The sequence below is a fragment of the Pinus tabuliformis genome, chromosome 9, assembly GCF_031772625.1.
Source record: "Pinus tabuliformis cultivar Carrire ecotype Pingquan chromosome 9, CPIR1, whole genome shotgun sequence".
Classification (NCBI taxonomy): Eukaryota; Viridiplantae; Streptophyta; class Pinopsida; order Pinales; family Pinaceae; genus Pinus; species Pinus tabuliformis.
In genome coordinates this window covers 1937345043-1937417131 of record NC_142307.1, presented here as the reverse complement: position 1 = coordinate 1937417131, position 72089 = coordinate 1937345043, and positions in this window count along the sequence as shown.

Genomic DNA, 72089 nt, shown 5'->3' with positions numbered 1-72089 from the left:
TTGCCAACTTATAATATGTCTCGGATCATACACATATCACTTTAATAGGGAAACCTGAAACATATTATGGATTCGTATGTGACTTGGTAAGGCGAGTTGATACACCACAAGTCTAATCCTTTCCAATATCTGGAAAGTTCCACAATATCGGGGCGTTAATTTCGCACAAATTCCCCATCTTGGAGTACTCCTCTTTGGTTTAACCTTTACATAGACACGATCACCTACATGGAATTCTTGGTAGTTACTTTATTTATCTGCATAGATTTTATGTCTATCTTGCAGAGCCTTTAAGTTTTGTCGCGCTTGTTTTACTACATGCTCCATTTCTAGCAACATCTCACGTCCTAACATTAACTTATCTTTTGGACTACTCCAATTAGTAGGTATTCTACACTTTTTCCGATACAGTACTTCAAAAGGACTCATTTTTATGATTCATGGTAACTATTATCGAATGAAAACTCTACTAGATGAAGGTACTCCTCCCATTTCCTTGGTTGCTACATCACATGCATTCGTAACATATCTTCAAGAACTTGATTCACTCATTCAATTTTCCCATCTTTTTTTGGATCGTATGCAGCACTGAATTGAATTTGTGTACCCAACCTAGTAAAGAGAGCTTTCCAAGATGCAGATGTAAACTTCACATCTCTATCAGAAATTATCACTCTTGTTGTTAACACTCCAGGAAACTCTCCTAGGTTGTAAATCGAAGATGCCTGGTAACATGTAATCTTCAATATTTTTCTCTGAACTATTGGAATGAAAGATGGTTTGGATCAAGCTAGATAACCATTTCAACTCTATTTTTACTCAGGACATGCATGAACACCCCCAAAATACAAGGCTTTAGACCACCAATCACTCACAGTTTAAGGAATAGGTGAATATGGAGAATACTGACCACACCAGCAGATGCACAAGACCATGTGATGGCCAGCTGCAACCAGTAAAAAGGCTTGCAAATCTATTTCCTAATACATAGACAGGATGACAGTTCTCTGGCACTAAGATAACAGAAACCTGCATAACACATTCAATGATACATACTAGATTCTAACACAAAGGTGGGATGACAGCCCCTCAAATGCTAAATATCAAGAGCACATGAAAAATGCATAACAGGCACATCCTAGAACAGAGAAGAAGTGGAGAGTGAGAAATTAACAGTAAAAGAAGCTTGTATTAACTAAAAATGAAGATGAAAATCTTGAGTAGCAAAGTCTCAATAGTCTCCAGAAGCTGAACCCCTATTACATCTTACTAACAACTATTTATAGCCTGTTTATAATGCTCTTGAGCTCTCTAGAAGGCTCAAAGTCTTAATATTCCTGATCTGTTCCCTAACTATTTGATTCCCTCTATCGGCAAGCATGGCTCGATGGTTTCTTCTTCTAACAGAAGACTAACCATATTCAGATATTTTAGGCTGTGTTGGCAGGGAGCTCTCTTGTGCTAGATATGCTCCATAATTGATTCTGTTGGTTTACTGAGCTGTCCTGTCGATGCCCATGATTGATTCTCAGCCTCTGCCTCCCAGAAGTTATTTCCCAGACTTTGTTTATGTGATAGAATGGGTCTTCGAGCCTCTATTATCTTTCTCGAGCAAGTGGGGTATTTTCTGAAAGAACCTCCATCACTGATAACTGCACTGATCTGCTCGAAGCACGTCCTCTTCCCCTCGGCCATACTGTTTGTGGAGTGAAGTTGTTGAGGAGGAAATGCACCTGACACAGGAAATTGACTACCTTCATCCTTTCGGGAGCATAGAATGGTTATAGTACGTAGATTGTATAGTGGGCGGAGTGGTCGGATGGCGGAGCAATATTGGTCATTAGATTAAACGAATGAACGGTGGGGATCTCTTAGCGAGAGGCATCGGGAGAAAGTGGGGGCAGACAATCGTGAGCCATTGGATCTTGGGCGGGTAGATCCAATGGTCACCGATCGAAGGATATGCACGAAGGTTAACGAGCGGGGACGACGGATCGGCAGTAAGTGGTATTGCCCGCACCGCTTATCGAAGGTGAGTGGTAAACGTACAAAGGCCAGCGATCACATCCATCAGGCGATGCATGGCAGATGGGACGTAACGAAAACCACGTGCCCCGCAGGTTAATGCGCGGGTAGTTCACGGGATTGGGAGGAGCGACTACCATCCGATGGTAGTGGGGATTATTGGATGGTGGGGAACGACTGGGCGAGTTATGTGTGGTGCGGGACCATCAGATCTGGGCGCATCAAATCAACGGTTGCAATGACGGGTGATGATGGGTTACAGAGGCGCGAGGGCACATGATCATGGTCTTATGGGTTTAGACTTTACGCTTCGCAATTAAGGACTGGGGTCTAAATAGGGGCTTTGTTGGGTTTTGAAGGGTTTAAACGGGGAATGGAGAGGTTTTAGGAGGAAAAACAGAGATGGCGGGGCTATGGAGTATAAGGAAAATGAAGGAGAAGGGAGGAAAAGACTGTTGCGATCTGCCTTTTCTGCATAAACTCATGGCGAAGCTGATATTTGGTCCTCCAAATGCTGAAGTATGTAGCAGAGCTAAGACTGGCTCCTTTTGGGGATGAGATCCTCCCTATGAGGTCTCAAGAACCTGCATATCACTGCCTTTCTGATGAAAACAAAATAGCAAAAATTCCTAGTGTTCCATTGGGCATGGAGTCTGACTGAACCTACACTAAAACTTCTAAAATAAAATATTTACAATTTTAAGGCTAAAATACCTTAAATCACATAAATTTTCAGAAAACGCCCATTAACTGGGCCATCAAAAAGTGCTTCTCCCCCCATACTTTGTAGCATGAAGGTATTGTTCCCTTGGATCTGAGAAATGATAAAAGGCCCTATCAAGAAAGCATCAAACTTCCCATGGTTGCCTTTCTTTTCTTTTAGTGCATCCCATTTATGGACCATGTCTCCAACCTGAAAATTACATGTTTTTGTCCTTTTGTCAAAGGATTCCTTGATGTTTTCTGATGTGTTGTAAACTTTTCAATCAACTGCTCTCTAATCTGATGTACGCTGCTAAATTAGTGATTCTTTTTGCCCCCATATATTCTTCCTCATCATGTTCTTGTTGTAGGAACTTTGCCACAGGGAGAGTTAACTGAATCGGGAACACAACTTCGGTGCCATACACCAGCTTGAATGGAGAATTCCCTATGGATCTTTTAATGGTCACTCTGTCAGCCCAAAGTGCATATTTGAGCTTAGAATCCCAATTATTTTTGTTGTCCTCCAACAGCTTCTTAATTATCCTTATCAGAATTTTGTTGGAATATTCTGCTAGACCATTGCCTTAAGGGTAGTATGAGGTGGAATGAACCAGTTTAATGCCCATTGAATTACACATTTCCACCAATTCTTTTGCTCTGAAGGCTGCTGCATTATCTGTGACTAATTTATGTGGACAACCAAATCTGGTGAAGATATACTCAATCAAAAATTTCATGAACACATTATGATCAGCCTTTCTGGTAGGGATTGCTTCAATCCACTTAGTAAAATAATCAGTGGCTACTAATATCCATCTGTGCTGGCCACTTGAATGTGGATTGATTTCTCCAATGAAATCCAAGCCCCACTGTTGAAAAGGTCCTTTTTCATGTATTGGTTTTAAGGGCAGGGACTTCAATTGATGTTTCCCTTCGAATCTTTGGCACCTGTCACAAGATTTAACAAATGAAAAGACATTAGAAAATAAGGTGGGCCAATAGTACCCAGCTTTGATGATCTTGTGGGTTGTAGTTTTCCAGAAATGATGTCCTCCACACATGCTAGAACGAAACTGCTACATAACTTCCATTGACTATTGTTTGTCCAGACACCTCGAAAGCATTCCAGATGGGTCCCTCCAATAGAGCAGATTTTCATGGATGCAATATTTTTCTACCCTGAGTTTAACAGTTCTGGCCTAACTTTGAGTAAGGCCTGGAGGGATTTCTAGCTTTAGCAAAAAATTAGCTATTGCAGAATACTAATCACAAGAAGTTAGATTCTCTGTCAATGACTGCTTTTCTCTTGGTTCAACTACTTACACTTCTTCTGTTTGACCATTTTCTGAATTTGAACACATGAGTTTCATGTCCAATGTTCTGCAATTTTCATCAGCTAATAGTCTAGCAAGACCCTGACCTCTGACAAGCTTAGTGGGCTTCAGTTCTATATTAAATTCAATTAACTTTGCAATCCATTTAGCCCTTATTCCATCAGCATCAGGTTGTGTTAAGACATCTTTTATTGCAGTAGAGGGTACATATGCAACTATTTTGGAATGCAGAATATAAACTCTGAAAGCTTTCAAAGACTTGATAAGAGTGTATGCTTGTTTCTCAATAATATCATACCTCAGCTCAGCATCCCTTAAGGTTTTACTGAAAAATTCCACTGGATGCTCTGAGCCTTCTTCATCTGCTTGCAATAAAACTGCTGCAAGGGTGTCAATAGAGGTAAAAGAAAATATATGGAACTCCTTGCTATAATCTGGACTAATTAAAGTGGGAGCCTCCATAATAGCTTGTTTAATGGACTTAAAGGATTTTCTTACTGCGCTAGTCCATTTGATTTCTGACCCCTTTTTCAACATAGAGGTAATATGCTTCACAAGTTCTACAAAATTTGGGATAAACCTCCTTACAAAATTAATCTTGCCCAGAAAGGATTGGATGTCCTTCTTCGATCTTGGGACAGACAACATCCGTATCGCTTTTACTCTTTCTGGGTCAATTCAGACACCTGCAGTAGAAACAATATGTCCCAACAACTTGCCTTCTTCTAAAGCAAACTGTGACTTCTTAGGATTTACTGAAATCCCAAACCTTCTGCACTTCAAAAACACTTTATTCAAATGTTGCACATGGTCTTGATGGCTGCTGGAGTATACTATTATATCATCAAGGTAGATAAGGACAAATTTATCCTTCTCTCCCACAAATGCTATATCCATAACTCTCTGAAAAGTGGCTCTAGCATTCATCAACCCAAAAGGCATCTTGGAATACATAAAAGTGCCCCAAGGAGTGGTGAATGTAGTCTTCTCTTGATCATCTGGATGCATAGCAACTTGATTATACCCAGAAAATCCATCCAAGAAAGACATCACTTTGGCTCCTGAGACTTTCTGCAGCAAATTCTCCATCTTGGGTAGGGGATTATTGTCTTTCTTAGAGCATTTGTTTAAGTTTCTAAAATCAACACAAAGTCTGATTTCTCCACTTTTCTTCCTTACCACTACCAAGTTGGCTACACATTTTGAACATCTGAGAGGGACTATGATTTTGGTAGCGAACAACTTTTTTTATTTCTTTTTCAATCAGAGGGAGGAGCATAGGATTTATTGGTCTTAGCCTCTGTTTGAAAGGTGTGGCGTCTTTATTTAAAGGGATATTATGCTGGATGATCTTCTTATCATACGTTTTCAGGTCACTATATTCCCAGGCAAAGACATCAGCAAATTGCTTCATTAGAGTGCAGTATTCAGAACTTTGGTCAGCAGACAGTTGAGAAGACAAATTTATGTATCTAGGCTGACCTGGACTCCCTATATCATGCTCATAGACTACATATGGATTTTCTTTTTGGGAAGCCTCATAAGGTACATCGTTTTGGTCAAATAGTCTTTCTAGAGGAATTAGACCCTTAGGAATATGATTGCTGGGAAGCTGGACAATGTTATCTTTTCTAATTTTGTTTCTAAGCTGGGATTGGGGGCTTTCTTGCAAGGCTTCATTCTCTTGGTCAATTTGCATTTCAGAAAATTCATCAATGACTTGTAAGAATCTGTTCACTTCATCATCATTATCAAAAACCTTCCAATGGTGGACATTGTCAGGCAAGGATGGTCTATACTTCATTTGGACTTCATAAACTAGTTTGGGAGGCATGAGAGGGATAAACATGCTAGAAGACATAGCAAGGGAATCAGCAAGATGATTTTTGGTTCTAGGGATATATGAAATACAAAAATTATCAAAAGAATCTTTGAGTCTCCATACCTCATCTCTGTATGCTTTCAGCGTTGGGTGCCTTGCTTGAAATGTTCTATTTACTTGCTGAATGATCAGATCAGCATCTCCAAACACCTTTATGCTTATGATTCGTCTGTCTTTAGCTACATTAAGGCCTAATATCAGGGCCTCATACTCTGCTATATTTTTAGTGACTTGAAAAGCCAGCTTAAAAGACAGATGTGTGCATTTTTCTTCTAGAGATATCAGCACCACCCCTGCTCCTGCAGTCTCCCTAGAACATGCTCCATCAAAGAACATCTCCCAAACCTGACTTCCTTCCTCCTCCTCGGCTTGAACAATTGGTTTCTTGAGCTACAACAAGGCCTTCTGAGATTCTTCAATTTGGAGGATACATGCTCCAAAATCAGTGTCCACCCCATAAATGGGATGATTAGAAGGATTCTTCTCATCACTGATGATATATGCCAGTTGTGCTTCTTTGTACAATCTCCCGCTTTCTCCTCCAAAAACTGGGACAATGGCATAAGATAGGTCATTCTGCAATGTCCCACCTAGTCTCTTAATCCACCCTTTGGACAACAACATGCCAAACTCAGGAGGGACATCTACCACCACAATATCCATCATTATGCTCTTCATGGGCAGCTGAGTTGGGGTAATGGATAAATCTTTAATAAATCCTAGGCATTTCACCTTTCTTGAATCAAATGAGAATAGGTCATGATATGGTCTGGTGATGTCAAGGCCTAACTCTTCCATGACAGTTTTAGACATCAGATTGTGACTGGCCCCTGTATCTAGTAGGCAGTTGTGGAGAATTTTGTCATGAATGGTCAAGGAGACATAAAAATATGGAGAATTATCATTAGCAGGTTTAGTCATTGGACTTAGCACAACTACATGCCTATCATCTTGCAAATTGACAGAGTCAGTGGAAGTTTGTGTGGTTTTCAGCTCAAGAGCTTCAAGGATAGGCTTTCTAAACACTTCACTCTTCACCAGGTCCATCAGAGGCACATATATTTAACTTCTGAACTTTTGATTCAAATCTGAAAGAGGGAGGTAACTTGTCAGAACCTCTTACCTCTTGAACTGGTGCTTGGAGGATGACTGGATCAGCTGTTGGTCTTCTTTGTCTGCTATTCTGTGACTTTGTTTGGACAGCAGCTCTTTGGGCAGGATTCTCCTTGACATTATTTGCATTTGACCTCAGATTATATCTTTGCTGCTCCTCAGTTTGTAGAACATCCTCTCTGTCCCACCTTTGACTGTCTTACTCCTGTAGCAAAAACTTTTCGTATGCAGCCAATGTCAAAAAGGCAGCACTGCCTTTATCTTCCATACAATGAATTTCATCCTCATCTTCAATCTGTTCCTCCTCCATGACTACATTTTGGAAAGGATATTTAACTCTTTGATCCTCGTTAGTTTCTTTACCCTTCTGAATGATTTGCATTTGCTCATTTGTTCTTCTGAATGGATTTGGATTTCTTGGAGCAAATGTATTTGGAAGCTTTGCCTTCCCAGAGTTCCGCTCAACCTCCAGCTTAGATATCTTAGCAGCCAATGACTCGATCATTCTAGTCATTTTATCAAATTCGGGATCTGAAGATGAAGCAGAGGGAGAAAAAGCCTCACCTCTATGCCTCCTTCTATCAGCATGGCTTTTGAGCTTTTCTATAGCCATACTCTTAGATTCTACTTCTAGTGTTGCATCCTACATTTCAGCTAGGGTAGTGTTGGTTAGGTAAATCCCCTCTGCGGACAGAGGCAATCCCACTAGCTTAAAACAGAACTAGCCACAATCACTCCACGCTGCCACGCAAGTTCCTAGTTGTACATTAAATGTGAATTAAGAAGACCAACCTGGAATCCAACGCTATAGTCGAAGCAGAGTTGGTGTTCCCGCTCCCTCGCTCTGGCAGGTCACAATCCTTGCGATCCTTGCAAACGGACACCTGCACATGCAAAGGAAGAAACAGATACAAGCATAAAATCCACCAAGGCACAACTATATTTCAGTCAGAAAGGAAATAAATCAACATCACTATAATAGACAATGAGATTGGAACTATAATAACAGTAGTTCATTAATTAATAATAGATAGGAAAAGTTACAACCAAGGTTCTGACGTGGAACCTTTCCTCTGGCTGGGTGAGCAGCTATATGCCTTGCAGTAGACTTCCTCTCTCTCGAACTCCCGGCAGCATAACCTCTCTAGCATTACTCCAACAACTCAAGAACCCAAAACTACAGCACTTCGGAACTCATAAACTTGGAACTAGCTTGTCTAATGCATGAGGACAGGCTTTTATAGATGAAGAAGGGAGAAAGATTCAATGCACCAGGACACCCATTATGGAATGGCAACATCCATGAAAAGCTACTGTGGATAGATATGATGACTCTCGAGCTTTATCAGATGGATTTTTCCCTCAAAGGACTTCATGATCTGGGAGGAAAAAATCATACAGTCGTGCTTTTGACAAAAAACATTACTAAACTCGACTGGCGCGGGCATTGTTCTAAGACAGAGCACCAATGGGCACGCCCCTTTTTGAGGATCTGAGTTATTGGCGCGGGTCAGACATTGGGTACCTGCGCCAATGGGAAAAGGGCACTTTTCAGGGATAATTTGCAGAAGGTGTCTTGAGGGAACATGAAGTACATACTCAGGGGAACATAGTGCAAGTGTTTTTAGGCTATGTCACTGCTCACAGGTCCCAAAATGCATCCTCCAATGTACTGGAATCGGGGCGATAGGGACGGTGACCAACGGTGATAAATTACTGTGTAACAGATGCCCCCCAAAGCATGAGGCCCGAGCGAGAGAGAGGGGTGAAATGCTTTGCAAGAACACATATAGCTGCTGCCGAGAACCTGCATTGAGAGATACTATTGATAGCTCAAATACATGATGTACGTGGTATGGTCGCAGCCATCCATAAGAGAGTACATGATAATTGAGATCCATAGTATGGACGCAGCCATCTGGGTAGGATCAATGAATTGACTCAGGTATGGTCGCAGCCATCCAGTGAATGAGTCATGTATCAAGAATCACGCCTTGATTACAACAGACACAATCCAGGGTCTTGCGCTCCATCTCGACCCGAACAGAAGTACAAGTTCAAGCATGCGAATATGTGAGCTGAAGTCGAGCATGCATGAACATCGTCTGATTACCAGTCAATATTTGGAACTGTTAACAGACGCGAGAGGTACCACCAATAATGACAATGGCCCTCAAGGTACTATCGGTACAATCTACGGCGTGCGAATTAGTGATCTGACGTCGAACACTCGTAGAATCATTCGATTGGAGGCCAATGATGAAAACCTCGCGTCGAACACGAAGAACCTGCCATTGAGGCATGCAGGCTCCAAGGCACCGGAAGGGAGTCTCTAGATCAACTTCCTGGATAATGAGCTGAAGTCGACAGGAAGTGACCTGGATCGAAGGTGGGCCATAATGTTTCCCACATCATCGAAACGAGACAGAGAGATGATGTTGTGAATCAAAATTGTATGAGCTATCAGAGGGAGGTTGTTTCTTTGCAGAGGTTAACTTCTCTTGAACATATCGGCGGCACTAGAGTGGAGTTGGCAGTATTTGACATCGATGGATCAGAGGTCATAGTGACGAGGCAATGAGCAGATGAGAGGTCAAATAGGATTACCCAATCCCATGGAGGCAAGTGAAAAATAAGATGAGATGTCCCCACCCAGACACGAAAGCAGAGGAGTGCCATGTTCAAGAGCGACATACTGCCGACACAACAATAATTATGGTTCCAAATTTTTTTTTTTCCCCCACCATTTCTCGCGAGTACCCCAATTATTTTTAATAAGCTTGATGGGGATAGCATATGCTTGTGGTACGTCATTTCGAAAAAATCCGATGTCATTAGGTTTTAACGAGTCTGACAAAGGAAGAACTCGACGTCTTTTCATATTTAGAGAATTTGAAAATACAGCAAAAAGGAAACTCCAGAGGTGTCCTTTTTCGTAAAGTTGTGTCTCTCGGGCCCGAAAAAGTATAAAATAATGCCCGAAAGAACTGCCCGATCGTTACGATCGAGGAGTACTTTTAATAAGTAGTGAGTTCGACCTGAAAAAGTAAAAAAAGTGATCAAAACCACGTCGTTTCGTAACCATTAACGAGTTTGAAACGACAAAAACCTGGTAATATTTTTAAGTTTTAACGATCGACAAAAAGAACTTAAAATGACTGCCCCTTATTTACGTTTAACGAGTCAAGGGGAGTAATACTCGGCAATCTTTTCATATTTTACGAGTCAGAAAAGAGCTTAAAGGTGACTCGTCCTAGAGGAACGAGTGGTATAAAGGGTAGCAACTGGTTCCGGTAGTGGTGGAACTGCTTAAAACATGTAATGGTCAAGAGGCTGGCTAATAAAACCACTCATCGCTGCGGTTCCTCAGGAAAGGAAAACAACCAAGTGAAAGCATACGATCGGCCAAAGAGATGGTGGCGATGGAATAAAACAACCAAGGCTCATCTAGCAGAATTTAGCAGATAAATGGCAATCACGGGATGTAAATCAGGTATGGGTTCATTTTTACACAAGCTTGAACCATGGAGAACTCTGCTTGGATTCGGTTTCATGTTTACACAAGCTTGAAACGAAAAACTATGCTTGTTATAAATTTGCATACCCCCAGCATGATAATGCAAATCGAGGTACATGCCCCCCAAGCTTCATGGCATTCACGGAGTGGATGGAATGAAGGTTCACTTGGAAAGACTCGATTTTGAAAAGGAGGATGCATGCCCCCCGGCCTTCAGTCACGCGCCCGGGTCAGCTGCCGTCATCAGAATGACGGACTGGATGTTGAGGCATTTCCTGTGGAAATAAGACCATTTAGGAATGGTAGATGACTATATGTAAAGTGAGAACCGGGGAACGAAAGTTGGTCTACGATCTTGATCGTTCTTCTTTCGTGCGGAAAACACATCACTCTGAAGAGTGAGGACACAATTGCACGTATGCGATAAATATAGTCTCGCCCAAGGAGTAAATTGTAATCTAACGGGCCTTGGACTACCATTACGCCCATTTGAACGGTCTTCCCTTCTAATGTAATAGGTACATGGGGAAGAATTCCTAAAGGTCGACTGGTTTCTCGATGAAAACCTGTAAGGTTTCTCATCTCAGGCAGAAGCAGTGGCGAACCAAGTGCTTCCCAAGCTATGGAAGAAAGGATGCTCACAGGAGATCCCTCATCAATAATGGTACCATCCATAACCATTCGGTAGACTTGGACTATAATTTGAAATGGTCTGGAAGCTGGTAACCGGGAATTGCCTAGTTGATCCCAATTGAAGGAAACAACTAGGTCGCTTGGAAGTGGGACCGGATAAACGACCGGGTATGACTCTGATGGACTTCCTTCCTGCTGTGAAGGAATGAGGGGGATACTCACTTGATCATTAGAGTCTATGTTTATGTATAGAATTTGGACGGTGTGATCTTCATCCTTTACAGTGATAATATCATCTGAGATTGGAACTTCTGAAGGCAAAACCGGGTCAACTGTTATCTGGACCTTTGGAAAGACCGGGTCACTTGTCATCTGGACCTTTGGACTTTCATCTGGTTTGGATTCAGGTGGTTCATCTTTGATGACAAACGTTTCCGGAACAAAGTGGTGTGTAGACGACGAAGGTAAATCAACAGCGTTTCCGACCAGGGACTGGTCTGGAACAGGCTGTAAAGAAACACTCTTTCCGACAAGGGACTGGTCTGGAACAGGCTGAGCACAGCCAGGTTTGGGAAGAGAAAGTTGGACCAAAGATGAATCATGCTTGATTGCTTGGTCAGCAGGGGAACATTCTGCAATTGCAGAGAGACGTTGATAACCAGCAGGAAGTTGAGTTGAGGGAGTTGTAAGACTTTCCAATACAATAGAGGCTCTATCCATGAATGGACAAAGGTGAAGGGGATGATTGCCTTCACAAAGTCTACAGGGGATTTGAATCTTCCCTTTTCCCTTAACATTTCCAGCTGATAGGGTAGCATCACCATGATCTCCAGAGGACGATGCAGGGCGGTCCTGATCGTGAGCCCACACTTCTAAGACCCTGGGGATGCCAGGACAATCGCGAAGAAGATGGTCTTCTTTGCATAATCTACAAGGAAATTTAGCCTTCCGCGGCGGAGCAGGAGGAGACTTTACTTCAGGTATATTCGGGGTAGATGGGACCTTTCTTTTGGGAGACTTCTTCTTTTTGGTCTTCTTCTTCTTCTTCTTAGCCACCTGGTTACTTAAATCCAGAGTTTCACCAGGCGAAGTAGAAGATGAGGACACAACAGTAGGCAAAGAAGGGCAGGGGTCCACCTTGGAATCAAAATGATGTTGCTCGGGTGGAGGAGGTGGTGGTGGAACAGGAGTTATCACACTCGAGACTACTGAGTTTGAGAACACCCATATGGGTAAACCGATGGTGAACCCAGGTAAAGACAAAGTTGCTATATACTAAACACCAACATTTCCGACAGAAGGAATCGGACCAGCCGGGGGACCACCTTGGCCGGTGGGCTCAGGGAAGGATGCCATTTGAGCGAGAAAGAACCCTACTCAAGCTAACGCAAGCAAAATTTAACCGGGTTATATGTGATCGTGGTCAAATAAATTTTAAGACACTGAACTTTGAACTTGACCTTTTCACTTTTTAAGAGTCGAGAAAAGGACGAAAATATGACTCTAGTCTCCTTCGAATATTTAATGAGCACGAAGTGACAAGATGCTCACAGGCACCTTTTCGTTTCAGGAGTCCGAAAAGGATCAAAAGTGACGGCTCTGGAATTCTAGGTAGAGGGTGTGCCAAACTTTTCGCAAAACCACAGAATACTTTTTAGGGTACGGGTGGTCGATCTTCGTGAATCCTGTGTTCACTGCATTGCGAATCGTAGGGCGGCCGACACGGCTTCCTATGGATAAAAGCTTTATTCCTATAGGGGTATCCCAATGTATACGCGACGGTACGTGGGAGCACTGTCCGTACTGGAACCTATCGTTTCACCGTGGAGGAATCACCCAACCACTCGACGGTAAGCTACCAGGTTTAACGATGCCAGAACACGTCTCTAACCTAGACCTCTAGAATGTTTGCGTTATGTTCCAATGCGTTGTTAGATTCATTGAGTTTATTTTATAGTTTATCTTCAATTATGTTTCAGTTTTTTGGTCCTACCGTATGTGGTCTCTCCAAACTTCCTAAATGCAATCTATATGCCAAAATTATATCGTTTCATTCGATGAATTCTACCTACAGAAGAGTAGAGATTTTTTTTTTTTTTTTTACACAAACAAAATGATCATCAAGCAAGTAACAAAGATCCTAATGCAGCTAATAACAAAAAATAAAAGTTTTTTCCTTTTCTTTTTAAAAGCGACAAATAGCAATAAATGCTAACTAATATAATGCAAAAAGCTCTTTTGTTTTTTGATTTTTTAAAATGGCATAATGCATATAAACAAACCTCAAGAAATATCCACGAGTACAAACACAATTCACTCAATGGACATAGAACGAATTTAGAAACATGAAGATGAACTGTCAAAGCAAAGGAAAACACGAAGACGTTCAATGAACCATGTGATCTAAGTTCAAATGAAGTCAAGCAAGATCCAAGCAAGCTAGAAGTGAATCACTTGAAGCATAGAATACCAACTTTTAACAACCACTAGATGAGTGCGGAAAACAACCAACAAGCTGACTGGATAATCAAACCACAAGGTCCCACACAAGGCTCGACATGCAAAGCCACTAGGTACGCTAGGGTTGGGATACAAAATTGATAGAAATAAGCAAACAACTGAAGGATGAAGGTAACAACCAGTCACACAGAGGTCCAACACACTCCCAGAAGCAGCAAAAGATATGAAAAAACAAAAAATCCGAGTTTAAGGAGCTTTCAAGTACCAAACTGGCAAAATTCACAGAGCCGGCGCGACTGTGAATCTGCAACTCGCGCTAATAGTCAATTGGCACGGGTCTTTATGGAGCAACATGCGCCAACTGGCGCGACTGTCAAAAGAAAAAACACGCCAGCCGCGTTTATTGACCCAAAAAATAAATACAACAACCCAGGGTCTGATTGACAGTGCCCAGCAGATAGCAATTTCAAGACTGACCCAGAAAGTTCATTAACTGAGGCAAGCGAGAGAAAACTAATCATGCAAGACAAACTCCAAATAGCTTCTCCCCAGTGGAGTCGCCAAATTGTTGGTTAGGTAAATCCCCTCTGCGGACAGAGGCGATCCCACTAGCTTAAAACAGAACTAGCCACAATCACTCCACGCTGCCACGCAAGTTCCTAGTTGTACATTAAAGGTGAATTAAGAAGACCAACCTGGAATCCAACGCTATAGTCGAAGCAGAGTTGGTGTTCCCGCTCCCTCGCTCCGGCAGGTCACAATCCTTGCGATCCTTGCAAACGGACACCTGCACATGCAAAGGAAGAAACATATACAAGCATAAAATCCACCAAGGCACAACTATATTTCAGTCAGAAAGGAAATAAATCAACATCACTATAATAGACAATGAGATTGGAACTATAATAACAGTCGTTCATTAATTAATAATAGACAGGAAAAGTTATAACCAAGGTTCTGACGTGGAGCCTTTCCTCTGGCTGGGCGAGCAGCTATATGCCTTGCAGTAGACTTCCTCTCTCTCGAACTCCCGGCAGCATAACCTCTCTAGCATTACTCCAACAACTCAAGAACTCAAAACTACAGCACTTCGGAACTCATAAACTTGGAACTAGCTTGTCTAATGCATGAGGACAGGCTTTTATAGATGAAGAAGGGAGAAAGATTCAATGCACCAGGACACCCATTATGGAATGGCAACATCCATGAAAAGCTACTGTGGATAGATATGATGACTCTCAAGCTTTATCAGATGGATTTTTCCCTCAAAGGACTTCATGATCTGGGAGGAAAAAATCATACAGTCGTGCTTTTGGCAAAAAACATTACTAAACTCGACTGGCGCGGGCATTGTTCTAAGACAGAGCGCCAATGGGCGCGCCCCTTTTTGAGGATCTGAGTTATTGGCGCGGGTCAGACATTGGGTACCTGCGCCAATGGGAAAAGGGCACTTTTCAGGGATAATTTGCAGAAGGTGTCTTGAGGGAACATGAAGTACATACTCAGGGGAACATAGTGCAAGTGTTTTTAGGCTATGTCACTGCTCACAGGTCCCGAAATGCATCCTCCAATGTACTGGAATCGGGGCGATAGGGACGGTGACAAATTACTGTGTAACAGATGCCCCCCAAAGCATGAGGCCCGAGCGAGAGAGAGGGGTGAAATGCTTTGCAAGAACACATATAGCTGCTGCCGAGAACCTGCATTGAGAGATACTATTGATAGCTCAAATACATGATGTACGTGGTATGGTCGCAGCCATCCATAAGAGAGTACATGATAATTGAGATCCATAGTATGGACGCAGCCATCTGGGTAGGATCAATGAATTGACTCAGGTATGGTCGCAGCCATCCAGTGAATGAGTCATGTATCAAGAATCACGCCTGGATTACAACAGACACAATCCAGGGTCTTGCGCTCCATCTCGACCCGAACAGAAGTACAAGTTCAAGCATGCGAATATGTGAGCTGAAGTCGAGCATGCATGAACATCATCTGATTACTAGTCAATATTTGGAACTGTTAACAGACGCGAGAGGTACCACCAATAATGACAATGGCCCTCAAGGTACTATCGGTACAATCTACGGCGTGCGAATTAGTGATCTAACGTCGAACACCCGTAGAATCATTCGATTGGAGGCCAATGATGAAAACCTCGCGTCGAACACGAAGAACCTGCCATTGAGGCATGCAGGCTCCAAGGCACCGGAAGGGAGTCTCTAGATCAACTTCCTGGATAATGAGTTGAAGTCGACAGGAAGTGACCTGGATCGAAGGTGGGCCATAATGTTTCCCACATCATCGACACGAGACAGAGAGATGATGTTGTGAATCAAAATTGTATGAGCTATCAGAGGGAGGTTGTTTCTTTGCAGAGGTTAACTTCTCTTGAACATATCGACGACACTAGAGTGGAGTTCATAGTATTTGACATCGATGGATCAGAGGTCATAGTGACGAGGCAATGAGCAGATGAGAGGTCAAATAGGATTACCCAATCCCACGGAGGCAAGTGAAAAATAAGATGAGATGTCCCCACCCAGACACGAAAGCAGAGGAGTGCCATGTTCAAGAGTGACATACTGCCGACACAACAATAATTATGGTTCCAAATTTTTTTTTTTCCCCCACCATTTCTGGCGAGTACCCCAATTATTTTTAACAAGCTTGATGGGGATAGCATATGCTTGTGGTGCGTCATTTCGACAAAATCCGATGTCATTAGGTTTTAATGAGTCTGACAAAGGAAGAACTCGACGTCTTTTCATATTTAGAGAATTTGAAAAGACAGCGAAAAGGAAACTCCAGAGGTGTCCTTTTTCGTAAAGTTGTGTCTCTCGGGCCCGAAAAGTATAAAATAATGCCCGAAAGAACCTCCCGATCGTTACGATCGAGGAGTACTTTTCATAAGTAGTGATTTCGACCTGAAAAAGTAAAAAAGTGATCAAAACCACGTCGTTTCGTAACCATTAACGAGTTTGAAACGACAAAAACCCGGTAATCTTTTTAAGTTTTAACGGTCGACAAAAAGAACTTAAAATGACTGCCCCTTATTTACGTTTAACGAGTCAAGGGGAGTAATACTCGGCAATCTTTTCATATTTTACGAGTCAGAAAAGAGCTTAAAGGCGACTCGTCCTAGAGGAACGAGTGGTATAAAGGGTAGCAACTGGTTCCGGTAGTGGTGGAACTGCTTAAAACATGTAATGGTCAAGAGGCTGGCTAATAAAACCACTCATCGCTGCGGTTCCTCAGGAAAGGAAAACAACCAAGTGAAAGCATACGATCGGCCAAAGAGATGGTGGCGATGGAATAAAACAACCAAGGCTCATCTAGCAGAATTTAGCAGATAAATGGCAATCACGGGATGTAAATCAGGTATGGGTTCATTTTTACACAAGCTTGAACCATGGAGAACTCTGCTTGGATTCGGTTTCATGTTTACACAAGCTTGAAACGAAAAACTATGCTTGTTATAAATTTGCATACCCCCAGCATGATAATGCAAATCGAGGTACATGCCCCCCAAGCTTCATGGCATTCACGGAGTGGATGGAATGAAGGTTCACTTGGAAAGACTCGATTTTGAAAAGGAGGATGCATGCCCCCCGGGCTTCAGTCACGCGCCCGGGTCAGCTGCCGTCATCAGAATGATGGACTGGATGTTGAGGCATTTCCTGTGGAAATAAGACCATTTAGGAATGGTAGATGACTATATGTAAAGTGAGAACCGGGGAACGAAAGTTGGTCTACGATCTTGATCGTTCTTCTTTCATGCGGAAAACACATCACTCTGAAGAGTGAGGACACAATTGCACGTATGCGATAAATATAGTCTCGCCCAAGGAGTAAATTGTAATCTAACGGGCCTTGGACTACCATTACGCCCATTTGAACGGTCTTCCCTTCTAATGTGATAGGTACATGGGGAAGAATTCCTAAAGGTCGACTAGTTTCTCGATGAAAACCTGTAAGGTTTCTCATCTCAGGCAGAAGCAGTGGCGAACCAAGTGCTTCCCAAGCTGTGGAAGAAAGGATGCTCACAGGAGATCCCTCATCAATAATGGTACCGTCCATAACCATTCGGTAGACTTGTACTATAATTTGAAATGGTCTGGAAGCTGGTAACCAGGAATTGCCTAGTTGATCCCAATTGAAGGAAACAACTAGGTCGCTTGGAGGTGGGACCGGATAAACGGCCGGGTATGACTCTGATGGACTTCCTTCCTGCTGTGAAGGAATGAGGGGGATACTCACTTGATCATTAGAGTCTATGTTTATGTATAGAATTTGGACGGTGTGATCTTCATCCTTTACAGTGATAATATCATCTGAGATTGGAACTTCTAAAGGCAAAACCGGGTCAACTGTTATCTGGACCTTTGGAAAGACCGGGTCACTTGTCATCTGGACCTTTGGACTTTCATCTGGTTTGGATTCAGGTGGTTCATCTTTGATGACAAACGTTTCCGGAACAAAGTGGTGTGTAGACGACGAAGGTAAATCAACAACGTTTCTGACCAGGGACTGGTCTGGAACAAACTGTAAAGCAACACTCTTTCCGACCATGGACTGGTCTGGAACAGGCTGAGCACAGCCAGGTTCGGGAAGAGAAAGCTGGACCAAAGAGGAATCATGCTTGATTGCTTGGTCAGCAGGGGAACATTCTGCAATTGCAGAGAGACGTTGATAACCAGCAGGAAGTTGAGTTGAGGGAGCTGTAAGACTTTCCAATACAATAGAGGCTCTATCCATGAATGGACAAAGGTGAAGGGGATGAGTGCCTTCACAAAGTCTACAGGGGATTCGAATCTTCCCTTTTCCCTTAACATTTCTAGCTGATAGGGTAGCATCACCATGATCTCCAGAGGACGATGCAGGGCGGTCCCGATCGTGAGCCCATACTTCTAAGACCCTGGGGATGCCAGGACAATCGCGAAGAAGATGGTCTTCCTTGCATAATCTACAAGGAAATTTAGCCTTCCGCGGCAGAGCAGGAGGAGACTTTACTTCAGGTATATTCGGGGTAGATGGGACCTTTCTTTTGGGAGACTTCTTCTTTTTGGTCTTCTTCTTCTTCTCCTTAGCCACCTGGTTACTTAAATCCAGAGTTTCACTAGGCGAAGTAGAAGATGAGGACACAAAAGTAGGCAAAGAAGGGCAGGGGTCCACCTTGGAATCAAAATGATGTTGCTCGGGTGGAGGAGGTGGTGGTGGAACAGGAGTTATCACACTCGAGACTACTGAGTTTGAGAACACCCATATGGGTAAACCGATGGTGAACCCAGGTAAAGACAAAGTTGCTATATACTGAACACCAACATTTCCGACAGAAGGAATCGGACCAGCCGGGGGACCACCTTGGCCGGTGGGCTCAGGGAAGGATGCCATTTGAATGAGAAATAACCCTACTCAAGCTAACGCAAGCAAAATTTAACCGGGTTATATGTGATCGTGGTCAAATAAATTTTAAGACACTGAACTTTGAACTTGACCTTTTCACTTTTTAAGAGTCGAGAAAAGGATGAAAAGATGACTCTAGTCTCCTTCGAATATTTAATGAGCACAAAGTGACAAGACGCTCACAGGCACCTTTTCGTTTAAGGAGTCCGAAAAGGATCAAAAGTGACTGCTCTGGAATTCTAGGTAGAGGGTGTGTCAAACTTTTCGCAAAACCACAGAATACGTTTTAGGGTATGGGTGGTCGATCTTCGTGAATCCTGTGTTCACTGCATTGCAAATCGTAGGGTGGCCGACACGGCTTCCTATGGATAAAAGCTTTATTCCTATAGGGGTATCCCAATGTATACGCGACGGTACGTGGGAGCACTGTCCGTACTGGCACCTATCGTTTCACCGTGGAGGAATCACCCAACCACTCGACGGTAAGCTACCAGGTTTAACGATGCCGGAACACGTCTCTAACCTAGACCTCTAGAATGTTTGCGTTATGTTCCAATGGGTTGTTAGATTCATTGAGTTTATTTTATAGTTTATCTTCAATTATGTTTCAGTTTTTTGGTCCTACCGTATGTGGTCTCTCCAAACTTCCTAAATGCAATCTATATGCCAAAATTATATCGTTTCATTCGATGAATTCTACCTACAGAAGAGTACAGATTTTTTCTTTTTTTTTTACACAAACAAAATGATCATCAAGCAAGTAACAAAGATCCTAATGCAGCTAATAACAAAAAATAAAAGTTTTTTCCTTTTCTTTTTAAAAGCGACAAATAGCAATAAATGCTAACTAATATAATGCAGAAAGCTCTTTTGTTTTTTGATTTTTTAAAATGGCATAATTCATATAAAAAAACCTCAAGAAATATCCACGAGTATAAACACAATTCACTCAATGGACATAGAACGAATTTAGAAACATGAAGATGAACTGTCAAAGCAAAGGAAAACACGAAGACGTTCAATGAACCATGTGATCTAAGTTCAAATGAAGTCAAGCAAGATCCAAGCAAGCTAGAAGTGAATCACTCGAAGCATAGAATACCAACTTTTAACAACCACTAGATGAGTGCGGAAAACAACCAACAAGCTGACTGGATAATCAAACCACAAGGTCCCACACAAGGCTCGACATGCAAAGCCACTAGGTACGCTAGGGTTGGGATACAAAATTGATAGAAATAAGCAAACAACTGAAGGATGAAGGTAACAACCAGTCACACAGAGGTCCAACACACTCCCAGAAGTAGCAAAAGATATGAAAAAACAAAAAATCCGAGTTTAAGGAGCTTTCAAGTACCAAACTGGCAAAATTCACAGAGCCGGCGCGACTGTGAATCTGCAACTCGCGCTAATAGTCAATTGGCACGGGTCTTTATGGAGCAACATGCGCCAACTGGCGCGACTGTCAAAAGAAAAAACGCGCCAGCCGCGTTTATTGACCCAAAAAATAAATACAACAACCCAGGGTCTGATTGACAGTGCCCAGCAGATAGCAATTTCAAGACTGACCCAGAAAGTTCATTAACTGAGGCAAGCGAGAGAAAACTAATCATGCAAGACAAACTCCAAATAGCTTCTCCCCAGTGGAGTCGCCAAATTGTTGGTTAGGTAAATCCCCTCTGCGGACAGAGGCGATCCCACTAGCTTAAAACAGAACTAGCCACAATCACTCCACGCTGCCACGCAAGTTCCTAGTTGTACATTAAAGGTGAATTAAGAAGACCAACCTGGAATCCAACGCTATAGTCGAAGCAGAGTTGGTGTTCCCGCTCCCTCGCTCCGGCAGGTCACAATCCTTGCGATCCTTGCAAACGGACACCTGCACATGCAAAGGAAGAAACATATACAAGCATAAAATCCACCAAGGCACAACTATATTTCAGTCAGAAAGGAAATAAATCAACATCACTATAATAGACAATGAGATTGGAACTATAATAACAGTCGTTCATTAATTAATAATAGATAGGAAAAGTTACAACCAAGGTTCTGACGTGGAACCTTTCCTCTGGCTGGGCGAGCAGCTATATGCCTTGCAGTAGACTTCCTCTCTCTCGGACTCCCGGCAGCATAACCTCTCTAGCATTACTCCAACAACTCAAGAACTCAAAACTACAGCACTTCGGAACTCATAAACTTGGAACTAGCTCGTCTAATGCATGAGGACAGGCTTTTATAGATGAAGAAGGGAGAAAGATTCAATGCACCAGGACACCGATTATGGAATGGCAACATCCATGAAAAGCTACTGTGGATAGATATGATGACTCTCGAGCTTTATCAGATGGATTTTTCCCTCAAAGGACTTCATGATCTGGGAGGAAAAAATCATACAGTCGTGCTTTTGGCAAAAAACATTACTAAACTCGACTGGCGCGGGCATTGTTCTAAAACAGAGCGCCAATGGGCGCGCCCCTTTTTGAGGACCTGAGTTATTGGCACGGGTCAGACATTGGGTACCTGCGCCAATGGGAAAAGGACACTTTTTAGGGATAATTTGCAGAAGGTGTCTTGAGGGAACATGAAGTACATACTCAGGGGAACATAGTGCAAGTGTTTTTAGGCTGTCACTGCTCACAGGTCCCGAAATGCATCCTCCAATGTACTGGAATCGGGGCGATAGGGACGGTGACCAACGGTGACAAATTACTGTGTAACAGGTAGCACATCTTCTTTCTCTCAACAGCAAACATAAATTAGAGTCAAAGGCACTAGCGTAGGCAAGTTTGGCAGAGGTGGGGGTAGGCTTTACCTCAGCTGGTATCTTACTATACATACAATTGAATCTTTTATTAAAATCGGGCAAGGATTCCCCATTTTCCTTCTTTAGGTTTCCAAACTCCATATGATAGTATAGCAGGTCTTTCTTATCTCCCCAATTTTTTAGGAATGTATCATCTAAAACTTTGATATCGCTATAGATCTTGGGTCTTGTTCTTTGAACCATTTTCTAGCCTCCCCGTCTAGGCTTTGGACAAAGACTCCATCCACACATCATCTTCACTAATATCTAGATTATCAGCATAGCTATAAAATGACTCAAGGTGTTCTTTAGCAATGACACCTTCAGTCCCAGTGAACTTAGGCATATACTTCTGATATTCTCCAGTGGGCATAGCATTGAAAGGAGTGGGTAGTATTAGAGGTCCATATCTAGCGGTTATGATTCTTTCCATTTTGGTGGGTGCTTGCGGACCTGCCATAACTGTGGTGACTAAAAGAGTACTAGAAGTCTAAATGACAGAAGGCGGAGGAGTGATTGACGAGACCGAAGGAGTATGTTGAATAGGAGGTGAGGTTCCCTTTGGGTTAACAACAAATGGAGAAACTAAGGATTAAGGAGCTTTATGAATTTTTGAGGGCTTTTCTTCACTGCTAGTATTAGAATCTGTACTCTCAACATGTATTTTTTCTATTGCATGATCTTCTTGAAGAGATATATAATATTGTATAGGTTTACCTGAACCCGATGCTCCTTTTTGCGATACTTTCTTCTCCTTGATGGTCTTTTCCGGGTCAGGTACTGGGTCAGCTTGCGATTTCTGAGGATTTCTCTGAGTATACCTCACAAACTGAGCCAGAATTATGAAGTGGAGTCGCCAAGAGGTTCGATCTCTAGTAGAGTCACCAGATAGATGATTACAACCAAAAATGTGCCCAGGATTTCTCTATCATCAAAGTTGGGTCTGTGTCATTTCCCAGGGAAGCTAAGCTTCAGTTTCCTCTCCCTAGCAACAGCGCCAATTTATGTTAGCACTCCAGGAAACTCTCCTAGGTTGCAAATCGGAGATGCCTGGTAACATGTAATCTTCAATATTTTTCTCTAAACTATTGGAATGAAAGATGGTTTGGATCAAGCCAGATAACCATTTCAACTCTGTTTTTACTCAAGACATGCATGAACACCCCCAAACTACAAGGCTTTTGACCACCAATCACTCACAATTTAAGGAATAGGTGAATATGGAGAATATTGACCACACCAGCAGATGCACAAGACCATGTGATGGCTGGCTGCAACTAGTAAAAAGGCCTGCAAATCTATTTCCTAATACATAGACAGGATGACAGCTTTCTGGCACTAAGATAACAGAAACCTGCATAACGCATTCAATGATACATACTAGATTCTAACACAGAGGTGGGATGACAACCCCTCAAATGATAAATATCAAGAGCACATGAAAAATGCATAATAGGCACAACCTAGAACAGAGAAGAAGTGGAGAGTGAGAAATTAACAGTAAAGAGGCTTGTATTAACTGAAATTGAAGATGAAAAGCTTGAGTATCAAAGTCTCAATAGTCTCTAGAATTTGAACCCTTATTACATCTTACTAACAACTATTTATAGCCTGTTTACAATGCTCCTGAGCTCTCTAGAAGTCTTAGAGTCTTAATATTCCTGATCCGTTCCCTAACTGTTTTATTCCCTCTATCGGTAAGCATGGCTCGATGGTTTCTTCTTCTAACAGAAGACTAACCATATTCAGATATTTTAGGTTGTGTTGGCAAGGAGCTCTCTCGTGCCAGATATGCTCCATAATTGATTCTGTTGGTTTACTGAGCTGTGCTATTGATGCCCATGATTGCTTCTTGGCCTCTGTCTCTCGGAAGTTATTTCCCAACCCTTGTTTATGTGATAGAATGGGTCTTCGGGCCTCTATTATCTTTCTCGAGTAGGTGGAGTGTTGTCTAAAAGAAGCTCCATAACTGATAACTGCACTGATCTGCTCGAAGGACGTCCTCTTCCCCTTGGCCATACTGTTCATGGAGCGAAGTTGTTGAGGAGGAAATGCACCTGGCACCGAAAATTGACTACCTTCATCTTTTCGGGAGCATAGAATGGTTACAGTATGTGGATTGTACAGTGGGCGAAGTGGTCAGATGACGGAGCAATATTGGTCGTTGGATTAAACGAATGAACAACGAGGATCTCTCGGCAGGAGGCATCAGAGAAAGCGGGGGTGGAAAATCATGAGCTATTGGATCTTGGGCGGGTAGATCCAACGGTCACCGAGCGGAGGATATGCACAAAGGTTAACGAGTGTGGATGACAGACGAGCGGTAAGCAGTATTGCCTGCACCACTTATCGAAGGCGAGTGGTAAACGTACAAAGGCCAGTGATCACATCCATCAGGCGACGCGTGGTGGATGGGACGTGACGAAACCGCGTTTCCCGTGGGTTAATGCACAGGCAGTTTGCGGGATTGAGAGGAGCGACTGTCGTCCGATCGCGGCGGGGATGATCAGACGGCGGGGAATGACTGGGCGAGTTATGTGTGGTGCAGTACCATCAGATCGGGACATAACAAATCAATGGTTGCAATGACGGGTGATGATGGGTTACGGAGGCGTGAGGGCACATGATCATGGTCTTATGGGTTTAGACTTTTCCGTTCGCGATTAAGGACTGGGGGCTAAACAGGGGCTTTGTTGGGTTTCAGAGGGTTTAAACAGTGAATGGAGAGGTTTTAAGAGGAAAAATAGAGATGACGGGGCTATGGAGTATAAGGAAAATGAAGAAGGGAGGAAAATACTGCTGCTATTTGCCTTTTCTGCATAAAATCATGGCCGAGCTGATATTTGGTCCTCCAAATGCTAAATTATGTAGCAGAGCTAACACTTGGTATTCCATGTAATCTAAATACTTTCTTCATAAATATATCTATAATTTGGGCAGTTTGGTATGTAGATTTAATAGTATGAAATGGGCTACCTTTCTCAATTTATCCACTACTACCATGATATATTCATTTTTCTTCTTTGATATGGGTACCTTGGTTATAAAATATAGTGTAATCGTATCCCACTTCCATTTAGGTATGGGCAGGGGATGAAGCAATCCGACAGGATGCTCATGCTCAGATTTGACCTGTTGACATTTTAACACTTGGCCAAAAACTCAACAAAATCTTTCCTCATGCTAGGCAAAAAATACCCCTTATTAACTGTAGAAAATAGTTTTGGATATATGGAGTGGGAAAAATAAGGGCTTCGATTGAATTGATCCAGTATAAACTACTTAATTGACCATTAGTTAGGCACATATACTCTACCTTTGAAGGTTAATAAATTGTTCCTATTTATACCAAATTTAGATGTTGTTACGATATTTTTTCCTTTATTTCTTTGCTTCCATAAAAACTCGTATTCAAGGTCCTTTAATGTAGCCCTTTTAATTTTTTCAGAAAAGTCAAATTCCACCTGACTGTATGAAACTTCATACACACAGTGTAACTTCCTACTTAATGCACCAACCACACAATTTTCCTTTCCTTTAAGGTATTTAATGTCAAAATTAAATTCGCCAAGGAAGGCATTCCACCTAGCTTGACATGCATTTAAGTTAGGTTTGTTAAAGAATCTGGTCAAACTATTATGATACATCATTAATAAAAATATTTTCCCTAGCAGATAATGTCGCCAAACCTTTAGAGCATGTACTAAAGTAGTCAACTCTAGATCATAGGCAGAACATATTTTCTCATGCTCCTTCAACTTGCGGGATTCATAAGTGATTACCTTTCCCTCCCACTTCAGAACACCTCCCACACCTTCTTGGTAGGCATCTATACAAATTGTAAAACTTTCTTGAGGTTTGCAATTTGTAGCACAGGGGTGGTTTTTAATAATTTCTTCAACCTTTCAAAACTATGCTAGAATTCTCATGTGCATTTTAATGATCTTCCTTTTTCCTTCAGGGAAGTTATAGGATATGCAATTCTAGCAAATCCTTTTATAAATCTATGGTAATACCGTACTAGACCCATAAAAGACCAAATGTTGCCCACATTTTCAGAAACAACCCATTCCATGATGGTTTTATTTTTCCTAAGATCCACAGCTAGACTTTCAAAAGAAATAATGTCCCAGATGTTGAATTTCATCTTGATAAAAATCACATTTACTCAATTTGGCGTAAAGTTGATTTCCTCTTAAGGTTTGCAGCACTATTCGGAAATGTTCTTAGAGTTCTTTCAAAATTTTCAAATAAATCATAGTATCATGAATAAAAGTCAAAACGAACTTGTCCAAATAGGGGTGGAATATAACGTTATTGAGAAATGGAAACAAGAAATTCATGTTTTGTTTGTCCTTGAATTAAACTATGAATTAAAATAAGATTCTTTTCTCATAGCAATTTGATAATAATTAATTAAGTTTAATTAACTTAATTAATTTAGGAAATTCAAATTGGAAGTCTTTTAGAAGACATTTATATGTTCTCCCTAACTTATAGGAGTTCATGATGAATTATGAATGAGTTGTAATTAGTTAACTTAGTTTATTGAGTTAAGTCCAGTTAAATTAGTTCGAATCAGTTTCAGGAACTAATAGTGCATAAACAATCAGTTGGGGCACTAGTGACCTAATTAGTGCTACTCTAGTTAACTGAAGATTCCACCATCAGAAACTCATGCATGTTGATTCTGAGAAAGACCCAGTTGAGACTGGAGTGCAGGGATAGTGTACTAATTGTTTTAGATTTTTCTGAGTTGCACTAATAGTGAATGCAATCAGGAACTGACCTGTTATATACCTAAGGGGGGTAATATGGGGTACCAAGGGAGGTACCCAAGGTAATAATGTAATAATGGGATGGGCCATAGTAATAAATAAGGTGGTTAACCCATATCATGTAAGGGACCACAAATAGTTAATAATAATGTAATGGGCCCATGGTATTAGTTGATGGTATGAGGGAACCATGGTAATGACCCATGGTATTGTATGTATGAGGCCTATATAGAGGTTAGAGACTCCGGGTCAAGGAATAGAGTCAAGGATTATTGTATGAACAGGCATATGGCTTGTGGAGTGTTCTCCTTCCTTAAGGAGTGAATGTATGGTGTTGCCCTACCTTAAGGGTTTGATCAATAAAGAATCATTTCATATTATTTATGGGTTTATTTGCATTGACTTATATTTTCATATTAGATCTATAGTATTTCCGGGTTAGATCTATAACAAGTGGAATCAGAGCTATAAAAAGTAGTATCAAAGCTATAACAAGTGGTATCAGAGCTATAAAAAGTGGTATAAGAGCTATAACAAGTGGTATCAGAGCTATAACAAGTGGTATCAGAGCACTTTCTTGGGAAAAAAAGTGGAGAATTTTTTTATTTTTTTTTTGCAGGATTTCGGGGCCGACAAGTTTGCAGATCAAATATGTATGTTTTGGTGCAATATCTACAAAATCTAATTGTAGATCTGGATTCTTTGTGAAAAAATAGCTGATTTAAAAAAAATCAGTTGAATCGGAGTCCGGATGAAGGAGATATCGCTGATCTAAAAATCAGTGGGGTTGCAGACAATTTTTCAGGGCAGAGAGTTTGCGACACAGATCTGGACGTTCTGGTGCAAGATCTACCAAATATAATGGTAGATCTAGAATCTTTGTGAAAAAATACCTAATTTCAAAAAAAAAAATCAGTCGAATTGGAGTCCGGATGAGGGAGATATCGCTGATTTAAAATCAGCTCTTTTTGCAAAAAAATTTGGTGACAGCGGGAAAGTTGCAGCGCAGATCTGAAATTCTAGTGCATGCATCAAGATTTCTATCATATGGGCAGATGCAGAATGATTGTTCCATTTCTAAAAATAGGTCATAATACGAATGCTGAGCAATATTGACTAAACTGTGACAATTTCAAATTTTCGCCAAGTAAGTGAAATTTTTCCAAACCTTCATGGCTTCTAGCAAGGAATTTTTTATAGGGAAAGATAATGTTCCTACTATTGAATAATACATAAAAGAAAAGAAATCGTTATGGAAAAACAATTGGAAATGGTGGGTAGTGGAGATATTTAGAGAGGAGGCAACCACATGGTGGGGATTAATTAACAAAACGAAGTGTTACAACCTGTGTGATGAAGAATTTGAAAAATTACTTTTAGACAGAAAACAAGATAGGAGAAACATGTGGGGCTATTTCATACTGGTATATCCTTATTACAGGTTCATGGATTGATTCAGAAGGAGAAGATCATTGTTTCTATAAATCCTACTTGCAAGCATAATTTTATCAATGTTAATTTGGCAAAAAAATTGCAAGTTCCAGCAAAACACATTGAAAACACATAGGTGGATGATGAGGGTGTTCAAGTGTATAAGGATTTGAAGATTTATATGGATAAGTATGTGTTGCATGGTGATTTTTATACTTCAGAGATGGATAATATGGATGTTGTTTTGGGATATCCTTGGATGGAATTTGCGGGTACTATCAATATTAATGTGCAGAAGAAATTCCTGAAGCTCTGGTATAAAAAGAAGAAAATTACATTACGGGATATTTCCATCAATAAACAGGTAGAGTCCACAAACGTTGAAGTAGAAGATGTTCCAGGGTCTGACATATTAGATGATGAGCCAGTTGTTTGCTACCTATATCAATAGGTTTCATATTTCATGATTGGTTATAGAAGGTCCAAATATGCTCTGCTTTGATGATGCAAAGATCCCATATTTTCATAAGGAGACAAGGTGTGTATATACCTTGATAAGGATTCAATTTTGATGGATGGTCCAATAGCCTAATCTGGATCATGCCATGTTTAAATTTCCTGTTGTAGAATAGAGAAAGAAGTCTGTCCAAACTGCTTAATCTTGGCAGACAAGTAGTTTAGGTAGAGAATAAAGGCTCCCAACAGTTTAATCTGGAACCTTGGAAGAAATAAGGGTAGAATTTGATAGAAATCAGAAGGAAAAAGCCAAACAAAAGAAAAGGCACACAAAGGGTCTGCAAGTCCAAGTGCACCCTACAAGAAGAAACAAAAAATGCTAGGCAAAGTAGCTGGGTAAGTAGATGGGGTTGCAGAAGTGATACTCAGTTCAAAACCTGACTTTGGTGGTCAAAAATGAGAGTAGCAAAGCAAGGAGCATGACTAACCTCCCTCTTTCCCCCTTCCATTTCATTACTAACATCCCTCATGAGTTGAAATTCATGGAAAGACTTATGTTTTTATAGAGGCTCTTCATCCTTTATGAGCCACATTTCCTATGTAAAAATATTTTCATTTTGATCTACTCTCTAAACTAAGTAAGTTTCAAACAAACTTAGTGATATCCCCCTCATTTGCCCTCCTCATCCATATTAACCTCTAATCCTATTATGTAACTCCCCTATTTTACCTTTCCCCTACTAGTATTAACACCATGGTGTATAAACCCCAAATTCTCTATAAATATCCCTCCCCTTGGCATTATAGCCATATGTTCTCTGAAAAAGGAATCAAAATGACACCTGGTCATTATGATGAACCTCCACTTCATCTCTCTCCCTATTTCAAATCATTTCACTCATAAACCTTCATCTGCAAAGAAAAAACCCTATAGAAACCCCATCCTACCCATAGCCCCTTTTAAATTATGCGAAATCCCGAAAAACCCATAAAAACCCACTATTCCAAAGTTCCCCGCCCGAAATATTAAATTGAATATTTTAGTCGGCCGGCGGGTCCCCCCCAACTTGCACGATCCGTCGGAGGACCCGCCAGCCGTCGATCTCCTGCCACCCATCATCCAACGGTGGGCGGTCATTTCTGTTCCCCGACCTGCCGACCTTTAGCGTCCGGGGAAAGCGGTTTTTGCCGCCCCGTACAGGGGACGCGTGGCAGGCAGTGGGGTTGTTCGGAGCCCCCCTCCCCGATACCGCCTTTGCCCAAAGGTGGTGGGGGGAACCCTCTTACCGCCATTCCTGTTACCACCTTCCCTCCTACGTCATGGGCACGTCATCCTGACGTCACCTCACCTATGCTCGCCCCCGCGTCTCGTGGCCCTCCACGCAGACCTGCCACCGCAGCTATCCGCCACCATGTTCTGCCACCCTGGCAGACACCTCAGCAGCCACGTTACCTCCGTACCCGGGCCCCGCCATGACGTCATGCTGACGTCATTGGCGGAAAAGCGCCAAATTCATACTTTTTCCAAATTTAACGTTATAAACGACCAAATGAGCCGTTTTCGGTCATTTTCACGCGAAGAAGAAGTAGCCGTTGTCGACCAGCTGCCGCGAAATTTGTCCTCCAGCCATCAAATTCAACATTTCAACCGCTACAAGTCCAGAATTCGACGGCATTAAGCCTCCACAGTCCGGCCCGCAAGCTTTCAAGCCAGTTTTTCCAGGTATTTCACCAGTTTTCCCACTTTTGCCCATGCATTCCAATTCTCTGTAAATTCACCATTAAAAGACTGGTAAAACTCCTGAATTCAGCTCTGCCTGTCACCCAAAGTAAGCCAAAGCTACCTGCACCATCCCTGAACTATAATTTGACATTGGAGCGGTCATTCCACGGGCTGAAACCGTAAAATTGCCCCCGAAGTGCTCGGCATTGTTCCCTTTTGCCAAGTACAGGCCACCTGCATTCTTACCAAAGAAACCTCACTATCTCTGCAGCTTGCCATTTAGCAATTCACATCCCTGTGAATTTACAACAAACTACAAAAGCCAGCTTACATTTTCCACTGAAAGGAGGACACCAGACTGGGTTTACAGTTGACCTGCTACTAAACTCTTTAAGGACTTGTCAAATCATTACCTCTACCTGTACAGACTTAGATTAAATCATGGCAGCTTCTGCATCCTCTTCCCTCAGTGTTGCTCCACTAAGTCAAACAAATAAGGAGCTGGAGGCCTTGCCATTTATTGACAAGGATTGTCTCATTGAAGACTTTGAGGGAAAAAGAGACTTCTTGCAGACCTTCACTCAACTGAGGGAAGATTATAAGGATGGTCATGGTACACATGGGATATGGGAGTCAAACCTGCCCTATTACTGTCTCCCAGCTGTGAATGTTTTCCCTGAGATCATTCACCTATGTGCTCAACACTATGATGTGCAGCACAGAGCTGTCAATACCCCATCAGGGAGGATCCTTTTCTACATAAATGCTGAGTCCATCAACAAGATGTTACAGTTTGATCAGACAGAGCTGCTGATCCCATTCTCCATGAGTTATTTACTGGAAACTGGTGACAAGATGACCAGTGAGGAGCTGCAAAAGGTCACCAGGACCTTCATGAAACCTGAGTGCCAGCCTACAGGGCCACCCCCTTATCTGAATGAACATTTCAATGATGTAGGCAGGCTGTTACTAGACATGATAGCCTATGTGCTGGGATACCAAAACAGTGAGCATGTGGATAAAGCCATGCTAGTGTTGCTGTCTGTTTACAGCCCACGCCAGCCCCCTGCCCGAAAGTATAACTTTGCTAAGTTCATAGCAAATAAGATCCATGATCAGTTGAGCAAAGTAGACAGACAGGGGGTCTTCAGATACTCAGCTTACATCTACCACCTGTTCATGTTTCATCATTCTGAAGCCTTCCCATGCTACATCAGAAGGCTGGATCATAGAGGGGAGAGAAGATCTGTTATCTTCTGGACCTCAGTTTATCACAAAGTCACAAATTCACCCTATACCTACTGTGAATTTGTTGACCAATTTGTGTACCCAATCTCTTGCATGCTGATGAAGTCCCCTCCTCCCAGAATATCAAGTGAGATCAAGAAAGCTCTGCAGCTCTCTAAGAAATATAAAATAGGTGACTGGTACCTATATGAACACCATACTGTATTCAGGATCTATGGATGTGAGCTCTGTCCATACAGGCTCCCCAAATATGTACCTATGAGGTTGTTTGCCTTGGAGTATTACAGGCAATTAATTCAGTCAGACCTCACCCATTTCCACAGCTCCAAGAAAAAGGCCCACCTTAATTTCAAAAATGAATTGGGCCCCTTCATCATGAACAAGAAAGAAGGGTGGGAAGCTGCAGACCTGATCCTCAAGGATAAATATAAGCTCTCCTATAGTTTTCGATGGGTCCCTTATGACCCTCAAGGTTTCATCACTGCTAGGAGAAATAAGTATAGGCTCCTAGGTGTTAAGCACTGCCACTACCCACACATAGAACAATATGCCAACTTACAAGAATGGCAGCTGGACACTCTAGTTGAGAACCTAACTGAAGAAGAAAGAATGCTTAAAAATATGAAAGAGCTTGAGAAGACTATTGACCTGGATTATGTGCAGCAGGTACCTTTCAGACCGCCTCACTCAGTGGGAGAAGGGACCTCGGTTACAAGGACTGCACCACAGGCACCTTCTACATCAGCAGCAGGGATAGACAAAGGCAAGGGCATAATGGGTGCAGAAGATGAAGCAGGAAAGGAAAAGTCAGCCCCTCTAACAGAGCAGCAGACTGAGCAGCAGACTGAGCAACAAACAGAGCAGCAACAAGGACAAACTGTACTGCCACAAACTGGGCCTCCAACAACCCCCATAATGCAAACACCACCACCTCTAACTGAGCCATTGACTGCCCCAATTTTGCAGACCCCAGCACATGAAGAAAGGGGAATGAAAAGAGAAAGAGAAGAGTCCACTCCTCCCAGTGGATCCTCCCACCAGCCAGAAGCCAAAAGGCAAAGGGCAGACTCCCCAGAGGTGGAAGACATTACTGAAGATGTCTTGAACAGTACAGCAAGAGACAAGGAGGGCAGCCAGCACACAGGGACAAGCTCCTTTCAGCAGGAGCAAACTTTACAGCTTGGCTTGGAGGTGTCCTCTCCTTCACAACAAAGCAAGAAGCCCAAGAGCACCAAGGCTTCTTTCAAGCAAATAAAGGCTCAGAATGAGCTATTGAGGGCTGAGGTCTACAAACAGTTCATAGATGCTACACCAGCCCAGCAAGAGAGACTGATGTCTGTTTATGACATCAAGGAAGAAAAAATGATATTCAGTCATTTTAAGCCCAAAGGGCCGCAGCCCAAGACAGCTGCAGATTTCATAAAAACAAGGGTGGAGGTCCTAGCTAGAGACATACATCCCATGGACCAGATTGAACTCCACAAGCAGACTGGGGAGATGGTCTATGCTACCTTGGTTGAAAAGGCCACATTGGCCCATGAGCTGAAAGAGTCCCTAAAGAACACCAATACTCAGCTGGATTTTGAGAGAATGTCCTCTAAGGCCAAGGACAATAGAATAAAGTCTCTTGAGGAGATCATTGTTGACCTAGGACATGATCCTAGTGATCCAACAGGTGTGAAGGCCCTCCTAAAGAAGAAAGATGATGACCTCAATGCAATGAGGAAGAGATTGAAGCTGCAGCCCACAGAGCACCCTCAAACAGCCGAGCTTCTAAAGGAAAAACGGGCTGAGGACCAACTAGACCTCCTATTGCAGCAGGACCAGAGAATCCGTGAATTGGAGAAAGAGCTGGAAGGAGCAATACAAGATAAACAGGGAGAATCTACTTCCCTAGCTCCTCCAACTACTTCCACGACAACAGGAACGTCAGGGGCAGTAGGGGCCCCCACAACAGAAGCAGCAGACACAACTGCAGCCCAAGATGCCAGCCCAAGCATAGAGGAATTGACCAAGGCTGTCAAAGAGATGGAACTCCAGGCCAATGAAATAAAGAAAGCCAAGGAGAAATTGGCAGAGCTGGATTCCAAGTATGACAAGTCTAAGGTGACTGTGGCAGAGCAGGGAAGAGAAATAAAGGCCCTCCAGGACAAGATAAAGGCCTTAGAAAAGGAACTGAACCTGGAAACAGCTTTGGCCGAAATAAAAAGAATCTTATGGGCCAAAATAGGCCAATCCATTACCCAACAATGGAAATCAATAAAAACGATACATCAACAGATGGAATTGTTGGGCCAAGCACACACAGAAATCAATAAGGCCAAAACACTGCTAGGAAACAGACCAGAACAGGCCAACAGGATGATAGATTTCCTGAATAGGCAGGAACAGGAGGAATTGGCAGCCATAGGTATCCCCAACAGAACAGAAGTCGTTCTCACTGCCAAGAAAGTGCTCACTCTCAGGAACTATGTACAAGCTGTGGAGAGGAAGTGCAATGAGATCAGAGCAGAGGTGGAGGAATTCAGGATTAAGTTGGCAGAACTGCAAGCAAAAGGCCTGCCCAGCCTCCTAATTGGTGCAGGAAAATTAGTCTCCCAGGATCAATTTGCCAACAGAATGGCAACATACATTGAGAACCAGATTACTGCATCTAGCAGTACATCTGAACAGACAGGGCCTCCCTCAGGACAGAGCTTATATGATAAACTGGGAGGCCTATTCTTTATTGAGAATGAAGTGAACCACATTTTTGAGACTCCTCCTAATTTTTACAGGTATACAGAGGCCGATGAGACCTTAATAAAGATTAGGAGGCATCAGATGCCAAAGGAAGATTGGTGGCAAGCAATGCTTCAAATTCTGCCACGGTAGCTCCAGCTGTTTGGTCACTGCCAGCTCCAGGTCACTATCAGACAAACAGAAGGATAAAGTTAGCATTAAAAGCAACTGAATGCTAACTCAGCATACAAACTATGACGGCTGGCCAAAAGATAAAGAGATGCGCAAATTTTGGCGGTGTACCCTTAGCCAACTCCAACAGCCACCAAGTCAGCAGTTTCTGACCATTTTCTGACAGCTAAGGGACTAAAAGTGATTACAGCATTTACTCTCTCAGCGGCTACACTCCAGCAGTTAGCTGAGCATTTATGGAACATTCACTCTTCATTTAGATATTTTCTTATGTAAATTTGTATATATACTCCCCTTAGTAACGCATAAGGGGTTGGTAATTTTTACTCTGAGGCATGTATACTCTGTACTTTCAGAAAAGTTTAATACAAAGAGCAATTTCAGCTCAGTGATTTCCTGGAACTCTGGTGTCTTGTTGATAATCTAAGTGCTGTTGCAGAATCCCTGTGTTGTCTGGTGGAATGATATGTTTTCTTTAAACTCTGTTCTGTTTCCCTATGTTATTTCATTTTCACGTTTTCATCATATCTAGCAATAAAGAAAAAGAATAGTTCAGGACATGTTTCTTCACACCCTGTGCTCAATCTTATATTGCTGCAAATGTTTTCTTCAGGATTAAAACATACATGAATTCTTAAATGCTCATGTTATATTTAATTCCATGTTGTGACTATTATCTAGAAATTCTTCAATGCTTCTAGGTAACAATTGCGTTCTTTCATATCAGTTTATAGAAAGATCCTTAAGTGCCTTTCTTATCCTAAACATATCACACCCAAACTAAATTTCAAAGCATTGTTTCCCAGACAATTATCTTGCTCTGCAGTTTTCATTCCGGTATCAACACAGCACACCAAACCAAAGGACTACTGACTCCATTGCCCAATGTTATATAAGATTTTGGTAAGAGCGTATAAGTTCTGACTGAACCTTTTCCAACCAAACAAATAAACCAAAGTTGAATTTCACAGCTAGCCTAAAAACACCCTCAGAACAGAGACAAATCATTAAGAGAGAGCCCTCTCTGATTTCAGCTTGGCTAGAAGCTGCAAATCCTAAGATTGGTTAGTGGTTACCCCGGCCGTATTCCCTTGGGAGTCATAGGGAACAACCTGGGTGTTAACATAAATGGCGACTCCACTGGGGAGTGCTTGAAGACTTTTTTTACTATATATCTTCCATATAGCTACTATCAAGCCTGAACTAAGTCAAGAGGCCTTTAATCTGTTTCTGTATTACATTAACAGTTTCAAGGAGGAGCTTGTTTTGGGAATCTTCATCTTAGCTCTGTGAATATATTACCATTCCAAAATCTTCATCCAGTCCCTTCAGATATAAAAATTTCCCACAAAATCCCAAAAACAGTTAGAAACTGGCTCCTAAGAAAAATCCACGGCATACTAGGGCTAATCCTGACCCAAATCCACCCATCATTGTTGATAATCCAAATACCATCCCTAGAAACATCAGGAAGCAACAAAGGCAGGATCAGCCTGCTATTTTGACCTCAGTTACAGACTTTCCTGACCTTTCTACTCCCCTTAAAGTCCTCTTTCGTTCTGTTCCAAGTTCCCCTAGTACACCATCTACATCTCAAAGCCCTCATCCCCCATCTTCATCCACTGCACATATCCCCTTGAACCACACTTTAGGTTCAGCTTCACCTGTTACCCCTGTGGTACCCACTGTTCCTATTATCCCAGCAGCACCTATTAATACACCCAACCCTCCAAATATGGCAAATAGGTATGCACCCTTGCAGCTACCTGCTAATCCTGCAGCTCTACCCCAGGATTACCAAACCAAAATCACATATTTTGACTCCACTGGCCCTTACTCTGCTATTCAACATGCTAAGAGGATGCAAGATCACTTTGAAAACTATGAGATAGATGATGACAGTGTGAGGATGAGAATTTTTGTCTAAAGCCTGACAGGTGATGTTAGAACCTGGTTCAGGTCAATTGCTGCAAATACTATCACGGCCCCTGATGAGCTTTATCAGGCCTTTACTACCAGATGGGAGAAGAAGAAAGATCCCCTGCACATACTTGGTGAATATGAAACAATCAAGAGAGGTCCTCAAGAGACCGTTCTGGAGTATTGTGCTAGATTCAACAATGTGTACAATGCAATACCACAAAACCTAAGACCTCCTCCTGATTTGGCCTTGTACAAGTTCCCTGATGGATTTGATTCTGACATGGCATATCAGTTGAAGGAAAGAGAACCTGAGACCCTTGAAGACGCCCAGAAGGCTGCTGTCACAGTAGAAGCAAACCTGATTGCCAAAAGAAACAGGGCAAGGTTAGAAAAGAGAAGCATATACAAAGAAGAACCCACAGCCTTTGATCAAAAGCTTGATGCCATACTCAACAGCATGAAAAGATTGGGTGACAGGGTGGAATCAGTTGAAAGAAAAGCATCATGGGAAGCACCACAAAACAATCCTCCTAGGAATCCAAATTTTAGGAGAAATCCAAACCCGAACGTTGGCAGGGCAAACCCTGATCCAGAAATCAGACCCCCTTTTCAGGAAAATTATGCAGAAACTTCCACATCAGCAGAGCCCAATGAAGATCCTGAGATTAATTTAATGGGGCTAGATGGTTAAAGTCAAGTTTTCCTAACACAAGAAGATCATGAGGATGAGGAAATCAAACTGTTCCAAACTAAATCAGGTGAATCCTTTGACTTTAAACAAGGCTATGACACTGCTGTTTATGAAGTCCATAAACAGTACAAGCTAAGGAGCAGAACTGTGAATGTCAACCAGCCTGAAAAGAAAAAGGATAATCAGCAGCCTGAAAGAGTTATAGTCATACAACCTAGTGACAAACTAAATTCACCTACAGAAGAAGTGATTGTTGAAGAAATCACTGAGCCACTGTCCTTAAGACAGCAGTCTCTGGACACTTCATCTTCTCGTCCTAATTTAAATGTTACTCCTCAAGAGATGAGTAAAAAGGATAAATCTCAAAGTCAAGATAAAAATCTAGAAGGAGACTTAATGAACAAGGAAAGGACTGTCACCTACAACCACAAAACCCAATCTGAAAAACCTTTTGATCTTGAAACAGAAATTGGCAAAATAAAAATAGCTATTCCTCTCTTGGAATTAGCCAAACATGACAGCTATAAATTGCAAATCAAAAGGTCCCTCCAACTCACTAGCAACAAAGATGATGTCAATGTACTGGATGACACCCCAGAACTCCTCTTTGGCCCAGAAGTGGATGGAAAAACAGTAGTCACAGGGGTACTGCCTTTCTATGTCAGTTTACATATTCATGACAAAATACTACACAATGCAATGTTTGACTCAGGTGCCTCTCACAATCTTATGCCAAAAGCAGTCATGGAGAGATTGAATTTAGACATAACAAGACCATACAAGGACCTGTTTTCCTTTGACTCCAGTCAAGTCAAGTGTCTAGGTCTCATAAAAGACTTATGTGTGTCTCTAGTTCAATACCCAAACAAGACAATCCTAATGGATGTGGTAGTTGCTGATATCCCACCTAAGTATGGAATGCTGTTATCAAGATCATGGGGAGCCAAACTCCAAGGTTCCCTACAATTAGACATGTCATATGCCACCATCTCCGTGTTTGGGCAACCAAAAAGACTGTACAGATAAACACTAATGAAGTACATGGTCAGCAGTGAAGAAAAACCTCAAAACTTTCCTATATATGCTGTCCATTCAGACATAGACTCATACATTCTCTTCAATGATACAACTACTCCCTCAAAAGGTGAAGTTGAAACCAAGATATTCATACAGGAGGAAGATGCAAATGATAGTAGTATCACTCATGAAACAACAGTCAAACAAACATTTGATAGTGCTGCTGCCTTAATTGTCAAGAACATCCAATTAAATGATGAGACTGTCCTAGAAGACAAGCTAGAGAAAAAACCACAATTGCTACTCACATTACCAGCCCATGAACAGATCATAAAACCTCCTCCCCAACAAGATATTCTATGGTTCCTTGAATTTGATGGCTCGGTCAACAAATTAGGGGCAGGAGCTGGAGTTTGGGTACACAATAAAGAAAATAGTCATGCAGAAGGCAGAGCCTATAGATTGAATTTCAGATGTACTAATAACATGGCAGAATATGAAGCTCTTTTACTAGGACTCAAGCTGGCAAAATTCTTACAAGCTGCCAGGGTTTCAATCATAGGAGATTCAGATTTAGTTATCCAACAAGTGAAAGGAAACTTTGTCACTAATGACAAAAGACTAAGGACTTATAGGTCTGTTGTTGCCGAGGTACTAAACTTCTTCTCTGAATTCCAAATCACTAAAATTCCCAGAACCCAAAATCTACATGCTCATAGTTTAGCCACCTTTGCAAGTACCTGCAAGTTGCCCTTTGAGCCCCACCATTGTTTCACAGCTGAAGTAAAACATAGACCCTCTATTCCAAACAACATCAATGATTAGCAAGTATTTGAGGATGACAAGCAAATAAACCAGTTTTTAACTCTGCAGCAAGAATTTGCAGGATTAAATATTGACAATGAGACAACAAGTCAATCACAAATACTTGAGACAGCATGTCAATCACAAATGCTTGAGACAGCATGTCAATCACAAATGCTTGAGACAGCATGTCAATCACAAATGCTTGAGTCAGCAAGTCAATCACAAATATTTAATGAAGCAAGTCCATCACAAATACAGTTTCAACAGACTGCTCAGCCAATATCACCTAGAACTGCAAAACAAATGCTGAATCCAACTATCTTCAATATAGAAAACATCCGGCAAATTCAACAAGTTGACTGGGAAGAGGGAGTGTCCAATGCTGAAACTGAGATCATTGAGCTAAAGGACAATTTTCTACCAACATGCCTAACCCCACTAGAAGACATTTTTGATTCAAATGATATTCCCAGAAAACCAAAAATGCAGCCCCTGAATGCAGCCATTGAAGAGTGCAACATAGGTACAATTGACAAACCTAAGATAATTAAATTATCTATTTCCTTACCTGACCAAAAACCAAAATACATTGACCTCTTCAAAGAGTTCCAGGATGTTTTTGCATGGAGCTATGAGGACCTAAAGTCCTATGACACCTCTGTAATCCAACACACTATCCCTCTCAAACCTGATCAAAAGCCCTTTAAACAAAAACTGAGGAGAATCAATCCTATGCTTCTCCCAGCAATGGAACAAGAGGTACATAAAATGTTCAAAGCAGGCATCATAGCACCAATCAGATTCTCTGAATGGATTTCCAACTTAGTCCCTACAAGAAAGAAGACAGGTGAGATCAGGCTGTGTGTGGACTTAAGGAATCTAAACCAAGTATCCTTAAAAGACAACTACCCCTTACCCAAGATGGATCACATTCTTCAAAGGGTGGTGGGGGCGTCAAGGATCTCATTACTGGATGGATTTTCAGGTTTTAACCAGATCTTAGTTCACCCTGATGATCAGGACAAAACAACATTTACAACCCCATGGGGAACTTTCAAATATGTAAAGATGCCTTTTGGCTTGAAAAATGCAGGAGCAACATTTCAAAGAGCAATGGATATTGCTTTTGCCAAGGAAATTCATGACTTTTTAGTCATTTATCTAGATGACCTAACACCTTTCTCAAAATCAGACCAAGAACATATAAAACATCTAAGACAGATCTTCCTAAAATGCAGAAAGTATGGAATCTCCTTGAACCCTAAGAAATCCCTCTTTGGTTTAGAAGAAGGCAAGCTCTTAGGACACATCATCTCAAAAGATGGCATTAGAATTGACCCAGATAGGATACAAGCTATCCTGCAAATGCCTCACCCAAGGAATGTCAAAGAATTACAAGGATTCTTAGGAAAAATCAATTTCTTGAGAAGGTTTATCCCAAACCTAGCAGAGCTAACCAGATTATTAAATAACATGCTGAAAAAGGATTCAAAAGTGAAGTGGACTGTTGAAGCTAATCAAGCATTTGAAGGTATAAAATTGGCCCTTACCCAGACCCCAGTCTTGACCAATCCTCAGTTTGACAGAGAATTTATCATTTTCTCTTTTGCTTCCCAACATACTATTGCAGCTGTTTTATTACAAAAGGATGACCAAGGAAATGAGAAGCCAATTGCTTTCTTTAGCAAAGCTCTCAGAGATGCACCTTTGAAGTATCAAATCATGGAAAAACAAGCTTATGCTTTAGTCAAAGCAATCAAAGACTTTAGGATTTATATCCTTTATTCCCATGTCAAAGCATATGTGCCGAGTCCTATTGTCAAAGACATTCTCACCCAAGAAAATTTAGAAGGCAGAAGAGGAAAATGGATTGCCAGCATCTTGGAATTTGACATTGAGATAAAACCTACAAAACTAATAAAAGGGCAAGGCTTGGCCAAATTAATGACAGAAACAAATTTTCAAGCTTTAGACATCAATCAGCTGGACAGTGAAACAGAGCTGGCGACTCCAAAGATCAATGTAGCCTTTGAACAATCCCCCTGGTACTCTGATATCTGTTATGTGTTACAAAACCTGTGTGCTCCCCCAGGACTGTCCAAAACTAAGTGTAGGTTCTTAAAAATGAAAACATCAAGATTTTGTGTGATGGATGGCAATTTGCTTTGGAAAAACCATGAAGGTATATTGCTGCACTGTTTAATTGAAAATGAGATTAACAATATCATGCAAGAGTTTCATGCAGGAGACTGTGGTGGACACTTGTACTGGAAGTCCACTGTGGATAAGATACTGAGGGCTGGCTACTACTGGCCCACCATGTTCTCTGATGTCAAGAAATTCACTACCTCATGTCATAAATGTCAAGTCTTTGAGGGAAAGAGACAGCTGCTGCCACTTCCCTTGAGGCCTATTGCAACAGAGAGACCTTTTCAACAATGGGGCCTAGACTTCATTGGGGAAATTCACCCCTCATCTTCAGGCCAGCATAGATGGATTTTAACTGCCACAGACTATTTCACTAAGTGGATTGAAGCTATTCCATGCAGGCAAGCCAATGATTCCACTATCATTCAGTTCTTGGAGAACAATATTCTGGCTAGATTTGGATGCCCTGACAAGATAATAACAGACAATGCTGCTGCTTTCAAATCCAAGAAAATGGTGAACTTCTGTCACAAATTTCACATTACTTTAGGCCATTCTACTGCATACTATCCCCAAGGCAATGGCCTTGCTGAGTCATCTAACAAAAGTCTGATAAACATCATAAAGAAGGTACTAGAAGAGAACAAAAAGAATTGGCATAAGAAGCTAGTAAATGCTCTATGGGCAGATAGACTAACAACCAAGAGATCAATTGGGACCAGCCCATATGAATTGGTTTATGGATTGGAAGCCAAGTTTCCACCATCACTAGGGATACCTGTTATAAAGCTTCTTCAAGAAAGCCAAGCTGAGCCAAATGATATGCAGAGAAGAATAAATCAAATCATATGTTTGCAGCAAACCAGAGATCAAGTTTTCAGCAGAGTTCAAGTGTTACAAGAAAAGCTAAAGAAGGCCTTTGACAGAAGAACCAAAGCAGAGGATTTCAACGTTGGTGACAAAGTCCTCAAGTGGGATTCCAGAAGAGAAGACAAGGGAAAACATGGAAAATTTGATTCCCTTTGGAGAGGACCATTTGCTGTCCAAGCAGTGCAAGGAAACAACACTTATTTCCTGAAAAGCCTCAATGAAACTGATCTGGATGAAGGTCCTGTGAATGGCAGGATGCTGAAGCACTATTTTGAATATCGCCCATGAGTGCAGCCTGAGTTTTCCCCTGTACATATTCAGATGTGTATATTATTTTCCAACTTGTAAAAATGCAATTTCCCACAGTTTTCTTGTAACTGCCAGCAGAAAGTGAATAAAACCAGAGGTCTACCAAAAAGAGAAACACAATTTTGGCATTTCAGAGCAGCAAACTTCAAGACTGGTAGAAACAGTCAATGGCCAAGGCAATCTGACCTGCTGTTCTTGGTCTTTCAAATGAAAAACCATCCCCATGTGGAGCCACTGTTTGCTACCTATATCAATAGGTTTCATATTTCATGATTGGTTATAGAAGGTCCAAATATGCTCTGCTTTGATGATGCAAAGATCCCATATTTTCATAAGGAGACAAGGTGTGTATATACCTTGATAAGGATTCAATTTTGATGGATGGTCCAATAGCCTAATCTGGATCATGCCATGTTTAAATTTCCTGTTGTAGAATAGAGAAAGAAGTCTGTCCAAACTGCTTAATCTTGGCAGACAAGTAGTTTAGGTAGAGAATAAAGGCTCCCAACAGTTTAATCTGGGACCTTGGAAGAAATAAGGGTAGAATTTGATAGAAATCAGAAGGAAAAAGCCAGACAAAAGAAAAGGCACACAAAGGGTCTGCAAGTCCAAGTGCACCCTACAAGAAGAAACAAAAAATGCTAGGCAAAGTAGCTGGGTAAGTAGATGGGGTTGCAGAAGTGATACTCAGTTCAAAACCTGACTTTGGTGGTCAAAAATGAGAGCAGCAAAGCAAGGAGCATGACTAACCTCCCTCTTTCCCCCTTCCATTTCATTACTAACATCCCTCATGAGTTGAAATTCATGGAAAGACTTATGTTTTTATAGAGGCTCTTCATCCTTTATGAGCCACATTTCCTATGTAAAAATCTTTTCATTTTGATCTACTCTCTAAACTAAGTAAGTTTCAAACAAACTTAGTGATATCCCCCTCATTTGCCCTCCTCATCCATATTAACCTCTAATCCTATTATGTAACTCCCCTATTTTACCTTTCCCCTACTAGTATTAACACCATGGTGTATAAACCCCAAATTCTCTATAAATATCCCTCCCCTTGGCATTATAGCGATATGTTCTCTGAAAAAGGAATCAAAATGACACCTAGTCATTATGATGAACCTCCACTTCATCTCTCTCCCTATTTCAAATCATTTCACTCATAAACCTTCATCTGCAAAGAAAAAACCCTATAGAAACCCCATCCTACCCATAACCCCTTTGAAATTATGCGAAATCCCGAAAAACCCATAAAAACCCACTATTCCAAAGTTCCCCGCCCGAAATATTAAATTGAATATTTTAGTCGGCCGGCGGGTCCCCCCCAACTTGCACGATCCGTCGGAGGACCCGCCAGTCGTCGATCTCCTGCCACCCATCATCCAACGGTGGGCGGTCATTTCTGTTCCCCGACCTGCCGACCTTTAGCGTCCGGGGAAAGCGGTTTTTGCCGCCCCGTACAGGGGACGCGTGGCAGGCAGTGGGGTTGTTCGGAGCCCCCCTCCCCGATACCGCCTTTGCCCAAAGGTGGTGCGGGGAACCCGCTTACCGCCATTCCTGTTACCACCTTCCCTCCTACGTCATGGGCACGTCATCCTGACGTCACCTCACCTATGCCCGCCCCCGCGTCCCGTGGCCCTCCACGCAGACCTGCCACCGCATCTACCCGCCACCATGTTCTGCCACCCTGGCAGACACCTCAGCAGCCACGTCACCTCCGTACCCGGGCCCCGCCATGACGTCATGCTGACGTCATCGGCGGAAAAGCGCCAAATTCATACTTTTTCCAAATTTAACGTTATAAACGACCAAATGAGCCGTTTTCGGTCATTTTCACGCGAAGAAGAAGTAGCTGTTTTCGACCAGCTGCCGCGAAATTTGTCCTCCAGCCATCAAATTCAACATTTCAACCGCTACAAGTCCAGAATTCGATGGCATTAAGCCTCCACAGTCCGGCCCGCAAGCTTTCAAGCCAGTTTTTCCAGGTATTTCACCAGTTTTCCCACTTTTGCCCATGCATTCCAATTCTCTGTAAATTCACCATTAAAAGACTGGTAAAACTCCTGAATTCAGCTCTGCCTGTCACCCAAAGTAAGCCAAAGCTACCTGCACCATCCCTGAACTATAATTTGACATTGGAGCGGTCATTCCATGGGCTGAAACCGTAAAATTACCCCCGAAGTGCTCGGCATTGTTCCCTTTTGCCAAGTACAGGCCACCTGCATTCTTACCAAAGAAACCTCACTATCTCTGCAGCTTGCCATTTAGCAATTCACATCCCTGTGAATTTACAACAAACTACAAAAGCCAGCTTACATTTTCCACTGAAAGGAGGACACCAGACTGGGTTTACAGTTGACCTGCTGCTAAAGTCTTTAAGGACTTGTCAAATCATTACCTCTACCTGTACAGACTTAGATTAAATCATGGCAGCTTCTGCATCCTCTTCCCTCAGTGTTGCTCCACTAAGTCAAACAAATAAGGAGCTGGAGGCCTTGCCATTTATTGACAAGGATTGTCTCATTGAAGACTTTGAGGGAAAAGGAGACTTCTTGCAGACCTTCACTCAACTGAGGGAAGATTATAAGGATGGTCATGGTACACATGGGATATGGGAGTCAAACCTGCCCTATTACTGTCTCCCAGCTGTGAATGTTTTCCCTGAGATCATTCACCTATGTGCTCAACACTATGATGTGCATCACAGAGCTGTCAATACCCCATCAGGGAGGATCCTTTTCTACATAAATGCTGAGTCCATCAACAAGATGTTACAGTTTGATCAGACAGAGTTGCTGATCCCATTCTCCATGAGTTATTTACTGGAAACTGGTGACAAGATGACCAGTGAGGAGCTGCAAAAGGTCACCAGGACCTTCATGAAACCTGAGTGCCAGCCTACAGGGCCACCCCCTTATCTGAATGAACATTTCAATGATGTAGGCAGGCTGTTACTAGACATGATAGCCTATGTGCTGGGATACCAAAACAGTGAGCATGTGGATAAAGCCATGCTAGTGTTGCTGTCTGTTTACAGCCCACGCCAGCCCCCTGCCCGAAAGTATAACTTTGCTAAGTTCATAGCAAATAAGATCCATGATCAGTTGAGCAAAGTAGACAGACAGGGGGTCTTCAGATACTCAGCTTACATCTACCACCTGTTCATGTTTCATCATCCTGAAGCCTTCCCATGCTACATCAGAAGGCTGGATCATAGAGGGGAGAGAAGATCTGTTATCTTCTGGACCTCAGTTTATCACAAAGTCACAAATTCACCCTATACCTATTGTGAATTTGTTGACCAATTTGTGTACCCATTCTCTTGCATGCTGATGAAGTCCCCTCCTCCCAGAATATCAAATGAGATCAAGAAAGCTCTGCAGCTCTCTAAGAAATATAAAATAGGTGACTGGTACCTATATGAACACCATACTGTATTCAGGATCTATGGATGTGAGCTCTGTCCATACAGGCTTCCCAAATATGTACCTATGAGGTTGTTTGCCTTGGAGTATTACAGGCAATTAATTCAGTCAGACCTCACCCATTTCCACAGCTCCAAGAAAAAGGCCCACCTTAATTTCAAAAATGAATTGGACCCCTTCATCATGAACAAGAAAGAAGGGTGGGAAGCTGCAGACCTGATCCTCAAGGATAAATATAAGCTCTCCTATAGTTTTCGATGGGTCCCTTATGACCCTCAAGGTTTCATAACTGCTAGGAGAAATAAGTATAGGCTCCTAGGTGTTAAGCACTGCCACTACCCACACATAGAACAATATGCCAACTTACAAGAATGGCAGCTGGACACTCTAGTTGAGAACCTAACTGAAGAAGAAAGAATGCTTAAAAATATGAAAGAGCTTGAGAAGACTATTGACCTGGATTATGTGCAGCAGGTACCTTTCAGACCGCCTCACTCAGTGGGAGAAGGGACCTCGGTTACAAGGACTGCACCACAGGCACCTTCTACATCAGCAGCAGGGATAGACAAAGGCAAGGGCATAATGGGTGCAGAAGATGAAGCAGGAAAGGAAAAGTCAACCCCTCTAACAGAGCAGCAGACTGAGCAGCAAACAGAGCAGCAACAAGGACAAACTGTACTGCCACAAACTGGGCCTCCAACAACCCCCATAATGCAAACACCACCACCTCTAACTGAGCCATTGACTGCCCCAATTTTGCAGACCCCAGCACATGAAGAAAGGGGAATGAAAAGAGAAAGAGAAGAGTCCACTCCTCCCAGTGGATCCTCCCACCAGCCAGAAGCCAAAAGGCAAAGGGCAGACTCCCCAGAGGTGGAAGACATTACTGAAGATGTCTTGAACAGTACAGCAAGAGACAAGGAGGGCAGCCAGCACACAGGGACAAGCTCCTTTCAGCAGGAGCAAACTTTACAGCTTGGCTTGGAGGTGTCCTCTCCTTCACAACAAAGCAATAAGCCCAAGAGCACCAAGGCTTCTTTCAAGAAAATAAAGGCTCAGAATGAGCTATTGAAGGCTGAGGTCTACAAACAGTTCATAGATGCTACACCAGCCCAGCAAGAGAGAATGATGTCTGTTTATGACATCAAGGAAGAAAAAATGATATTCAGTCATTTTAAGCCCAAAGGGCCGCAGCCCAAGACAGCTGCAGATTTCATAAAAACAAGGGTGGAGGTCCTAGCTAGAGACATACATCCCATGGACCAGATTGAACTCCACAAGCAGACTGGGGAGATGGTCTATGCTACCTTGGTTGAAAAGGCCACATTGGCCCATGAGCTGAAAGAGTCCCTAAAGAACACCAATACTCAGCTGGATTTTGAGAGAATGTCCTCTAAGGCCAAGGACAATAGAATAAAGTCTCTTGAGGAGATCATTGTTGACCTAGGACATGATCCTAGTGATCCAACAGGTGTGAAGGCCCTCCTAAAGAAGAAAGATGATGACCTCAATGCAATGAGGAAGAGATTCAAGCTGCAGCCCACAGAGCACCCTCAAACAGCCGAGCTTCTAAAGGAAAAACGCGCTGAGGACCAACTAGACCTCCTATTGCAGTAGGACCAGAGAATCCGTGAATTGGAGAAAGAGCTGGAAGGAGCAATACAAGATAAACAGGGAGAATCTACTTCCCTAGCTCCTCCAACTACTTCCACGACAGCAGGAACGTCAGGGGCAGTAGGGGCCCCCACAACAGAAGCAGCAGACACAACTGCAGCCCAAGATGCCAGCCCAAGCATAGAGGAATTGACCAAGGCTGTCAAAGAGATGGAACTCCAGGCCAATGAAATAAAGAAAGCCAAGGAGAAATTGGCAGAGCTGGATTCCAAGTATGACAAGTCTAAGGTGACTGTGGCAGAGCAGGGCAGAGAAATAAAGGCCCTCCAGGACAAGATAAAGGCCTTAGAAAAAGAACTGAACCTGGAAACAGCTTTGGCCGAAATAAAAAGAATCTTATGGGCCAAAATAGGCCAATCCATTACCCAACAATGGAAATCAATAAAAACGATACATCAACAGATGGAATTGTTGGGCCAAGCACACACAGAAATCAATAAGGCCAAAACACTGCTGGGAAACAGACCAGAACAGGCCAACAGGATGATAGATTTCCTGAATAGGCAGGAACAGGAGGAATTGGCAGCCATAGGTATCCCCAACAGAACAGAAGCCGTTCTCACTGCCAAGAAAGTGCTCACTCTCAGGAACTATGTACAAGCTGTGGAGAGGAAGTGCAATGAGATCAGAGCAGAGGTGGAGGAATTCAGGATTAAGTTGGCAGAACTGCAAGCAAAAGGCCTGCCCAGCCTCCTAACTGGTGCAGGAAAATTAGTCTCCCAGGATCAATTTGCCAACAGAATGGCAACATACATTGAGAACCAGATTACTGCATCTAGCAGTACATCTGAACAGACAGGGCCTCCCTCAGGACAGAGCTTATATGATAAACTGGGAGGCCTATTCTTTATTGAGAATGAAGTGAACCACCTTTTTGAGACTCCTCCTAATTTTTACAGGTATACAGAGGCTGATGAGACCTTAATAAAGATTAGGAGGCATCAGATGCCAAAGGAAGATTGGTGGCAGGCAATGCTTCAAATTCTGCCACGGTAGCTCCAGCTGTTTGGTCACTGCCAGCTCCAGGTCACTATCAGACAAACAGAAGGATAAAGTTAGCATTAAAAGCAGCTGAATGCTAACTCAGCATACAAACTATGACGGCTGGCCAAAAGATAAAGAGATGCGCAAATTTTGGCGATGTACCCTTAGCCAGCTCCAACAGCCACCAAGTCAGCAGTTTCTGACCATTTTCTGACAGCTAAGGGACTAAAAGTAATTACAGCATTTACTCTCTCAGCGGCTACACTCCAGCAGTTAGCTGAGCATTTATGGAACATTCACTCTTCATTCAGATATTTTCTTATGTAAATTTGTATATATACTCCCCTTAGTAACGCATAAGCGGTTGGTAATTTTTACTCTGAGGCATGTATACTCTGTACTTTCAGAAAAGTTTAATACAAAGAGCAATTTCAGCTCAGTGATTTCCTGGAACTCTGGTGTCTTGTTGATAATCTAAGTGCTGTTGCAGAATCCCTGTGTTGTCTGGTGGAATGATATGTTTTCTTTAAACTCTGTTCTGTTTCCCTATGTTATTTCATTTTCACATTTTCATCATATCTAGCAATAAAGAAAAAGAATAGTTCAGGACATGTTTCTTCACACCCTGTGCTCAATCTTATATTGCTGCAAATGTTTTCTTCAGGATTAAAACAGACATGAATTCTTAAATGCTCATGTTATATTTAATTCCATGTTGTGACTATTATCTAGAAATTCTTCAATGCTTCCAGGTAACAATTGCGTTCTTTCATATCAGTTTATAGAAAGATCCTTAAGTGCCTTTCTTATCCTGAACATATCACACCCAAACTAAATTTCAAAGCATTGTTTCCCAGACAATTATCTTGCTCTGCAGTTTTCATTCCGGTATCAACACAGCACACCAAACCAAAGGACTACTGACTCCATTGCCCAATGTTATATAAGATTGTGGTAAGAGCATACAAGTTCTGACTGAACCTTTTCCAACCAAACAAATAAACCAAAGTTGAATTTCACAACTAGCCTAAAAACACCCTCAGAACAGAGACAAATCATTAAGAGAGAGCCCTCTCTGATTTCAGCTTGGCTAGAAGCTGCAAATCCTAAGATTGGTTAGTGGTTACCCCGGCCGTCTTCCCTTGGGAGTCATAGGGAACAACCTGGGTGTTAACACTAGTGATGATAGACAATCAAACACAAACAGAGGCTGAAGCAGAAAAGGTTATAGGTACATCAGATGAGGGCTCAATGGTTGAAATCATATTGGTAAAGAAAACACCACCACAGGCACCATAGCAGGGTGAATTAAAGAAAAATACACCGTGGGTTAAAACTTCAACATATCATCACCCACATCACCCCGCAAGAAAACAACCAATAAGATGGCAACCAATTAGCCACAAGGACAACAACCCCCGTATGACGGATAGCGAGGAGCGAATATCCACCTACTACACATCAACACAGAAGAGCTGCCATGGTCAACTTCCATCTCAAGCGAGCGAGGCACCAGTGGGATCGAGGGTTCACCTTTCTCTTGGATGGCTAGATGCACGTGCATGGTACCAGTGGACTGCTCTTTTGAGTAGATCTTATTATTTGTGTTCTTCCCATGTTTCGGGGACGAAACATGCTAAGGGGGGTGGAGTGTTATATACCTAAGGGGGGATAATATGAGGTACCAAGGGAGGTACTCAAGGTGATAATGTAATAATGGGATGGGCCCTAGTAATAAATAAGGTGGTTAACCCATATTATGTAAGGGACCACCTTGTAGTTAATAATAATGTAATGGGCCCATGGTATTATTTGATGGTATGCGGGAACCATGGTAATGACCCATGGTATTGTATGTATGAGGCCTATATAGAGGCTAGAGACTCTGGGTCAAGGAATAGAGTCAAGGATTATTGTATGAACAGGCATATGGCTTGTGGAGTGTTCTCCTTCCTTAAGGAGTGAATGTATGGTGTTGCCCTACCTTAAGGGTTTGATCAATAAAGAATCATTTCATATTATTTATGGGTTTATTTGCATTGACTTATATTTTCATATCAGATCTATAGTATTTCCGGATTAGATCTATAACAAGATCCTTGAGGGATTGTGCTAATTTTAGAGGCTTTATTTCCCTTTAAATACAATATATCCTTCATAGGAATTACACATTGGAACAGAGACTTGGAGAGATTTTGAATTGACTAAGATTGGCCTTGAGCTTGCTTATGAGTTTGAGATTGAATTTGCTGAGTGTTGTAATTGTTCTACAGAGAACAAGCATTGTAATTTCGTCTTCATTTTCTGGATTAATACAAAACAGATAGTGGGGTTTTGAGTTGTGGCTTTCCCTAGATATTTATTGTGTTATGTGCCTTTGATTCTCTTCCTCTATTGATTATTGTTTTCTTGATGTTTATGGGCTTCCCCTATAAAGAGTAGAAATATATTCTACTCTCTTGTTTTAGTAGATTACATGAGCTTGTGAACCTATAGGTTTTTCTACATGGTATTGGAGCAATATTGTTGTTTGGGCTAAGAGTTTGCAAAAAAGTTATGAGAATTTTTGTGCAACATTTTCATAAACAAATTGCAGATTTGGATTCCTTGGGAAAAGATAGCCAAATTCAAAAAAAAATTGGCGGAATCAGAGTTCGGATGAGGGATATATCGCTAATTTAAAATCAACTCTCTAGAGGAGATTTTGAAGTTTTGAGTTTCTAGGTTACATGTGAAAGTCAAATTTATATACATACTTCAGGATCGGTAGATGGTGTTCCATGGGTTGAGGCTTGAGTATTCCTTGGAAGGAAGCTCAAATGGAGGGGCAGGATGGAGGTCGTGCTAGAAGATAATGGATTGAAGGAATTCATTGATCAAGAAGTCCCCAAGCCAAGAGCTACGGATGCACAGAACTTGGATGAATGGAATAAGTGCATGGCAAAGGGAAGGTGGTTAATCCTTGAGGGGGTTCGATACCACATTGTCTTGAGTCCCCATGGCAAGGAAAATCTACAAGCTATGTGGAAAACATTGTCGGAATTATATCAGAATAGTAGTGATCAAAGGAAGTTGGCACTGAAGGATAAACTTCTTAAAATCAAGATGGAGAAAGGTGAGACGATTCCAAATTACTTGACCAAGTTCACTCAATGTTGGGATGAACTTGGAAGTATTTGAATCACAGTTGTTGAGGAGGATATGGTGAGACTTTCTCTTCTTGGACTCCCAAAGAGTTGGGATAGTTATCAGGACTCTGGCAATGGTCGGGAGAAGCTACCAGATTGGGAATGATTATCTTTGAAAAGTTCAATGGTTTCATTGTCACAAGATGCGTCACTTTGCTACATATTGTCCATTGAATAAGTCCAAGGAGAAGTCCTCAGGAGGAGCAGTGAGTGAGGCTTTGGCCTCCCAATTTGAATTGGACACTTCCCTCATTACATGCATGGTGTCTTCAATGATGGGAAGTGTCTGGTACTTAGACAGTGGAGCTTCTTTACACATGACTAGCGACAAAGAGTATTCAGTGAACTGGAGGAGAAATATCTCAAGATGCATATCGAGATGGGTGATGACGATAAGTATAGTGTTACTGGTGTGGGCACTATTAATTTTCAGAGGGAACATGCGGCTCCACTCACCTTGAAGAATGTTATGCATGTACCCAGACTGATGAAGAACTTGGTATCCATTTCCATGCTTGAAAATAGAAGCTATGATGTGATATTTTCAAAAGGAAAGGTGTTCCTTTGACACATAGCCATGGGTCAAGTAAAGAATATAGGGAGTCGAGTTCAGAATCTATATAAGATAGAGGTAGAGGATTGTACTGCTTTGAGTTCAAAAGCGGAAAATATGTTGAGACGAGATGTTGTGGCACAGGCGATTAGGCCACTTGCATCATGGGGCTTTGAGGATATTGTAGAAAATCCCTACTGGTCTTCCAAAAGGTACACTTGAGCAGGTTGATACATGCAAGGGTTGTACTTTGGGAAAATACACCAAGTCTTCCTTTAGAGATAGAGATAGTCGAGCAGACTCTATTCTGGAGAGAGTCCATTCATATGTGTGTGGACCATTCTCGATAGTATCCACCACCAAACACAGGTATTTTTTTATATTTGTAGATGACTATTCTCATAAATGCTGGATAATTTTGATGCAGAGAAAGGATCAGACATTCAAAAAGTTTTGTGAATTCAAAGAATTGGTCGAGAAAGAGTCAGGCAAGAATATTAAAGATCTATGGAGTGATAATGGTGGAGGATATGTCTCCAATGAGTTTAATAACTTCTGTGCAGTGGAAGGGATTAAACGAGAGTTGACGACATCTCATAGCCCTCAATAGAATGGGGTTGCCGAGAGGAAGAATAGGAACTCGAGGGCAGCAAGGGCGATGTTGCATGATCAGGGCCTACCACTACACTTGTGGGCTGAGCCATGAAACATAGTGGTTTATGTTCAAAACTGTAGTCCACATTGGATTCTTGAGAGTACAATAACATAGGAAGCTTACTCGAGTAAGAGGCAAGATGTTGGTCACTTCAAGATTTCTAGGCCATCGATTTATTTCCATGTGACCAAAGATGCATGGAAGAAGCTTGAGACAATAACAATGTTGGGTATCTTTGTGGGGTACACTAATACTGCCCACAACTATCAGGTGTACATGAAAACCAGTCCCATGACAATGGTTCACAGGGATGTGAAGTTTGATTAGGAGAAGGCCATGCTAGTATCCCTTGAGAGGGAGCTTGAGCTACATGTGGAGGAGGAACTTTTAGTTCCTAAGGTTGAGGAGCATCAGATTGATTTGCAGCAGTCACATGCAGAGGTTTTGGGAGTAGAGGTATCCACTCAGGTAGAGTCTTCCAGAGAGGGAAGAAAGCACACTAGAGAGGCTGACAGATTATTGGATGATGCATGAGAGAATGTGGGAGTAGCCTATTCTTAGTGAAAATAGAGGAGGTCACCAGAGAGGTACACTGGATACATGGCACTTACAGGTACATGTGTTGTGACAGAGCCATATTCCTTTCAGGAAGTAGTGTAGTAGCTAGTTTGGGTTGATGCGATGGTGGAGGAGTATGAATCCATAGTTCAAAACTGTGTTTGGGATGTGGTCCAGAGACTGGAGGACAAGTCAGTTGTAAGCTCCTATTGGATTTACAAGGTAAAGCAAGCTGCAGATGGTAGTGTTGAGAAGCATAAGGCCAGATTTGTGGGGCATGGATTTTCACAAGTAGATGGGATTGAATGTGATTATACCTTTGCTGTTGTTGCAAGGTACTCATCTCTCAGATCTATTTTGGCACTATCTGCACAGATGGGTTGGAGTATCCATCAGATGGATGTGAAAACTACCTTCCCAATGGCATGATTGAGGAAGAGGTGTACATAGAGCAGCCCGAATATTTTGAAACCTTGGACCATGAGTCGCATGTGTTCCAACTTAAGAGAGCGTTGTATGGGCTGGAGAAAGCACCCCATGCTTGGTACACCATGATAGATCGCTACTTCACTGGGTTATGCTTCACAAAGAGTGAAGAAAATGCAAACCTGTATCACATAGTGGTGGACGGTAAGCTTTTGATCATTGTAATTTATGTAGATGATCTCATACTGACAGGTGATGAGAAGCTCATCAAATATTGCAAGGAGGACCTTGCAAGAGAGTTTGAGATGAAGGACATGGGGCTCATGCATTACTTTCTTGGCATGGAGGTATGGCAGGGAGATGGGAGTTGTTTTTTTCTCAAGGCAAGTATGCCAATGAGATACTTAGGAGATTCTACATGGAGAGAAAAAAACCCATGGAGACTCCTCTAGCTGGTAACTGGAGGAAGGAGGATGCTACTTCAGGAGAAGTAGTGGAAGCTACTGTTTACAGGAAGCTTGTGGGTTCACTCATGTATTTGGTGAACACATGACCATATATGTGTTATGCAGTTAACCATCTTAGTCAAGCGATGGTTAGGCCTACCAAGTTGTATTAGAAGGCGGCAAAGCATGTATTGAGATACCTCAAAGGCACTACTCAGTTTGGGTTGTGGTACAAACGGACAGAGGGAGTGAAGCTTCAAGGCTCCACCAAAGCATATTGGGAGGGGAGTCCATCTGATAGGAATAACACATTAGGAGAGATCTTTAGTATTGGGTCAGTTATAGTTTCTTGGTACATAAGGAAACATGGATCAACTGCACTCAGTTCAGCAAAGGCAGAGTACATGGCTACAAGTCAAACAGCATGTGAGGCTATCTAGATGAGGAATATCCTCGTTGGTTTATTTGGTCATCAGATGGATTTGAAAATGATTTATTGTGATAATCAAAGTTGTATCAAACTCTCTGAAAATCCAGTCTTTCATGATCAGACCAAGCATATAGATATCTGGTATCATCATCTCAGAGATTGTGTATTGAGGCAGATCATGTTGTTAGATTACATTCCCATGGAGGAGCAAGATGCTAACATCTTAACAAAGGCATTGCCAAGATGTAAATTTGAGTTTCACAGAGACAGGATGAGGGTAGTGGATAATCCCTTTCTTGTTGAAAGGGAGTGTTGAGAAATGGAAACAAGAAATTCGAGTTTAATTTGTCCTTGAATTAAACTGCGAATTAAAATAAAATTGTTTTCTCGTAACAATTTGAAAATAATTAATTAAGTTTAATTAACTTAATTAATTTAGGAAATTCAAATTGGAAGTCTTTTAGAACACATGTATATGTTCTCCATAACTTGTAGGAGTTCAGGATGAGTTATGAATGAGTTGTAATTAGTTAACTCAGTTTATTGAGTTAAGTCCAGTTAAACTAGTTCCATTCAATTTCAGGAACTAATAGTGAGTAAACAGTCACTTGGGACACTAGTGACCTAATTAGTGCTACTCTAGTTAACTAAAGATTCCACCATCAAAAACTCATGCATGTTTATTATGAGAAAGACCCAGTTGAGATTGGAGTGCAGGGAGAGTGTACTAATTGTTTTAGATTTTTCTGAGTTGCATTGATAGTGCATGCAATCAGGAATAGATCCTTGAGGGATTGCACTATTTTTAGAGGTTGTATTTCCCTTCAAATACAAGATATCCTTCAAAGGAATTACACAATGGAATAAACACCTGGAGAGCTTGTGAATTGGCTAATATTTGGCCTTGATATTTCTTATGAGTTGGAGATTGAATTTTCTGAGTGCTGGATTGTTCTAGAGAGAAAAAGCATTGTAATTTCATCTTGATTTTCCATATTAATACAAAACAGATAGTGGGGTTTTGAGTTGTGGCTTTCCATGGATATTTATTGTGTTATGTGCCTTTGATTCTCTTCCTCTATTGATTATTGTTTTCTCGATGTTGATGGGCCTCCGCTGTAAAGAGTAGAAGTAGATTCTTGTCTCTTGTTTTAGTAGATTACATGAGCTTGTGAACCTACAGGTTTTTCTACAAACGTTCATCAGGCTCATAAATATTGTTGGGGAATTGGTGAGCCCGAATGGAAACAAAAAAAAAATTAATGACCATAACGAGTTATGAATGATTTTTTGTATATATCCTCCTCTTTAATCCTTATTTGGCGATATCCTGATCGTAAATCATTTTTTGAGAATATGAAGACACCCTTGACATGGTAAAATAAATCTTCAATTCTTAGCAATGGGTACTTATTTTAATAGTTGATTTATCTAGTTTCCTATAGTCAATGCATAATTGTAAGGTTCCATCCTTCATCTTAACAAACAATACAGGGGCTTCGCAGGGTGACACACTTGGGCATATGTATCCCTTTTCAAGAAACTCTTGTAACTATATTTTCAGTTATGTTAGTTCCATAATATTCATGCGATAAGGAGCTTTCAAAACTGGTGTTGCTCCTGGGACCAATTCTATCATAAAATCAATATCCCTTTTTGGAGGCAGCCTTGGAATCTCCTTTGGGAATACATCAACAAATTCATGAATGATTGGAATATTCTCCACAACATTTGATTTATTCCTAGAGTTAGTATAACCCACTTACACTACATAAATTTGACAACCTTTCCAAATAAATTTCCCTATTTTGTGGGTTGTAATTGGTCACAATTTTATGCCTCTTTTAATGCCCTGGATCTCCTGTCTAACATCTTCATTAGTAAGGAAATGATGGTTTTCTCTTTGCAGTTTACTAAGGAACAATGATTTTCTAGCCATTCCATCCCTATCAACATATCATAAGATCCTAAAGGTAGTAGGTTTAGATTCACCTTGATTTGTTGTCCTCCTATCTCAATAGGACATTCCTCCACCTTGGCAGATACCCTCCACTTTTCTCCAACAATCAATTGTACTAGCCATGGGTTCCTAAATTTAATATTATGCAGATGACACATCTCAACTAATTTTAGATTAACATAACTTAAGCTTGCACTGGGATCTGTCAAAATAGAAACCTGACAATTAATTAATTTACCTTCAAATTCCACCATCATTGGCCGATATTCAACATGATGATCTTCCAACACGCCATTGATTCACAGTATGCTCCTTGCCACCTCCCCAACTATAGAGGCTTCCTCTATATTAGCACTTAGATATCTCCTGGCATGGTGACGAATTTTTTTATAATAATGGGGCTCTCCACAACCCCAACATTTTAAAGGAGGTTTCTATAGTTGATTCTATTTTGGCTTGTTGGATGCCTATCTTTGTCTAGTTTTTCTTTGTGATCGAGGTTTTAGCAAATTTTTTTGAGAAGGTCCATTTGGTTGCTTCCTATGTGTAGTTTTTTTTTCGGTCATTTTAGCACTTTTGTATTTTGAAAACCATTCTTCCATTTTCTATTTGGCCATCCCTTGTTGGTATTGCATTTTTGTCTCATCTGCTGATAACATATCCGAGCTTTTCAAATAGCCTCATCCATGGACATTGGATTGTCAAATTCCAATCTTTCCTTCATGAAAATCGGTAAAATGATGATAAAATGTTGTACTTTCACTTTCTCCTTCTGAATATAGTGGATATATTGTAATAAGGAGGTAATCTTTGTTATAAATTCATCCATGGATTGTTATCACAACTTCAAGCCATGAAATTCTTTCTCTTTTTTGTCATATAACCATTATGTCAGATACTTATCTTTAAAGTGTCTCTGAAAATTTCCCCATGTTAAGTCTTTCTCATCCACTCCCCGAATAGTTTTAATCTCCTCCATCCATAAAGTGACATTATTGATTAGTTGATAGATTGCAAATCGAGCCTTTTGGTTGTCATCGTATTCATAAATATGGAAATATTTCTTTGTATTAATTAACCATGATTTGGTGGCTTCTTCTGCCTCTCCATTGAATGTTGGAGGTTTAATTTTCATAAAATCTACTTGCAGTTATATATGAGGTCTCTTGTTCCCTTTACCTCTGGAAAAATTTTCAGATTCCTCTTCATTATCAATTCTACCTCCTTCGACCTCCGGTTTTTCCTCCCCTTGTTGATGCATTTCTCCTATGTTTCCATCTTCTATACTCGGGTTTGTATTTCTTTGATTCTACCTTGCTGAGATACTTGTCATTATTCTCTCATGTTCCAACCTTAGCTGCTCATTATCGGCCCTACATAAATTGTATAGAAATTACCTGCATACAAATTTTAAAACACAGAAAATAAACAATGCGACAGCATAACACATAAAACACAGAAAATAAACAATGCGAGAGCATAACACATAAAACACATATATACAGAGATTTTCCCTTGGATCCAAAAACCGAGACTACCAGCTTGATTTTTCATTATGTTACTTTCAATGTTATAATACATATTTATACATGCCGAAGCATCCAATACCATGGACCGAAAAAACATCGCACCCCCCCTTTAACCCCCCGGTTAACTACGTGGGCTGGTCGTCGAAAGAATATAACACAACCCAACATTCTCCCACTTGTTGTTTTCTTTCCACAAGGGGCCATAAGAGAGCTTAGTCATTTTTCCAGCCCTGAAACACCCATTGTCTCTCTACACCAAGAGAACTTCTCAGAGCTCACAGATTTTGTCAATGCATCTGCAATATTCTTCGAAGTGTCCACCTTTACCAGCAACACCTTTTTGTCTTCTATCATATCCCTCACAAAGTGATACTGAACATCAATGTGCTTTGTCTTTGAATGATATGCAGGGTTCTTTGCGAAGAAAATTGGACTTTGGCTGTTACAGTCTATCCTTATAGCTCCCTGTACTAACCCCATACTTGAACACAATCTCTGCAGCCAAACTGCTTCATTGCTTGCATGAGTGGCTACCATGTATTCTGCCTCTGTAGTTGATAGTGCCACTACAGATTGTTTCTTACTCATCCAATTGACTGCACCTCCAAATAGGTTAAACACATACCCACTTGTAGATCTTCGCTTATCCAGATCTCCAGCCCAGTCTCCATCAACAAATCCATGAATATCCAACATTCTGTCTAATCCTGATCTTCCTTGGTAGCACAAACCATAATCACTAGTGCCACGCAAATACCTAAAAACCCGCTTCACTGTTGTCTAGTGATCCTTCCCTGGTTTTGACATAAACCTGCTCAATACTCCCACTACATGTGCAATGTCTGGTCTAGTACAGACCATTGCATACATTAGGCTGTCGACTGCACTTGCATATGGAACACGGGAAATGTCCTCTTCCTCTTCTTATGTCTTGGGACACTATTCAGCAAATAACCTCACACCTATAGGAATAGGAACCTTCACCGGTTTACTATCCTACATATTAAACCTCTGTAGTATGTTCTCGACATACTTCCTCTGGTTTAATCACAATTTACTCTTTGCTCAATCTCTTTTGATTTCCATGCCCAAAATATAGTTTGCAGCATCAATATCTTTCATGTCGAATTTGGAGGACAATTGGGTCTTCAAATCCTGGATAATTTCTTTGTCATTTCCAACCAGCAACATATCATCCACATACAAGACTAGATAAATAAGACGGTCACCAATTAATTTAAAATACACAGTGATCTACTTTGCTTTTGGTGAAGCCAAGTCCCCATATAAATGTATCAAATTTCTGATACCACATCCTTGGTGACTATTTTAACCCAATACATAAACTTCTTTAACTTACATGCTAGTCCTTTCTTACCCTTCACTACAAAGCCTTCAGGTTGCTTCATGTAGATTTCCTCTTTGAGATCCCCGTGAAGAAATGTTGTCTTCACATCCATCTATTATACCTCAAAATCAAAAGCAGGAGCAACAGATAAAAGTAATCTAATAGAAGTTACCTTGGCAACAGGAGAAAAAATATCACCAAAATCAATTCCCGGCACCTGGGAATAACCTTTTGCTACCAACCAAGCTTTGTATTTCTCCACCTTTCCTTCTTCATTTGTCTTCTTCTTGAACACCCATTTGCTTCCAATGGGTTTCCTTCCAGCTGGAAACTCCACCAGATCCCAAGCCTCATTTTTGTGCAAAGATGCCATTTCATCAACCATGGCCTCTTTCCAGAGTTTTCCATCCTCTTAATCTACTACCTCCTTCACAGTTCTGGGATCATCATCAGTAATAGATAAAGAAAAATTTGAATAGAAACCATATGGACTATACCTTTTTGGTTGCCTTCTTTCTCGAACTGATCTTCTCACACCCGGATTTTGTGGCTCTTCATCTTCTGATTCCTCCTCTGTTGTAGAGTCTGATTCTTCCTCCTTTACCTCAAACTCTATCTTCTCAAGCTCCTTTGGTTGGAATTCATGTTTAATAACATCTTTCACCTCTATGAACACCACATCTCGGCTGTACACAACCTTCCTTGTTACTGGGTTCCAAATCTTATAACCCTTTAAACCATCCTTATACCCAATAATGATGCACTTTCAGATTTACTATCCAACTTGTTTCGTTTCTCCTTTGGAACATATACATATGCATCACATCCAAATACCCTAAGATGTGAAATAGAGGGTTTCTTACCAGTCCATACCTCTTGTGGAGTCTTATCCTCCAACGCTGATGAAGGTGACCTGTTGACCAGGTAACATGTAGTATCCGCCACCTCTGCCCAAAATTCTTGTCCTAACCTGGCACCACTGAGCATGCTTCTTGCCCTTCCCATCAACGTCTTATTCATTCTTTCTGCAACTCCATTTTGCTGAGGTGTATATGGAGTAGTCTTTTATCGTGTTATACCACACTTCTTACAAAATTCTTCAAATTCCATGCTACAAAACTCTCCACCATTATCTGTCCTCAGCACCTTTATCTTCTTCTCTGTTTTGTTTTCCATGAGAGCCTTAAATTCTTTAAACCTGTCAAAGGCTTCAGATTTATTCTTAAGGAAATATATCCATGTATTCCTTGAGAAGTCATCTATAAATGATACATGGTACACAAACTTACCCAGTGACGAAACCTTCACAGGTCCAAACACATCACTGTGCACAAGTTCTAATATCTGTTTCGCCCTCTTACTACCAGAGGGGAAACTCACCCGATTCTGCTTCCCATATACACAATTTTCACAGAAATCAAAATCTAGAGAGCTATTGCTCATACCTTCTACCATACCTTTACCATGAAGTATTCAAAGGCCATTCTCTCCAATATTTCCAAGCCTTTGATGCCACAACATGGTCTTCTCTCTAGAGACCACTAGATTTTTTGCTCCACTTTCAGGAACCACAGAACTATTGCACCCATCAATAACAGTGCTACCTTGCATCTTGTACAGAGTTCCAATTCGAACTCCCCACGTCAATACCAATGCTCCCTGAACCATTTTGCAGGTATCCTTCTCGAACACTGTTTTTACACCTGCATCATCCAGCTTGCTTATAGAAATCAGATTTCTGGCCAATGCAGGAATATGCAGAACACCCGGAAGTGTTATAACCCTTCCACCTTGCAACTTCAACTTTACTTTTCCGCGACCAACGATTCTAGCCTTCCTATCATCCCCTAAGAAGACATCACCACCATCATATTTCTCATACTCGCAGAACCACTCTCTATGGGGAGTGAAGTGAAAGGATGCACCTGAGTCAATCAACCATGCCTCATGATCTACATCTGTATACTTGAAGAAGCTAAGTACACATCCCCACCTTCATCTGAGGTGGTTTTCACCTCTACAGAAGGAGCATCATCGGATCCCTTTCCTTTATCAGGAGCTTTAGATTTACAGTCCCTTTTGTAGTGCCCTTCCTTTCCGCATTTCCAGCACACCACCTTTACAAGTTTTCCTGGAGATTTAGATCTCCCATTCGATGACTTATTTTTGTTTATGTTCTGGGACCGTCCTCGTACAGACAAGGCATCACCATTCTGGCTCTCCATATTTTTTCGTCGCATCTCCTCCGTCAGCAAGGATGAGACTATTTCATCAAACTGCAAGGCAGTTTCAATGCTACCTATTGCAATAACCAGACTATCCCACGAATCTGGTAGAGAACACAACAAATTGACGCACTTATCTTCATCTGAAATTTTAATATCAATAGATGCTAACTGACTTACCACAGTATTAAATGCATTCAAATGCTCTATCACCGAGTCTCCATCTTTCATCCTCAGGTTATACAAATTTTCTGTAGGAACAATTTATTTACCAGAGACTTAGATTGGTACAAAGTCCCTAACTTGTCCCACAAAGCCTTCACTATAGCTTCCCCTGATACATTCAACAATACTAAATTTGAGACACACAATCGTATTGTGCTCTTTTCCTTTCGATCCAACTTCTTCCATTCTTCATCAGACACTCCCGTTGGTTTAGTACCCAGATCTACCGTGATCCACTGATCTTTATCCACCAACAAATCCTCCATCTTGAGTTTCCACAACTCAAAACTCTGACCATTAAATTTCTTGATCTCTATCTTTCCACTGCTCGCCATCTTCTTTCACCACCAGAATCAATCTTGTAGATATCCCACTGAACAGGGTCTACCACAGGCCCGAGCGAAGCCCCTCAGCAACAAAGGCATCCCCTTGAAGTCAACTTGGCTCTGATACCAATTGTAGGTTTTAACTCCATATAGAAATTACCTGCATACGAATTCTAAGACATAGAAAATAAACAATGGAAGAGCATAACACAAAAAAATCATATACACAGAGATTTTCCCCTGGATCCCAAAACCGAGACTACCAGCTTGATTTTTCATTATGTTCCTTTCAATGTTATAATACATATTTATACATGCCAAATCATCCAATACCATGGACCAAAAAACCATCGCGTCCAATAGCATGGACCGAAAACCTTCACGTCCAATACCATGTACTGAAAACCATCGCGTCCAAAAACATGTGCGAAAATCATGCACAAAACCATAGGTGGGTTCGCCCATCCTAAAATAGGGTCCAAAACCAAAATTTTCATAAAGTGGGGTTACGAGTACGCCTCAAACCCTGTGTGACCCCCCCGCTACACAATCGACTCAAAGAAGGGGGGCTCCGCCCCCCTCTAACCCCCCAGTTAACTACATGGGCTAGTCGTGGAAAGAATATAACACAAACCAACACTGTACTGGGGTTTGTATTTCTTTGATTCTAACTTTCTGAGATACTTGTCATTATTCTCTCATGTTCCAACCTTAGCTGCTCATTATCGGCCCTTCAGTTCGTCATTTCAGCAACGTATTTGTGTCGTGATTTTCTCCCCCTAACTGAACCCTAATTTTAGGAATAGCTTTTGTATGTTTTACTGGTACAGATCCCCCTATTGATATTCTAGGAGGAGTGATTCTCGTTCCACTACCATGCTACTCCTTCTTTGTGCATCATTATATTTTGTTAATTCACAATTTCCGAATAGGCCACAATGTCATAACCATGGTTCTTTGATATGACTTGTAACATGTTCTCACATACACCATAAAGAAAAAATTATACACAACAATTACATGTCCATCCTGAATTCGACAATAAACATGGTAACATAGTAGCGATACTTCATAGTTTTTTTTTATCGAGCCAAAGGATTTTAATAGTTTATAGTATATTACAATCTACCCTCACTCCCATTCATACTGTTAATATATAATTGGGTGGTATGAAAACATTGTTAATCTTTAGTGGTAGATGTTTTTATGGTTAATATTTCTCCGATCCTAAAGTTAATATAGGGGATCTCCCCACACCCTATGCCATATGTTATGAAGTTTCTCAATGGCTCGCAACATTCCTTTGATGTGACTCGATACCTCCACTTTAGATGACACCTAGGTTACAGAATACCATGGATCTATCACCACCTCATCCAATGATGGAGGTAAATCATTCAACTTCTTGGGTAAGTACCTGCCTCATACTCTCTCGGCCTATTCAGTTAGTTCGTCGATTAGCTGTTGGGGTTCTATCCATCTGCAACTTGATTCTAATGTCTAGGGTTTCTTTCGCTCAGTAGTTTTAAGGTAAAATCTGCCACCCCTCATTCAATTACGCTCATATCTGGTACAAAATTGCACATTTGTTTCATGCAAGATTATAATGAAAATTCTTGTTTGTCATAGGTATGTCAGGCTCGGTCACAGTTTATTCAAGGCTATGGAAAGAAATCTTCTCGATTACGAGGTCAGTCATAGACTTCCCCCTGCGTTGTATCAATTAATAGCCCCCCTTTGTTTGTTGAAATATGGCAACAAGAATATTCCAATTTAATTTTTCCTTGAATTAAATTGTGAATTAAAATTGAATTTAGTCTTAACAGCTACTTGGAAATAATTGATTAATTTATTTTAAGTTAATTAGTTGGAGAAATTCAAGTTAGAAGTATTTTTGAAGTCATGCAAGAGTTATCCCTTAAATTAAGGAGATAAGATTGAGTTATATTTGAGTTGTAATTAGTTAACTCAGTTTACTGAGTTAAGTCAAGTTAAATTAGTTCCAAACTATTTGAGGAACTAATAGTGAGTTAATAATTAGTGGATGCATGCATGCACTCAACTAGTGGTACTCCAGTTAACTAAAGATTCCCTCATTAGAAGCTCACGCATGTCTATCATGAGAAAGACCTAGTTGAGATAAATGCAAGTACAATGTACTATCAGTTGAATGTGTTTTCTCATGGAGAAAACTCATGCATGGAGTCAAGGATTTATCCTTGAGGATTGCAGTTTTGGAGGATGAGTTTTCCACTTGGTAAGAGAGAATCATCCACAAGGAAAAATTCAAGGAAATAGGAGCTTGGAGGGTAGAGAGGAAGGCTAGAGAGAAGCCAAGATTTCCTGTGAGCATCTGTGAGAATTTTACTGAGAGTTGGCTAGATGTGAAAGCTAAGGCTTTGTATAATTCCTTATGTATTTTGACCATGTATGATAATACAATAGTCTGGGGTTTTTAGTTGAGGCTTTCCCCAAAGTATTTTCATGTGTATTGTGCCATTGATTCTTCTTCTTCTTGTTATGTTGTTCAACTCGATCTTTAAGATTCCGCAAAATTGATAGTAGAAGTAGGTTATAGTATTTTGCTTTGATTTATATTACATTATCTGGTTAACCTACACAAATTTTCCACATGGTATCAGAGCTGGATTTGTATAAATTTTCTACATGGTATTGGAGTTGTGAAAAGTATACTGAGAAGAGAATTCAAAGTTTGAAGTTTGGGGTTGCAGGTGAAAATCGAATTCATATCATACTTCAAGTTAGCCAATGGCATTCTGTGGCTTGACACTTGAGTATGCCTTGGAAGGTAGCTTGAATTACGTAGCATAGAAAGATAGAAAGGAAGTTGTATTAGAAGACAATGGCTTGAAGGAATTCATTGATCAAGAAATACCAAAGCTAGCTTTAAGTAATGCACAAGAGTTTCCTGAGTGGAATAAGTGTGCGGCGAAGGCGATACAGATCATCCTTGAGGGAGTTTGAGACCATATTGTCTCGAGTCTCCATGGGAAGGATACTCCATTTTCAACGTGGAAGACATTAAAGGACCTATACTAGAACAGTAGTGACCAGAGGAAATTGACGCTCAAGGATAAGCTTTGAATAATCAAGATGGAGAAGGGTGATACTATTTCCACATATCTGAACAAGCTCACCACCTACAGAGATGATCTTGGTAGTGTGGGATTAACTACTGCTGATGATGATATGGTGAGCCTTGCTCTCCTTGATCTTCCAAAGAGTTGGAATAGCTACTAGGACTCTGTGAATGGAAGGGAGAAATTGCGAGGGAACAACTGTGGCTGGACCTTATGCAGGAGGATATCAGGAGGAGAACACAAGATGTCTCTTCATCCAAGAATGATGATGAAGAAAATCTGGCCTTAGCAAGTAAGGCAAGGAAAGGGAAGGGGAACACTTTCCATTTCAAATCAAATGATTCTCATGGAGGGAAGAAGGGTGACATGTCTAAAGTAAGATGCTTTAATTGTCACAAGATGGGACATTATGCGACTAATTGCCCATCGAAGAAGTCTAAGAAGGGATCCTTGGAAGGATCGGAAGGTGAGGCAATAGCCTCTTAGTTTGAAATGGACTTTACCCTCATTTCATGCATGGTGTCATCGATGATGGGTTGTGTCTGCTATCTTGACAATGGAGCCTCACTCCACATGACCCATGATAAAAATTTATTCAGTGCCTTGGAGGGTAAAGACCTCAAGATGCACATAGACATGGGTGACGATGGAAGGTATAGTGTTTCAAGAGTGGACACAGTTGCTTTTTAGAGGGAGCATAGAGCTCCTCTCACCTTGACAGAAGTGATGTATGTGCCTGGACTGAAGAAGAACTTGGTATCGGTCATGATGTTGGAGGACAAAGGCTACGATGTTGTCTTCAGTAAAGGAAAGGTGTTCCTAAGACATTAGCAAGTTATGGCATAGGAAGTTAGGCCATTTGCATCATGGGGCTTTGAAGATAGTGTAGAAGATACCTACAAGACTTCCCATAGGTAAACTTGAGCAAGTTGACACATGCAAAGGTTGTACCTTGGGAAAGTACACGAAGTCTTCCTTTCATGATCGAGGCAGTCGAGTAGAGGCTATCTTAGAGTGAGTTCATATTGGTGTCTGTGGACCATTCTCGATAGCATCCACAATGAAGAAAAGGTATTATGTGATTTTCATTGATGACTATTCTCGTAGATGTTGGATTTATTTCATGCAGAAGAAGGACCAAACCTTCACAAAGTTTTGTGAGTTCAAAGCTTTGGTCGAGAAAGAGTCAAGGAAGAAGATCAAGGCCTTGAGAAGCAACAACAGTGGAGAATATGTCTCTCAATAGTTTAAGTAATTTCATGCAGTGGAAGGAATTAAACAAGAGTTAAAGGCACCTCATAACCCATAGCAGAATGGGGTGGCCGTGAGGAAGAAAAGAACTATTGTAGGGGCAGCACGGGAAATGCTGCATGACCAAGGCCTACCACTTCACTTGTGGGCTGAGGCATGCAACACAATGGTCTATTTGTAGAATAGAAGCCTGCATTGCATACTTGGGATGAAGACACTAGAGGAAGCTTTCTCCAGTAAGAGACGAGATGTGGGTCACTTCAGGATCTTTGGCTCATCGGTATATTGCCATGTGACAAAGGATGCATGGAAGAAGCTTGAGCCGAAAACAGAGTTGGGGATATTTGTGGGGTACACTGATACACCTCACAAATATCAGGTGTACTTGCCTACCAGTCGGAGGACAGTAGTTTGCATAAATCTCAAGTTTGATAACTAGAAGGCCATGCAAGTTTCCCTTGAGAGGGAGATCCAACTACAGGTTGTGGAGGAACTATTGGTTCCTAAGGAGGACGAGCCTCAAACTGATGTGGAGCAGCTGCATGTAAAGGTTCCAGGAGTGGAGACATCCACTCAAGCAGAGTCTTCCAAAGATGGACGGAAGTGCGCAAGAGAAGCTAAAAAATTGTTGGAGGATGCCAGAGAGAATGTGGGAGCACCATCTTCTCAGCACAAACAATGGAGGTCACCTGAGAGGTACAATGGATACATGGCCCTTGATGGGGAATGTGTTGAGACCGAGCCATCTTTGTTGGCTTGTTGGGGCTTGACCCAGGTTCAGAGGTGATTTATCCAAACAAATCCCTGTACTACTGGCCCTTTCGGCACCAGTCCACGAAGCGTGGACTGAGGTCTCACCCGAAGTAGTATGGGAGTATGATAGAACCAGGTTTCCACACCCTGGAGATGTTTGATGGTTTCAAGTGGTCTGCAGTTCGACCCTGCATGCACATCGCTATGTGCACTTACCGTACCTCGCACCCTGTGATGCTGTCTTCGCGCAGCCCTACTTGGGGGCCGAACAATGTTATTACCAAAGTCCTTACTAGTAATCCTATCTTAGTTGATTAACTTAGCTTGCTTGTATGCTTTCAGTTAGACTTAACAATATCCACAATTCATACAAGTGTGCATAGTAAATAAACAGTATGATTGCAATTTATATTTAATAGATAATAACCCAAGACAGATGCACGTAATTCAGACAAAACTTCTCTTTATTATTCTCTTCCTTCGGTTACAAACTATATTCTTCCCTGCACACTCAGTTGTAGGGGTCCGCACATTCCCAATCGTTTTGCTGCGCATTACACACTTTGGTCAGCGTAGTATCTAGTATTTTGTTGAAAGCTTCTACAGTACCATTGGCTTGTGGGTGATACAGTGTACTCTTTCTATGATACAGCTGGAACTCTTCAGTGAGCACACTAATGTTTTATTTAGGAAATGTGTTATGCATTCACTCATTAATATTTTCGGATAGACAAATCGGGTCAACATGCTTTTGAACAAAAACTTCACAGCCATAGTGGCCATGCAGTCTTTGATCGGCTGCGCTTCTACCCATCGTGTCAAGTACTCCGTCACGGTGATGATGTAGTGCACACTCATCTTTCCCTGAGGTTTGATCTGTCCCACAAAGTCGATTGCCCATTTTTTGAACGACTGCAATGTCATTCATGGATTTAATGGCATCTCATCCCTTCGTGATGCTTTTCCAGTCCTTTGACATATATCGCAAGCCTTATAGTGCACTTTCAAATCCTGGTGTAGGGTTGGCCACCATAACCCTGTGCGAAGAATCTTTTGTGCGGAACTTGTGTGTCTTGCATAGTGTCCTCCTGAAGCACCCCCATGTGCTTCTGCGAGGATCTAACTTTGTTCAAATTCAAGTATATATCTTCACAATATCTCATCATTTCCCATTTTGTATAGGTGCTCCGCAATGACAAAAAAATCCACTGCACACACCACTAATTCCTTCTTCTATTGGACAGAGTATTCCTTCAGCACAGTCCCTATTGTCAGAAAATGGATTATATCTTCAAAGTTCCCATTCGCAACACGCACCGTAAATAGCTGTGCATCAAGTAATCCTTCCTCCAAGCTAGTAGGTTCCTTGCTCGTCTCAATGCGTGACAAGTGATCTGGTCATGCATTCAGGTGTCCCATCTTTACTACAACCTAAAAATCATATTCCTGGAACAATAAGAGCCACCTGCATATGCGCCCCCCCAACACAGGCTTATTGACCAAGTATTTCAGTGCAGAATGATTGGTATACATCTTGAAATGTCCTCCGAGCAAATAGTGTCGGTATTTTTGGAGCGCGTACACCATCAGCAACTCCTCACGTTTGATGGTGGAATAGTTTTTCTCTGCTTTGGACAAACTCCAACTTGCAAACACAATAGGGTGATCCAAGCCTTCCTCGGCCTCCTGTGTGAGCACTACTCCCAACGTGATACATGACGCGTCAACATGGACATGAAACTCCACATCCCATTTTGGGAAGACCAAGATTGGAGCGGAGGCCAATTTCCCCTTTAGGACATCCAAAATTTTCATGCAATCGTCATTCCAACAAAATGTAACATCCTTTTTCAATAGTTTTTCCATTGGCGCGGTGATCTAGGCATAGCTTTTGATCAACTTTCTATAGTACCCGGTGTGTCCCAAGGTAGCAAGTAGTTGTTTAACACTTCGCGATGCTTCCAAATTTAGAATTACTACAATCTTCGTAGGGTCCACCATCAGTCCCTGTTTGCAGACCACATGTCCCAACAGGTTTCCAAAGGGAACAAGGAATGTGCACTTCTTAAGGTTCATCACAATCTGGTGTCATTGGCAAGTATCCAGCATCAAGCGTAAGCTTTTTACATGGTTCTTAACTAATCTGAAGACAGTCCAATCATCTAGATAGACCTCCAAAAACTTGTGGATGTATTCTTTGAATGCAGCAACAATGATGCGCAAAAAGATGGCTAGCGCATTCTTCAATCCAAACGGCATAACGGTGTATTGAAAGCAGCCCCATTCCATTGCGAAGGTCATTTTTCTCCTGTCTTCTGGCGCAATCTTGATCTAATGGTACCCTAAGAACCCATCAGTGAACGAGTATGCTTCCTGGCCACCAACCTTTTCCAATACTTCATTTGTGAACGGTGTCAGGAATAGGTCACGTACACAGGCATCGTTCAGCTTCCTGAGGTCCACGCATATTCTTATTTCAACCTTCTTCTTTTTCTCCTGTACTACCATACGACTCACCTAGTCAGATTCTTCCACTGGCTCAATAACTCCAGCTGCGAGCATTTTATCTAATTCTACACAGACCTTTTCCTTATATTTTGGATTCAAGTGGTAAGGCCTCTGCTTAACTGGCTTCGAATTAGGTTTCAGGGTGATATTTATCATCCCTAAGTCGCCAACGATCCCCTTTAAATCCGTAATTTTGGTCGGGAATAAGTATTGGTATTCATGGAGTAACTCACCGACCTTATCCACCGTGGCATCATCCCAATAGTCTCCAAGTGTTGCATACTTTGGTTCCGCATCTATCCCAATGTTTTCCTGCTTCGTTTTTAGTGGCACAGTGATGTTGGGGTTCTCAATCAATGGTCCTCAAACCTCGCGATAGCATTCCTTTTCTGGAATGTTAATATTTCGTGGGTCCTCATCGTCCTCCTCAACGTTTACATTGTAACACTCCAGTGAGTAGCTCAGTTGTGACGCCCATTCTGGCTAAAGCACTTCTATTGGTTCCTGGGGTATTTTGAATATGGTGGCTTTTACCGCTTGTAGCGCATCATCAACTATATCCCACCAACGATCTTCAAACGTGAAAGTTAACAGAAATCCCTCGCGCAAGATATCCCATTCACTCGTACCATGGCAGAGCTCTGTCTCAGTATACCAATTCATGGTATAACATCTAGGGTATGATAAAAAAATGCACCCAATTAGGCTGTGTCTCTTCCCCATAGACCTTGGTCCATTTCGCGAGGTGTGTAAGTAGATCGTCCCGTCCGTCATACTTGTCTACTAGCCTTATCTGTGGTTTCCCAAGTCGTAGGTGCATCATCCTTCTGCATCCGTGCCAGTCCTCAAGTCTTCTTTGATGCGTACCTAACCATCTTGCAGGCATAGCACATAGTGCCCATTTTAGAGCATCGAACCGCTACTGTTCTGGCAATGCGCTTTCAAATTTGTTTAGGAATTCATCCACCGTTGTCAACCCGTCATACACAGGTAGATCCCTTACCTCTGTTTTCACGCAGCGTAGTGATCTTACCATCTTGTTGCAGTTGAGCGTGGTTACCTCGCGTAACTGGTTCTGCCATCGTTCTATTTCCTCATCTCAATTTGATGTGCAGGAGCTTTCGCGCTTCCACAAAATCTTGCCATCTGCTGTAGGATTTACCCAATATTGTTCCTGAGTGGTGATCTTGTAGATACAGTATAGCTTTTCATTGCTCTCATCATCGTGCACTGGCTCTGTGTAGCGCGGTCCTTCCACAGGGTCTAGAGGTACCACAATGCGCAGTGACTTTTTCTCAAAGATCATTTTGTGCTTCTTTAGATTTATCACTCTGTTCATATCAGTGGCCCAATCTATTCCCAGTAGCACATGATAGGGATTGTTGTCATCGACAATCTCTATCACTTCGAAATTTGCAAGCGCGCTCACACCTTCGATGTCTACTATTATCCCATGCAATCTCCCCATCGGTAGGCTCTTCTGCTAGTTCACCATTTGCAATTGAATAGGGAACCATTGCAACGCGGGTCTACCCATGCACTCTCATGTCTGCTTTGGAAGCACATTCACGTCCGATCCTAGATCTAGAATTACTTGATCCATTTCATACTCCCCGATTTGCGCAGTCAATCTCATTGCCCTTCCTATTGCGATGTATGTTTCCCAAGCTTCCAGACTACACGAGGTTCTTCTGACCTAGCACACCTAGTGGTAAGTTCCTATAGTCCTTTCACAACCTTACTATTGTGTAGCAGCTTCATACATGTCTCCAGAAAGGTAGTGAGCATTGAAGGATCCATCTCTGGCTCTAGTTGATCCTTACTACCTAAAGTGGAGGCCTCCGTGAAGCTATTCTTAGCTTCCATGAATGTCTCCTTCGCACGCTCCAAATCAAATTCTGGTTCCTTTGTAGGAGCCTTGCGAACCCATGCACTTTCTTTAGGCTGCTTATCTTTTTCATCTCCTGTCGTGATACCACTTCAGAGCACTATGTTTACATTCGGGTCCTCTTCGCACGGCTCAGACCTCATCATTTGCAAATTCTAAGTCGAGGGAGGTTGGAGTATCCCTTTATCATGCAACCTCGCTATCAGTGTAGGGCAGTCCTCCATCTCATGATCAAACTGAGTACAATATAAACATGATTCTCGGAGAGACTTTCACGAGCTCTTCCTCACTTTCTCGCCGAGGTGAAATCTAGGGGCTATTTTCTATCTCTTCACTACCTTAATTTCTATATATCCTCCAACTTCACGTAGCCCCAAACATCAATGTATTCGCATAACCCGCTTTTCACACAATAGCATCTTCATCCAAGTGTTCAAATAT